The sequence below is a fragment of the Motacilla alba genome, chromosome 23, assembly GCF_015832195.1.
Source record: "Motacilla alba alba isolate MOTALB_02 chromosome 23, Motacilla_alba_V1.0_pri, whole genome shotgun sequence".
NCBI lineage: Eukaryota > Metazoa > Chordata > Aves > Passeriformes > Motacillidae > Motacilla > Motacilla alba.
The window spans coordinates 838,669-908,749 of NC_052038.1; the positions used below are offsets into that span (position 1 = coordinate 838,669).

Sequence of the window (70,081 nt, forward strand, 5' to 3'; positions counted from 1 at the left end):
CAATCCCTGCCCCCAGGAATGGCCCTGCCTGGCTCAGCCTCCCCAGAAAGGGCTGGAAATTGTTGTCTTTCCCCAAAAATGGGTTTCATGGAAGTTGCTGGGTTCAAAGTGGGCTGAGTGCTGGAGGCAAAGATCCAGCCAGGAATTTCTCCCATTTCCTGAAAAATCAGAGAAACAGCTTCAGCTGCAGGATGGCAACAGCGAAACCCTCCAATGTGGTGCCACGGCAGAAACTAAAATCAAATCCATCTTCCAGATCCTGAGGCCATGAAATATTTACTTTTAGGGAATTTAAAGAATAAATAAATAAGGAAATTACCCACAGGAGCTCGTTTCCATGATGGGCAAAGGGATCATAGCTGGAAATAAAAGAAAATAAATTAATCAATGATTAACCTCATCAGATGGGGATGAATTCTGATCAGCTGATTGAAGAGCAAGGAAAATGGAAGAGGAGAAAAACAGAGTGAGGGGTAAGAAAAAAGCTGAGAGCCAGAACATGCAGAAACAACTCCTACTGTCAAAAATATATTTAAGATGGAAAGGGATTCCACATGAGGAAAAGGATTCCTTGTGTGGCAGCAGGGGTGACTTGCTCCCCAGGGAGAGGGGCTCAGGAGGCACCTGTACATCTGAATTTGTTCTAATTTATAAAGAGAAGTGGCTCAGGGGCTCTCAAAGATGCACTTGGAATAATCCCACAAATGATCGTAACAGGATCTGCACCTGGCTAGACACGAATACATCTGCAATTTATGTAGAAAAATAGATAGGAACTCATCCCACGAAGTTCAGGAGCTGGAGGGGTTACCCTGGATCTGGGATATTCAGGATTTGCCTGCCAGGGTGAGGTTTGGCCATCAGGAGCTGCCTGCAGCCCTTGACTCGGGGCCCGACTCATCCCTGCCTCTCCAGGAGTGAAAGAAATCATTTTTATTGTAAAAGAGGCTCTGTTTGGAGACAAGGGTCTGCCTTTCTCTCTGGACCCATTTCTTCCCTTTCTCAGAGATAAGAGGATGTGACATGAGATGATTCCCTCCAGCTGAGGAGCCTTTGGGGACGTGCTGTTGTCAGGCAACCTCCTCAGCACTCGCACAAAGGATGACACTGGCTTCCCAAATTTCCAGCAAACTTTTAATATTCTCCCAAAACCAAAACACATCTGCTCTGGTGACGCTTCTGAACAGGCCAAGTCGCCCCGAAAAGCTTTTCTCACGCAGTCTCAAGTATAAATATTTTGATACAAAAAATAAAACCCCATAAAGAAACCCATGAACCCCATAAACCTCCCCCAAGGCATGGTGGTGCCGTGGTGATCCATGGCCAGGTACAGCTGCAGGGACAGGCAGCCTGAAGCGCTCCCAGTCCCCATTCCCAGCGAGCAGCAGAGTCTGCAGGGTCTGGGCTGAGCCTGGGAGCTGCTCTGAGCTGTGGGGTGAGCCTGGGAGCTGCTCTGAGCTGTGGGGTGAGCCTGGGAGGGCACAGAGACCGAGGCTCTGATTCCAGACAGCTCCAGCAGCATTCCTGGGGTGGGGGACGGATTGGAGCTCCAGCTGAGGGTGTGGGGACACAGCAGGGCACATCTGGCTGGTGGCAGAGCCACAGAGGGTCCCTGAGCCTCGTCAGGGTCACTCAGAGCAGGGGACATCTCCTGGCTGGTGGCACTCAGAGCCACGGAAGGTCCCCTGCACGTCACCCAGAGCAGGCTCAGCCCAGGCACTGGGACACTGCCACCATTCCCTGCTGGGAAAGCTTTTCCCGTTCCAGTTCCACAGCTCGGATGAGCCCAGGCAGGAGCAGCCTGGCCCAGCCTGCCTGCAGAGCACGCTCAGGATCAGGACTAAACCTCACCTAATTACTGACAACAACCAGGAGCTCAGCTTTGGCCTTTACACCCGCAGCTGAGGGTGAGTCTAAGTCACTCTGACTTTTAAATTAAATTATCTCATGCATAGAAACAAAAGCTGCAGCAGAGGATTCACAGAACTCATCATCAAGTACTCAGTAACACACTGTATATATATTAAGCTTTAAATAAAAAAAATCTTTCCAGGTTTTTTTTTTTTTTGAATATATGCACTCTATAGGATGCAGCAAACGTGAGCCTGGTCTAACTCTCAGTCACACCCTGTGCTCTGCCCTTTATACAAAGTCTGCTCTACTGTAATAATTCTTCCTTTTAAACAAATGCAGGTAGCCTAGACCTTAACAAAAGCTGCCCAGAGCTCTGGGGCTGAGCTGCCCTCCCTGAAAAATGGAGCAGTTCTGGTTCTGTTACTTTGGGAAGGAGGTGAAAAACTGCTGGGGTGGGGTTTTAGATGATCTTGTTCTCCAGGGCTTCGATTCTTTTGGCCACAGCTTCCAGTGAGGAGGAGTTAAGGAGGAAAACCTGCAGTTTTTCTGGGAATGTTGGGAGGGAGAACTTTTATGTGGGCATAGGGTGATGGGCCAAGTTTTTAACTAAAAGAGGAGAGATTTAGATGGGATTTTGGGAAGGAATTATTCTCCAGGAGGGTGGGGAGGGGCTGGGCTGGAATTGCCAGAGCAGCTGGGGCTGCCTCTGCATCCCTGGCAGTGCCCAAGGCCAGGCTGGACACTGGGGCTGGGAGCACCTGGGACAGGGGGAGGTGTCCCTGCCATGGCAGGGGTGGGATGGGATGGGATGGGAAGAATTGTAAGGTCTCTTCCACCCAAACCACTCAATAATCCCCTGAGCCCAGGCTGGCAGCACAGGTAAGGATGGGAGCAGGAGCAGAGGGGATCTGTGCCCATCCCCTCTGGTGTTCCCAGAGCTCTCAGGCTGATGGAGCTCACTGGAGGAAGGAGCTGCCTGTGCTCACACATCCTCCCACTGCCACGGGCTCAGTCCCAGAGGAGGAGGGAAAGGAGGGGCTGACAGAGCCCCTGACCCTGAGGAGAGGAGCTTTTCCTGGCGTGCCAGAGCAATTTTCTGCTCTTCCCAATAATTCCTGTTGATGGTGCGCCTGGGAGAGCCACCCATCGGGTGGGAGCTGTGACTTCCCAAGACCTCTGCACCACACAGGTCACGGATCTCGCCCAGCTTGGCTCCGGGAGGAGGAACAGAACTGTGCCACAGCAGGGCCCAGAAATGTGTGAAGAAATCAGAATGTTCCTTTTAAAATTAGATCCTCTCCTGATCCTCAGTGGGGAGACATCTCCCCTGCCCTTGTGAGCCACCCCGAGGCTCCATGAATTCCATTTTTCAGGAGAAGTTTTAATTCTACTCACAATTTTTGTGGATTTTTTTTCTCTTTCTGCCACTTAGTGAAAGACATGGCAGAACTCAGTCCCGCAGGTGGGTTTTGATGGGATCCAGCTCACCTGGCTGGAGATGCTTCCAGGGAACAGTTCCATCAGGATTTATCTCCCAGCACTGAGTTTTGGCCAGCTGGGAGAACTTGGGGTGGGTGGATGTGTCCATCTGGATTATCCACACCACCCACCTACAGCCTGAGGTGTTCTGATGTCCCTCCTTGCAGTCCATAAAGAATTCGGGCAGTGTTGGATGTTTGCTCTGAAGGAACTCCCTGCCTCCCATCCCAGCTGCCTCAGGACCCATCTCCCCACAGTCCCAGAATCCCAGAGCTTGGAAAAGCCCTCCAGAGCCATCAAGTCCAACTTTCAACCAACCCCCACCTTGTCACCAGCCCGGAGCTCTGAGTGCCACATTTGACCCCCCAGGTGCCTCATTCTCACCTTCCTGAGTCCCACCCCAACTCCCTCCCCAGGAACAGACCTTCCCCATGGTCCCTCTGGATTCCCAGCCCAACCCACCCGGTCCTGGCCAGACTTCCAAAGGATATGTTTCTGCTGCAAGGAATTGATGAGCTCCTCCACTTTGGTCTGGAACTTCACGATGGATTTGCACTCACACGGATCTTCCTCTGTGGGTCACAACAGCAAGAGGATGAGTGGCACAAAAAATTGCTTTGATCAAAATCCCTGAGCCCAGTGAAACAGCACGATTCTTATTTTCTATGTCAGAAATGGGGAGGAAATCAAAATATAATTATTTCTAATTATCTGATTGATCTCTTCTGGGTTTAACCTCAGATGAACAGAGAATGTCACATTTTTCTGTTATTTCAGCCATGAGAAGTCTTTCCTGGGTTTCCAGAGAGCTGAGCTCTGCTCCTGATGCTTCAAGTTTGCCCTAAAATTGGAGTCTGACCAAATAAAACCAACCTCTGTCTCCCCAACAAGATCCAATAAAAATTGGAGGCACTGCTGCCATCAAGACTGGTTTCAGCTTTGCTTCAGTACCTCCACTCCTTGAGGGGGTGGAACCATGAGCGTTAATCACTTTGCTAATTTATGACACTAATTTACATCTGTTCTTCAAGGAAAATTAACTCAGACTGGAACAGGAGGAAAAAAAATGACTGGGAAAGAAAGGGAGGGGTTACAAGGCCACTCTGAGCTGAGCAAAGAGGAGTAAATAAAAGACAGAATTTTTAAAGGAAACAAATCACTTACACCAAAACCCAACAGGTTTAACCCAGCCAGGCGTAACCTAAAGCTGGAGATTAACAGAAGATTTCAAGGCAGCTGTTGAGAATGAAAAAAATGCAAACATCTTCTTGCCTTCCTTTTATTTTTAATACTCAAATGTAAACCTATTTATCCAAATTAATATTTTACAAAAAACAGTTTTTCTGAAATTTACTTTTTTTAGTTTCTGAAGGCTGAAGCTTAAATGTATTTGAATTATTTTAAAGTACAATTTGTTGGGGGTTTCATATAGATCCCATCCTCTTGTTCTTGGATTGATCCTAATTTCTTAATGAGACTTGTCAAAGAGTCTCTGCCTTGCAATCCTGGCTCTGCAGACGCAGGGATTATCCCTCTCCAGCTTCTCCAGGAGGAAAGGAAATCCCATCTTAAGGAACCTGGAGACAAATTCATCATTTCTGAAGAAAAAGAAGGGCAGAAGGGTGGAGGGAAAAGGAAGGAGAAGGGGATTTGGGAGAGGGGGACATGGCTGAGGTGTGGGGGTTGCTTTGCTTCAGGTAGTCACCCAAAATATCCATGTCTCCTGATCCTCCGGTGTGTTTTGCCAGCTCCACACACTGGGAACAGGAGATTTTATCACATCCACCTAAAAGGGCATTTTCATCCCTTTACTCCAGGCTGCAAATGCTGTGTCTGAGCCCCTCCATCCCCAATCCCCCTCCTACCAGCACAGATCTTCAGCTGCTGCTTCTTCAGGGGCATTTCCACCCCTCCAGTTCAGCCTTTGGACTCTGACTGAAGCCCTCCATTCCAGCTGTGGTAAATTAGCAATGCCATGGCTGACTCTCACAATTACAAGGCAAATATGTGTCAGGAGAAGTTTTATAGATTCATAGCTGTGTTTTACCCCCTTGTGTTGTGATCAGGGGTGCCCTGGGTTTGGGACATTTGGGAGGGTCACTCGTTCCCATGGCAGCAGCTGACCCCCAATCAAGGTGCCAGGCCCTGATCTCCCCCGCTGGGCAGGGAAGGAGGAGTCGATGGACAGAACTTTGGGAGGGTTAAAGGGTTAAAAGGGGAAACCTCCATGGTGTGGGTGAGCACATGGTGGGGAAAATCCTCTGCTCCCGGCGCTGTGATATTTTCTCTATTCAGTCTTCTGTTGTATTTTTGATAAGGTTTCAATAAACCTTTTACATTTTTGAAAGTGAGTATAATTTCTCACACCAGTCCTCTCTCACCAATACAGATCCAGGGTCTGCAGCTTCTCCAAGGCCATTTCCATCCCTCCACTCCTGCCTTGACCGAACCCCTCCATCCCCAATGTCTCTCACCAGCACAGACTGAAGACCTGCAGCTTCTCCAAGGGTGTTTCCATGTCTCCAGCCTTCAAACACTGGGACAAAACCCCCTCCATCCCAATCCCCTCTCACCAGCACACATCTTCACCTGGCAGTTTCTGGAGGGGCATTTCCCCCCTCTGCTCCACCCTTCGGATGCTGTGGCTGAACCCCAGTCCCCTCTCACCAACACAGATCTTCATCTGCAGCTTCTTCCCGATCTTGCTGATGGTCCTGAAGTCGGCAGTGTAGAAATAATGCTCAGCCACGGGTTCTGAGGCAATCTCCCTCAGCTCGTCCTCCACGGCGTTGCCCACTCCCACGGCAAACATCCGAAATCCTGCCGGGAACGGGATCCTGTCAGCAGCATGGAGCTGGCACGGGGCCACCCGTCCAGGCTGGACATCCCCTGAGCCCCAGGCCCCACACAGCTCCAGATCCTAACCGAGAATTACCCCCTCCACCCCCACTATTCCAGACTCCTCTCAGCCAGGTCAAACAGGGCAAAAATAATTTTACAGCAGAGATTTTATTAAAATTTACCAGACCATGGGCACTGTGGCCACAAGAGCAAAGTTTTGGAGATGCTCCTTTCAGCCAGGTCAAACAGGGGCCAAAATATTTTTGCAGGCAGAGTTTAACGAGAATTGCCAGCCAATGACAACAAGAGCAAGGTTTTGGAGATGCAGGAAAGGACAGGTGATGGTAACACCATCCCTCTGATGAGGAAGTGATAATGTAGCCAAAGGGAGCTGTGGGAGTTTCCAGAACAGGCTCAGCCACTGTTAATCAACCCCTGTTAATGAGCCCCTGAGTGGCAAAGTCCCCCTGCAGTGGAGAAGAACTGAGCTGAGTCTCTGTCCAAAACTGCAGCCCCCACTGGGAGTTCAGAACTTGCCCAGGGATCGTCCTGCTCTGTCAGGAGATTGATCTGCTTTAAACCTGTTTCTATTGAACTGAAATGCAATTTTCCCATTTTGGGTGGTATTAATTAGCCCTGATTCAAAATATTTGTCCCTCCTTGTCCATGCCCAGGCACTGGAAATGTTTCCCTGCTGCCCTTTGTGCCTTTCTTTCTCTGGATATATCCAATATATGCTGTTTTTCCAAGGCCCAGCTCACTGAACAATTTCGCAGTCTCATTTTAAGCACTTGTTTATCTCATAGCAATAACTCATGGACAGATAAGAGATTTCCTTGCAGGGACAAGAGAGGAGAGAGAGACAAGGCACAAAGTTTTATCGCCAGGGAGGAATAAATTCTATAAATACACTTTATAAGAACCTTTTGTTTTAGAAGAGCTGAACAGCCCCGTAAGATGTCAGGGTGCTTTGTAAACATTGGTTTTTCACGAGCTCCCTGACCTCTCTGGTTATGTGCTGGCCCCGAGTCCCATCTAGTGGTGGAGAGTGAAGTTAAAAGGAAGGGAAGGATTCAGCAATTCCTGACTGAATTCCCAGGGGCTGGATCCATTTAACACAGGGGTGTCAGAGACTGGGAACATGCTCAGCAGGTCAGCAGAGGGTCAGCTCTCGAGGCATTAATATTTCATGGCGCTCAGGAATCCATCAGTGTGTGGCCACTGAGTGCTTTTTCTCCAACAGCAGCTGAGGAAAGCTCCTTATTAATGTGCCTGGGGTTCCTCCTTAACCCGTGTCTGGCTTTGTTTATTGTTTTATTCCGTTTTCTTTGCCTTTTCCAGGCCTTGAGGCTGATGCAGCCAAGCCACACTTGGCCCTACAAATCCTGGGGGTCATTGTCTCTGCCCCCGTGTGCCTCTGCTGCTGGGCTGGGTTTCCTGACCAACCCCAGACAGATCCCAGAGTGGATAAGGGTTGGGTTAGGAGGGACCTTAAAGCTCCTCTTGCCCCACCATCTTCCACCATCCCAGGTTGTTCCAAGCCCTGTGCAACCCTAAAGGTGCTGGAACCTCCTAATTCCAAATTCCTGCTGCAGCTTCCTTCCACATTTGTGTGGAGCAATTAGACCTGGGTGCATCCTGGAGTGGAACTCCATCCTGTTCATCCCATTCAGGGGATGGAACTCCACCCTGTCCATCCCATTCCAGGGAGTGGAACTCCATCCTGTCCATCCCATTCCAGGGGGTGGAATTCCACCCTGTCCATCCCATTCAGGGGGTGGAACTCCATCCTGTCCATCCCATTCCAGGGGGTGGAACTCCATCCTGTCCATCCCATTCCAGGGGGTGGAACTCCACCCTGTCCATCCCATTCCAGGGAGTGGAACTCCATCCTGTTCATCCCATTCCAGGGGGTGGAACTCCACCCTGTCCATCCCATTCCAGGGGATGGAACATCCTGTTCACATTCCAGGAGATGAACTCCATCCCATCCCATTCCAGTGGGTCCATCCCATTCCATGGAACTCCATCCTGTCCATCCCATTCCAGGGGGTGGAACTCCACCCTGTCCATCCCATTCCAGGGGGTGGAACTCCACCCTGTCCATCCCATCCCAAGGACACAGAACTCCACCCTGGCCAGCAGAAACTCCTCCAAAGATACAAAGGGGAGCTAGAAGCAGCTCTTGGCAAACCAAGGTGCACCTGACGCCCAGACTGAGGTGCTCCAAGCTCTCTGTGAGCAAGGACAGTCAGGAAATATCTCCCCAGAATTACTCAGTATAACCTGATTATATCCCAAGAGACAGATCCAGGGACAAAGTCCGGCCTGGGCCAAGGGAGAAAGAAGCCCCTGGGAATTCAAGAGCCCTACCTGAGTCCTTGGCTTTCTTGGCAGCATCTGAGATATAATCCTGTGAGCGCCCATCAGTGAAGACAATCCCCACCTTGGGGACCCCGGGCCGGGCTCCGTTGATGACGGAGAAGGAGCTGTCAACGAGGTACTTCAGAGCCTGGCCTGTCATGGTCCCCTTCTCCATGTAGGACATTTTCTTCACTGCTGCTTTGATGTCCTTCTTGCTCTTGAACTGCCCCAGGGGGAACTCCTGCCGGACGGAGCTGGAGTACTGCACCAGCCCGACCTGGGCCTGTTTGTCCGACACCTCCAGCGAATCCACAATTTGGTTGATGAATTTCTTCACCAGCTCGAAGTTCTCAGGCCTCACACTCTTGGAGCCATCGATGAGGAACACAAGATCCAGAGCAGACCCCAAGCCACCATTGCAAGCTGAGGGAAAACATGAGAAGAGGGCAGAAGAAAACAGCAGCAAAGACCTCAATAAATGATGTAGGAAAATAGACCCCTAATGCCATTTATTGCTGAGGAAATTGGGTTAATAAATGAAAATGCAACAGGAGAGCACAGCAATGTTTTGAAAGTGATTCTGGCTTGTAAGATCAGGGTTTCCCTTTCTGCCTTCCCTGAGCAGAACATCCCAGTGCGGTCACCACCATCCCCTCAGGGACCCCTCACGTACCAGTGCAGGTCTTGCCATCACTGTTGAGGCTGAAGCCGTCCCTGCAGGCACACCTGTAGGTCCCCGGGGCGCTGACACACACCTGCTCGCAGTCGTGGTCCCCCGTGGCACACAGGTCAGACACCACTGTGAGGAGAGGAGGGGGTGGCTTCAAGCAGGGGCCAGCCCAAGGCCTCCCCACCCACACCCAGCTCTGCACAGCCCCACACGGCCCCATAATTAAATCTGCTTTGCAGGGGGACACAGTTCATTGATCCTGGACAGGGGCTGAGGCAGTGTCCTAAGCTGGAAATGGGCTGTGTGTTCTGTCCCCACTCTGTCAGAGCTGGGGCAGTTCTCTGCTGCTCACGGGGCAGTTTTCTTTCTCTCTGCCACAGCCAATCCTCCCTGCAGGAGATCTCTGCTGCTCATGGCCACTGAGTGTCCCTGCAGGGCTGATCCAATTCCATCATCCCATGGGGAGATGCTGCGCCCAGGGCAGGAGCCAAGCATTCCTCCCTGGATCCAATCTGAGCCTGGCAGCAGCACAGCAGCCTTTGCCCCCTGCATTCCCAGAGGAGCAGCTTTCTGCTGCCCTGCACTGCCAGAGCAAGAGCAGGCCCATCTCCAGCAGCCCTGGAGCTGCAGAGGAAAACTCCAGCCTTGTGCAGGATCCCTGCTCCAGCAGAAGCACAGCTGGCACTGCAGGAGGGCTGAGCCACCATGGAATGGCACTGCTGCCACCAGCCTGAGCCACAGCGTGCCAGGGTCTGCTCTGACTCTGGCAGGGCTTTGTTTTGTATTACTGCATTATTTATTTTATTTTTATTTTTCCCTAGTACAGAACTGTTATTGCTATTCCCATATCTTTGCCTGAGAGCCCCTTAATTTCATTATTATAATAATTCAGAGGGAGGGGGTTTGCATTTTCCATTTCAAGGGAGGCTCCTGCCTTCCTCAGCAGACACCTGGCTGTTCAAACCAATACAGGCATAAAGACAAGGAAGAAATTCCCATGAGTCTCCCTGCTCCAAGGCACAGCAGGGCTGGAAATCCTCCTGTCCTGAGGGCAAACCCTGCTGGGTGTGGGGCAAATCACAGCACCCCTCACTCTGCAAAGCTCCCAGGTGAGGTTTGGGTCCCAGCTGCCCCCCGGGCTTGCCGGTAGTACAGCTGCAGTTTCTGCAGCTCTGCAGTACAACCCCGAGCAGGGAGCTCAGCTGCCCTTCCTGGACAGCAGCCATGTGGGAACACACCTGGGATTCACTGCAGAGCTCTCCCTGCATGTGCAGCTCTGCTATCCCTGCTCTCCAATCCTTCCTGCTGCCCCTCCTGCCCTGGCTGTGGCTCCTGGGATGCTGAGGGAACAGCAGCTGAGTGGCAGCACCGGGAGCCAGTGCTGCTGGGGGGTGACAGCGCTGTCACAGGGAGGATGGTAAACAAACTCCAGAGCAAACAGGGCTGGGGAGGCAAATTCCGTTACAAATGCCAGGAAAGTGTGCAGAAATCCAGGCCCTGAGCTGGAGCAAACGGATGGGAAGCGGAGCTGAGTCTTTCCGAGTTCAGGTTTGTTATTTTGAGCCATTTGTGTTCTGCTCGACTCATACTTTGTACGTTTTTTGATCTTTCCACTTCCCGTGGCTGTGCCAGCACTGGTAGATTGTTCCAGCCCAGATCGTTGGGAATTTTACTGCCCCTGGAGCTGCCTGTAGTTCAGTGTTCTGGTTAATCTCACCACAGGCTAGAGCACCAAGGGTTTCCCGTTTCCCTATGAGTTTGCTGAGCTCTGTGGGAAGCACTTTTCTCTGCCGTCAGTCCCACAAATCCTGTGCTGTGCCCAAGCAGAGGGGTCTGGGTTCATCTCTGTGGTGGTTTAGGGCAGCTGCACATGCAGAGCACAGTAACAGGAACTTGGGCATTCCCCCAGGGCTGTCCTCTGCTCCCTGCAGCAGTCCCGAGTGCTTCCCTCACCTCCCAGGGCTTTGCCATCTCCCAAGGGAGGCACAGAAAGGATTTTTCCCCACAACTTCAAACCACATGGTGAGGCCTCGGCACCGCTGCTGCCTCCCCATCCCAGGGCAGCCCATACAAACTCCCACAATAGTCATGGCCTGGATTCCACTCCTCAAATTCTGTCTCCCTCCCTGCCTTTGTCGGAGGTGTTTGTTCCCTCTCCCATGAGCTGCTGCTGCAGTGACACCTGATAATACCTGACTCATTCTGTGCTATCACCTGAGGATAACCCACAGCTCATTCTGTATCTGATATTTCCCTCCTTTCCACAGAGGAGCCAGTTTTCCATGACAAAAAGCTGCTTCCCTTCATCACTTTCAGCCTGGGAGCTGGACCAGGAGATTTTACACCTGTCAGAAACTGGAAGTTCTCCAGGCCCAGCCGTGTGTGTTTGGAGTTCCAGGTGGATCACACCTTTCAGGAAGTGTTGCCACACATTTTTCCTTCCAGGGAATGGCAGGGAGAGGCCCCTAGGCCACTCCTGCTGACAGAAAAACGGGATTTAAGGCCCATTCCTGCTGCCCTGGGGCACATTTGGAAGCAATGAAACGTTCCCAGTCCTTCAGCAGCTCCTGCAGGAGCAAAGCTGCATTTGTAGGATGGTGCTGGTAGGATGGTGTCTGTAGGATGGGGTTTGGAGGGTGCTGGTTTTATAGGATGCTGTTTGTAGGGTGCTGTTTGTAGGGTACTGTTTGGAGGATGCTGGTTTTAGGATACTGTTTTTATAGGATGGTGTTTGTAGGATGCTGTTTTCATAGGATGGTGGTTTTATTATGCTGTTTTCAGAGGATGGTGGTTTTAGGATGCTGTTTTCATAGGATGGTGGTTTTAGGATGGTGGTTTTAGGATGCTCAGCTCCTTCGACGTGCTGTGCAGACAGGAATTAGATTCTGCTCCAGCCAGGAGAGATTCCTGCCCCACGAGGCTCCCAACCCAAAAGCAGCATCTCACAAAGGCAGCTCAGCCTCTGCCAGGAGCTGGGACCATCTCAGCTGAACTGGGGATTCTGGAGGCAACACTGGCGGGGGGAATGCAAAACAAATTCTCTCAACTGCCCCAAAAGGGGTGTGATTTCAGTGTGCTAAAACCCTCTTTTCCAGGTTGTTTTCCAGTGCCTCCAGGAGTATGTGGATCATGTTTACAAACTCTCCAGTGCCAGTGAAATCAGGAGATTTCTTTAACCAAAACCTGAAATTCCCTGAACAAAACCCTGCAGTTCTGGAAAGGTGACTTAAAAGAGCCCCTGATTCCCACAGGGCTCTGAACCTGCAGGGCTTGGAGCAAGGAAGCAGAGGGGTGAAGGGTGGTCACAGGTACAACTTCCATGGGAAAGGCTGGAGGAGGACTTTGGAACAGGGTCTGGAGGGCCAGCACACAGGGAATGGCTCCCAGTGCCAGAGGGCAGGGCTGGATGGGATCTTGGCCATGAGGAATTGTTCCCTGGCAGGGTGGGCAGGGGCTGGGCTGGAATTGCCAGAGCAGCTGGGGCTGCCCCTGCATCCCTGGCAGTGCCCAAGGCCAGGCTGGACACTGGGGCTGGGAGCTCCTGGGACAGGGGGAGGTGTCCCTGCCGTGGCAGGGGTGGGATGAGCTTTCCAATCCCTTCCCACCCAAAGCATTCCAGGATTCCCTGCAAAGCTTTAAGGTCCTTCCCACCTGAACCATTCCCAATTCCTGGCTGGCAGACCCACAGCCCTGGGCTGGGCACACCAGCACTCACCACAGAAAGCCTCCTGGAACTTGTGGGTCAGCTTCTCGATGACGCTGTAGCTCTCCACGTAGTCCACGTGCTCGTCCAGGGGCTCGCTGGCCATCTGCCTCAGCGTGCCCATGTCCACCCTGCCCACGCCGATGGCAAAGATCTCGATGCCCGCGGCCCTGGCCCGGGCGGACACGTCCTGCACCCCGTCCTGGGGCCGGCCGTCGGTCACCACGATGGCCACCTGCAGCGGGGAGGGATGGCCTGGGTGGGCATTGCTCTCCTCATCCACATTCCCAGAATGTTGGTGGGACACGGCAGGGTAGGAGGGAAGGGTTTGCATTTCTAAAACTAAGGGAAAAGGGAATCCCACCAGCTTTTCCCATTCTTTGGAGATCACACCAACCATGTTTTTTTGAGGTGGAATTAGTTTCTTTCTGAGCTGGAAAAGTTAAACTGCCAGGGATTGATGGTTTCACCAAGGGACAATACCAGGGATTGAATGGTTTCACCAAGGGACAACTGGTGCACCCCCCTCTAAGGAAACAAAATTAAAATTTATGTTGTTCATAGCCAAACTTGAGATCAAGCCAAACTAAAGATCTTCAGGGACAATCAGGACAAGCCCAGCTGAGTGTGGAGCTGCACAGCATCTCAGGAAGTGCTATGGAAACGTGAGATGGAGGCTTCATCCCACTTATGGGTGGAGGAGCTGAAGGATGGAACTGGAACCATCTCTGTGGGGAGAGAGCGGAAGAGGCCTGAGGTCACGCTGTGTGTCGGGCCTGCCAGGATTTGTGATTCTCTGTTCCAAAATAAACAGCAGGGAATAAACCCCACCCCTGCTAACCCCAGCACTAAAGTGGCAGCTGGTTTAAGTGGGAACTGGATTTCAGCTTGGATTAAATGGTGCCTTGAACCAGCTAAAAGCCTCACAGAGTCCTGCTCCTGGTTTGTCCCTTTTCCTCTTTATTTTTCTTCTGAAAGAGACTTCGTCACAAGACCTGAATTCTTGCTCTTTGCCAGTTCTTCTGCCCCTGCCACTTTTCCTTACAGCTGATTTATTGTGACACCACTGCCGACTCCAAAGGAATGGCTTGGGCTGGAATGCAGAATGGGGAAAGTGCTTTCCCTCTGTAAAGGACAGGAGAAACAGGAAAAATGTGGGGGTTTGCAATATAATTTCAGCTGTTTATCTGCACTTCTTAAGGGCTGCACAATTAAAAATTCCCAGCAGCATCATAATTCCACAGCTGGTGCTTCCATGGAGGAAAAAATAAACAAATTCAAACCTTGCTCTTCTAGAGTGACAGAAATAAGGCAACACAGCACCTGTGGCACGTGTGGGGGAAATGGATGTGCCCAAGGAGCTCCGGGGTTCTCCTGGGGCGGGAGTGGATCCATGGGTGCAGTGGAGCCTTTTGCCAGGAGAGAGAGCCCTCGGCTCAGCCTCAGCTCCAGCCGGGCTGCTCCGCCTGAGCAGCGCCAGCAGCGCCGCCCGGGGCCGCCGAGGAGAGGAGGAGAGGAGGAGAGCCCCCAGAGCCCGGCTGGCAGGAGCCAGGGAGTCATCAAATCGGGGATCAGAGGCGTTATCAAATAGGGATCAGAGGCGTTATCAAATCAGGGATCAGAGGTGTTATCAAATAGGGATCAGAGGAGTCATCAAATCAGGGATCAGAGGTGTTATCAAATCAGGGAATGAGGAGCTATCAAATCAGGGATCAGAGGCATTATCAAATCAGGGATCAGAGGCGTTATCAAATCAGGGAATGAGAGGAGTTATCAAATCAGGGATCAGAGGTGTTATCAAATCAGGGAATGAGGAGCTATCAAATCAGGGATCAGAGGTGTTATCAAATAGGGATCAGAGGAGTCATCAAATCGGGGATCAGAGGCGTTATCAAATCAGGGATCAGAGGAGTCATCAAATCAGGGATCAGAGGCATTATCAACTCAGGGAATGAGGAGCTATCAAATCAGGGAATGAGGAGTTATCAAATCAGGGAATGAGGAGCTATCAAATCAGGGAATGAGGAGTTATCAAATCAGGGAATGAGAGGAGTTATCAAATCAGGGAATGAGGAGTTATCAAATCAGAAGAGTTATCAAATCAGGGAAAAAGAGGAGTCCTCAAATCAGGAATCAGAGGAAATATCAAATCAGGGACTGAGGGGAGTTATCAAACAGGGAATGAGGGGAGTTATCAAATCAGGGACCAAACCCTGCCAGCAGGTCCTGTCAGCAGCCGTGTGTCCTCCTGCAAGTCTCTTCCTAAATCAGGAAATTCTCCAGGTTTTATCAGCTCATCTCCATCTTCAGCTAAGCCCGAATCCAGCTAACCCAAGGCCAGGTAAACCTGAGCCCAGATAAACCCCAGACAAGCTGGGGCTGCAGTGTCCACACGTGGATGTGATAGAAAGGTCCTCATAATGCCTCTGTGTGGAAATCTGCCATTAAGGACTCAAAAATCACATTGTTTTCTGCTCTGCTTTTGGAGAAAACAAAACTTCTGGATACAGAGTGGTGTTTGGGAATTAATCAGACAGCCCATGGGGAAAATGAATGTAACACTGAGAGGAAGCCAGAGGACCTGTCTGTGACAGCCTGACAGAAAGAATGTAAAAATATCTCTTAATATCATATTTGGTTAACCCAATCATCAGGAATTCCTGACTTTTTTTTCCAAAGATTCCCACCATAGATATTTTCCCTGCATCCAGCTTGAGTCAATGTGAAAAAATGTCCATTTTTACTATTATTATTTTCAAACCTGCCTCCAAATTATTTGCAGTCTGAGGATCTCTGTAATTCCCTGTCACTGAAAAAGCTGAGTCCTGGTGTGCGCCTGGTTTGGGAAAGGCTTGGAGGGAAGGAGCAGCCTCTGGATCCTGGGGAGGCTGGCACTGCTCAGCCATGTGAGGGAAATTATGAAAAGGTGAAGCTTCTGCTGCCTCCAACAGCTGAATTGTGCCCTGATCCTCAGTTTTACCCTGGGAAAACTCAGAAATTTTGCTTTTCAAGGGCAAATCTGTTGCTCGTTTAACCAGCAGCTTTCCCTCTGAATTCCTGACATTCTGGATCCCTCATCCTTCTGTCCGACAGAAATCTCATGTGTTCTGATACAATTTATTCCTGGTTATCTCAGACACCCGAGCAATCCTGAGCATTCCTGAGCATTTCCAGGTATCCCTAGCCCGGGCTGGCATTTCCCAGCGATCCCGCAGCTAATGAGGGAGCGATGGCTCATTATGCCCTGGGAACGTGATGTTCCAGCAGCGCTCCAAGGAGAATCGGGCCGGAAACTGCATAAAGCCCTGGATTTGCTCAGCAATTTGCCAATTTATTTGTTGTTCTTCCCTAAAAAAATAAGGTGGAAGTAATTGGGCTCCCTGTGGGTTTTGAGGAAGGTGGGAGCAGGTTTTTCTCGGAGCTCCTCCAGAAACAAATTGTGCTTTTCCCTGCCCGGGGGTGACATTTGCTGCACAAAGCAAGAGCAAAGCGCCGTGTGATGTTTTGGGATGTTGACAACCAGATTTGCGCGAGGGTTTGTTGGATTTCTGCAGTGGGAAGGAGCAAGGACCGTGTCGGGTGTTTCTGGAAGCTTCACCTCCCTAAATCCCTGTATGACCTGCTCCTCCTCCCAGGCAGGGGATGGGGTCACCCTGAGCAGAAGGGAGAAGCTGGCTGGACTTCAAGGCAGAGGGAAAAAATGAAAAAATAACCAAGGAACCAAGAACACAAAGGGTTGTGGAGTTTTCCACCTCGGAGAGATTGAAAAGCCACCTGGGCATGGTCCTGGGCAGCCCTGCTGGAGCTCAGGGTCAGCTCCAGGGACCCTTCCCAACCTCCTACTGTGATTCTGCCTCTTGGATCAGCTCCAGAGTGGAAGGGAATAGGAAAAACAAGGAGTGATTTCCTTTTTCCCCCTTTTTTTTAATGCCTCAGATAAATTCCAAAGCTCACTGCTCCCAGCTCTTCCAGCTGTCCAGAAAAGGTCTCAGGGAGACCCTGGAAATCCAGGACAGTTTGTTCCACACAACCAGAGATGACAGGGAACAGCAAGGCTTGGGGGAGCTGTCTGGCAGCAGGAAAAGAGTGCACAAGGAGAGGGATGTTGAACGGTGTGGAAGAGATTCCGGAGATGAGGATCCAGCACTTTCATGGAGAGCTCAGTGGAAATGTCTCTCCAATGTGCAGGAATGACCAATGCTGTGTGCAATTGTCAGACTGCATTTAGAACAAAAACTGAGACTGACTATGTTATCATGAGTTTTGTATTTTCTTTCACTGAGCCCCAAAGATGAGCTTCTTTTTCAAGAAGAATTGAGATGTTTGAACCTCCCAGAAATTTTCCATGAACTGAGAGAATTGATGCTCCCAGAAGTTTTCAAGAACTGAGATTTGAACCTCTCAGAGGATTCCAAGAATTGAGAGGTTTGAACCTCCCAGAGGTTTGCAAGCAGAATTGAGAGGTTTGAACCTCCCAGAGGTTTGCAAGCAGAATTGAGAGGTTTGAACCTCTTGGAGGTTTCCAAGGATTGAGACATTGGAACCTCCCAGAGAGGTCTGCAGGAATGGAGAGGTTTGAACTTCCCAGAGGCTTCCAAGAATTGAGAGGTTTCAACCTCCCAGAGGTTTGCAAGAAGAATTGAGAGGTCTGAATTTCCCAGACGTTTCCAAGAATTGAGGAATTTGCACCTCCGAGAGGTTTGCAAGAAGAATTGAGAGGTTTTCAAACCTTCCTGGAGGTTTTCAGACCTCTGGTTTGCACCTCCCGGAGATTTTCCACCTGCGACAATCAACTCCCAGGTGTCCACAAACAACCAAAGCCCAGGAAAAAAAACACCTTTCTGCTTTTCCCAACCACTCCACGATGAGTCCCAAGCGAGGAGCTGGAGGAACCTGCCCCGTTTTACCTTTTTGAAGTTGGGCGCGCTGCCCCTGCCGCCCTCGGTGGCGCTGAAGGCGCGGCTGATGGCAAACTGGATGGCCAGGCCCGTCATGGTGCCCGTGGAGAGGGGCTGGATCCTGCGCACGGCCTGCAGCAGGGCTGCCTTGCTCTGGGGGCCCTGCAGGGACAGCTCGCTGCGCACGGCGCTGGCGTAGTTGATGACGCCCACGCGGGTGGCATTGGGGCCCACGTCCAGCGCCTCGATCACGCGCGACACGAACACCTTGATCTTCTCAAACTCGTGCGGCCGCACGCTGCGAGAGCTGTCGATGATGAACACCAGGTCCGTGGGCTTGGTCCTGCACAGGGTGCCTGGGCAGGGTGGGGACAGAGGGGAAATCAGAGGGAAAGAAGGGAAAGTGTCAAAGGAAAAGTGTCCCAAGAGGGGGAGATCGGTGCTGGTAAAGCAACACTGGGCAGAGAGGAGCGGCAGGTTTTGGTCCTTTCTCTGTTTCACAGCTTTAACTGAATATTTTAAATGTTCTTTATGCTTTTCTAGGGAAGCACCTTTAGGAAAGCAGAATTCCTGGGGGGTGACATGCACTTGTGATGGGCAGGGCGTCCCTTGTCACCCCAGGCTGTTTCTGAGGACTGCAGGAAACCTCATCTGCCTAGGGCAGCATGGAAAGGAGGGAGGGATAAATGTGTGAAATGACAGCGTGGAGAGAGGGAAGGAGGGAAAGACGGAGGGAGGGAAGGAGGGAGGGAGAGAGGGAGGCATGAAGGAAGGAAGGAAGTGGCGGAAGGAAGGAAGTGGCGGAAGGAAGGAAGTGGCGGAAGGAAGGAAGTGGCGGAAGGAAGGAAGTGGCGGAAGGAAGTGGCGGAAGGAAGTGGCGGAAGGAAGTGGCGGAAGGAAGTGGCGGAAGGAAGTGGCGGAAGGAAGTGGCGGAAGGAAGGAAGGAAGGAAGGAAGGAAGGAAGGAAGGAAGGAAGGAAGGAAGGAAGGAAGGAAGGAAGGAAGGAAGGAAGGAAGGAAGGAAGGAAGGAAGGAAGGAAGGAAGGAAGGAAGGAAGGAAGGAAGTGGCGGAAGGAAGTGGCGGAAGGAAGTGGCGGAAGGAAGTGGCGGAAGGAAGTGGCGGAAGGAAGTGGCGGAAGGAAGTGGCGGAAGGAAGTGGCGGAAGGAAGGAAGGAAGGAAGGAAGGAAGGAAGGAAGGAAGGAAGGAAGGAAGGAAGGAAGGAAGGAAGGAAGGAAGGAAGGAAGGAAGGAAGGAAGGAAGGAAGGAAGGGAAGGAAGGAAGGAAGGAAGTGGCGGAAGGAAGTGGCGGAAGGAAGGAAGGAAGGAAGTGGCGGAAGGAAGTGGCGGAAGGAAGGAAGGAAGGAAGTGGCGGAAGGAAGTGGCGGAAGGAAGTGGCGGAAGGAAGTGGCGGAAGGAAGTGGCGGAAGGAAGTGGCGGAAGGAAGTGGCGGAAGGAAGGAAGGAAGGAAGGAAGGAAGGAAGGAAGGAAGGAAGGAAGGAAGGAAGGAAGGAAGGAAGGAAGGAAGGAAGGAAGGAAGGAAGGAAGGAAGGAAGGAAGGAAGGAAGGAAGGAAGGGAAGGAAGGAAGGAAGGAAGGAAGAAGGAAGGAAGGAAGGAAGGAAGGAAGGAAGGAAGGGCGGAGGAAGGAAGGAAGGAAGGAAGGAAGGAAGGAAGGAAGGAAGGAAGGAAGGAAGGAAGGAAGGAAGGAAGGAAGGAAGGAAGGAAGGAAGGAAGGAAGGAAGGGAAGGAAGGAAGGGAGGGAGGGAGGGAGGGAGGGAGGGAGGGAGGGGGATAAAGCTGTGGACTGAAACCCGAGCTGCATTTCTGCATCCAAAAAAGGCTGGAAAGGAATTAGTGCACCTCAGACCTGGATAACCAATCCCCACGGGTATCAGTCAGTGGGAACCAGAACCAAGCACAAGACTCATCAATCAGCTGGGATTGGGAACAACATTCCCAGGTTAAGGGTTAACATTCCCAGCACGACAGGAGCCAGACCCCTGTTCCCCAGTGATGGCACCAGTAACAAACCCCAGTAACAGCACAGAGCTGGCTCATGTCTGTCAGGGAGAAACAACAGAGGAACCTGGAACCCATAATTAATAATAAATAATTAATAATAATTGATAATTAATAATAGTGAAAAGGAGAGGCTATAAAAAGGAGGCATCAGCAATGCAACAAACTGAATAAATTGTTATTATTATTATTATTTTAATTTCTCATTTTCATGCCATTTTCTATCTTCATTTTCAGCTGTGGTAAGACATAAAAAAAAGCCTGGTGTTTTTTATGAGTTCCTAAGTGAACGGCCCCATTTTCCCCAGCAGATCTATGGCATCCTGTTCTTTTAATTTTTTTCTTCTCATTTACCCTGTCTCTGTCAAGTGCTCTGTTAATATTTGATTTCTGCAGGGCCCAGGGAGTTCCTGTCATAAAGGAAATTTCTGTGGACAGATTTTTAAATGGGAGCTTTTGGGCCAACAAATCCACTCCAAATGATGGCATAAATATTACAGCTGGTCCTCAGTGTGAGATCTAATGGGGCTTTCAGTCTTTGAGGCAGATAAAAATAACTACTCTGTGATGGATCTGTAAAGGAAATAATCAAGTTTGCTTCCTGAGAGGCATCGAGGCTGAATCTGCTCCAGAAAGGTCTGGGAAGGTGGGAGCAAAGCAGGCAGTGGTCACTTTGTCAGGGGCTCTAATTCCCACCAAAATCCAATCTAACATTTTCCCATATGGATGAATTTCATCTTCCCCCCAGAATTCATTGCAGAGGAAGGAAAACTCCCAGGGAGATCCATCTGCAGTACTGGAAATCCCTCTTCCAGGGGTGCCCAGTTTACAGGTGAGAAGTGAAGGTCCAGGGAAAGGATCAATTAATTCCTCCAGAAATAAAACACAAATCTCCCTTTGTGCTGATGAATCATCCCTGGATTTAGTGACAAACCAAGCAGGAAAAGTTACTTTATTTTCCTAAGAACAGCTGGAGCCAATAGACATTTTGAAGTCTATCTATTTTATTTATTTCTGCTCTGTGATTTGGCCCTAGATAACATTTTCAAGGTCTTTTTATGAGAGTGGAGTTTATTTCAGAGAAGGGAAGAGTAAAGGAGGGATATCAGGTGGCAGAGTTTTGGGATTTCAGCCCCAGTCAGGGTCTGCAGGACAGGCCCATTCTCTCCAGGAGGTGACAGTCCCTTGCTCTGATTGACGCCTTGACTCAGCATAGTTTAGTTCAAACTGGAATCAAACCACAAATAAAATCTTACTCTATATTTACAAATATCCACACTAGGAATCATTCAGGAAAAGCCTAATTAATGCCCTGACTTAGCAGAAAATTCCTCCCAGGGCATCTTTGCCATATCCAGTAAAACACTGGGAGAACAGTGCAGTAGCCCAGGACTAAAAGGGGTTTATTTTAGAGAACTGACTGTTCACAACAGGGCTCAGCCGAGCCACTGCTCTGTTTCTCTCTGCACAGCAAAGAGAACCCTCCTTTCCCAAATTCCTGAGGAGAAAGGGCTCAGTTTATCTGAAATCCCCCCTCCCTCAGCCCCAGGTGCCTCTGCAGTCACTGTCACACCTGCACAGCTCAGGCTGCCCATGGCTGTGGGTGAGCCATCATCATCACACTGTCCAAACATTTTGAATTCCTACAAGTCTGGCCTTGCAGCTGAGTTTGCCTCTCCTGCAGTGATTTCTGGAGAAATCCAGAAATCCCTGGGCTTCCTGGAGCCTGGGCAAGAGCAGAGATGCTCCTGAGGACCAGACCCTCCCTTCCCTGTGTGTCCAGCCCTGTTCTGGGTGTCCAGCCCTGTCCCAGGTGTCCATCCCTTCCCTCAGTGTCCATCCCTGCCTTGGGTGTCCATCCCTGTCCCAGGTGTCCATCCCTTCCCTGAGTGTCCATCCCTGTCCCGGGTGTCCAGCCCTGCCCTGGGTGTCCATCCCTTCCCTCAGTGTCCATCCCTTCCCTCAGTGTCCATCCCTTCCCTCAGTGTCCATCCCTGCCCCAGGTGCCCATCCCTTCCCTGGGTGTCCATCCCTGCTCTGGGTGTCCAGCCCTTGCTGGCACTCATTCCAGGCTGGGGTTTGGAGCCCGTGCAAACTGCAGAGCAGGCAGCTCACCTGCTCCTGGCTGCCCACCTGGGAAGCCAAACAGAGCAGGATTTCACTCCGGATTAGATGCAGGAAATCCAAAGAAAGTCCTGTTCCCAGCAACCCGACCCAGACCTCCTGCTCGGGAGGTGACTCCAGTGGCTGGCCAGTTCCTGCTCCAGCCCCTGTGGAGCTGGAGAGGGGAAGGAAGGCAGAGCCTTTGTCCCACCTGGGCCTCCTCCAGCTCCAAGGGGTGACTCGGGGCCACCCGTGCTGTCCCCACAGGAGCCATCCCAACCCCAGGTCCCGCTGCCTTGGGGACACACCGGACACAGCTCCTGCACTTCCCTGGCTGCTGCTGGGCATTCCCTCCCCTTCCCCGTCCCCAGCAGCAGGCCGGAGGCACAGAGGGACCCCCAGCCCCCCCAGCCCCCCCAGCCCCCGGTCCCCACTCACCGCGGGGCTGCGGAGGGGCCCCGCAGGCGCCCGGGCTGTGCAGGAGCAGCAGCAGCGAGAGCAGCAGGGCACAGCAAATCCTGGCCATGGCTGAGCCGGGCTGGGAGTGCGGGGCAGAGCGCTGGCCCCGAGTATTAACCTGCCCTTCTGCGGAGGCTCCGAGCCAGCCCCTGACACGGCGGGGCCGGGGGGGCAGCGAGGGGAGAGGGGCAGGAAGAAGGAGCAGGAGGAGATGCTGCTCCAGGGTGGGGAGGGGGCGATGCCCAGCCCTGCCCTGCCCCCGGGGCCCCCAGCCCCCCACAATGGCCCCATTGCTGCCGAGGGCACGGGGAGCTCTGGGGAGCGGGGGAAGGTGGGGAATGCGGGGCTGGAACAGTGGCACCACTGAGAGCAGCCCTGGGTGGGGCTGTCCGCCCGCCGCGGCTGCCGCAGAGCCGGGCAGCGGGGCCCGGGGTGCCAGCGAGGGGACAGCGCCGGCGTCACACGGGTGCCCCTCAGTCCCCGCTGTGCCAAGCCCAGGACAGCGTCCTGTGGGATATGAGGCTTTGCGCAGAGCGGCAGCGGAGAGAGGCGCAGGAGGGCTGGGGGTGCCAGGCTCATGTCCTTCCCCTGGCAGAGCCCAGAGAAAGGGGACAGCGCCGGCGTCACACGGGTCCCCTCTCAGTCCTCGCTGTGCCAAGGGCAGGGCTGGAGATCCCTTTGGGATCCCTGCCTTGGGGTTAGGCTCAGAGCAGCAGCGGAGAGAGGCACGGTAAAGAAGGATGGGGGTGCCAGGCTCGTGTCCTTCCCCTGGCAGAGCCCAGGGAGGGGACAGCGCCAGCGTCACACGAGTCCCCTCTCAGTCCCACCTCTGCCAAGCCCAGGGCAGCATCCTGGGGACCAGGGGCTTTGCTGGCCTCAGAGCAGCAGCGGCCAGGGCTTCAGGAAGGCAGAGGAGGGTTTGGGAGCACGGTGACAATCCGGGATGCAGAAGAACTTTCCTGCAGGGAACAGGCGCTGCTCTGTGTGGCTGAGCCCCTGTGAGCAGATGAACAGGAGAGGCTGGGGACGGACAGACAGACAGCTGCGGGCTTTGACTGAGCTGGCAGTGCAGCGTTCAGCTCCACACACACGAGGGAGATGCAGCTCCTGCCAGAAACCCAACACTCTCAATCAGCCTCCAAGGCTGAGGGTGCTGCAAATGAGGCGAAATTTCCTTTGTGGAGGAGCAGCAGGGAGATTTGGTATCGGGGGAAGAGAGATTTAATGATGGCTTTTTCACAGAGCAGTGCATCTTTTTCTGGTTTTTTAACGACTGTTTTACACTGCTGTCACTTGATTAAAGCCCTGCTCCTCGCATGGATTGGGTTCTGCTCACCTTTTCCAGCAGCACATCCTTGGATCCCTCATCCATTTAATCTGCATTGTGTGAGTGCAGGGCCATGCAAAGTACCTTTAACTCAAAGCACACTTTTCTCTTCCCTTATCCAGAGTCTCTCTTTCCTCCAAAAGCTCTTCAGCAGCCTGGGAGCTCCCTGGGAGAAAGGCTCTTTGATGAGGGGAAAGAAGGACCTGTCCTCACTGAAGCTCCCAGGCTCCTCTTAACTCTTTAACATTAAAAATGTTAATTAAAATATCAAAATCTGGCAATGTTCTCATGCAAAATCAGCATGGATTTGTCCCACTGTCTCCCACAGCATCAGTCCCAGGCTTTCAGCCAGCTCTGGAGCTGGCAGCTCTGGGAATTTTCAGTCAGGAGGAGGAAATGCTCCAGGTGAGGGATAGAGCAGCTCTGCCATGAGGAAAGGGTGGCAGGATTGGGATTGCTCAGCCTGGAGAGGAGAAGGTTTGGGGTGTTCTCATTGAGACCTTCTGGTGCCTGAAGGAGCTGCAGGAAAGATGAAGAAAGACTTTGGCCAAGGGATGGAGGGACAGGACACAGGGAATAGCCTCATACTGAAAAAGAGTAGGATTAGATGGGATATTGTGAAGGAATTGTTCCCTGGCAGGGTGGGCAGGGGCTGGGCTGGAATTGCCAGAGCAGCTGGGGCTGCCCCTGGATCCCTGGCAGTGCCCAAGGCCAGGCTGGACACTGGGGCTGGGAGCACCTGGGACAGGGGGAGGTGTCCCTGCCATGGCAGGGGTGGCACTGGATGAGGTTTAAGGTCCCTTCCACCCATTTTCCTTCCTCTGTGGATGCTTTCATGGATTTATTTATAAAATCAGGGATTTAGGGCAGTGCAAACACAACAATCCCCTCTCGTGTTCACACACACAGAGTTTGCTCCCCAAATACATAAAACTGCCCCCATCCATTTATGACTGTCAGGGCCCAGAGTGAAATAAAAGCCTGAAATTTGGGAGATTTTGCCCTGGACCCATCTGGGCTGGGGTTTCTCCTGTTTTCCTGCCCTGCACACAAGGATCTCTTGGTGCAGACAGCACTTGCTCCCCATGAATGGGGATCATTCAGAGCCCTCCATAAATGAAGCCTCTATGGCTGTTCTTGCGGGGAAAACATAAAGTTGCTCTGTGTCATTCTGCTGTTAATTAGCAAAGATAAATACATTTCAGGTGGATATTTTCACCAGCAGAACTTGTGGCACACAAGCAGCATTAAAGCTTTGAAAAGAGGGCGAGAGGCAAAGGTGTGCGGGGAGCTCTGGGGCTGCATTGATGCCTCTGGAAAAGCAGTGTTTATTTTTAAAATATGAAACATCATTTCTCCCCAGGCCCCTGAGAAGGAGAACACTGGAGTCAATATTTCAGGAGGAAAATACGCATTTTGAGCTCTTCCCCAGCCTGCCTGCAAGGTAAACACACGATCTGTGAACGGCCCGTGCTGGCCCCAGCGTGGCCCCGCTGCTGTTGTGGCCTTCACGTGTCCTGGCAGGGGGAGGCTTTGCCTCTCCTCCAACACCCTCAAACCCGTGGATCCTGACTCCAAAAGTGATGCTCTAATGTGGAAACCCAGGGCACCGGGAATATTTCTCTGTCTGCTCTGGGGTGCCCTGACCCCCAGGGGAGCACTGACTGTGACCCTCATTCATGGAGAAAGTTTCCAGACTTCAAGACAGACTGGAGTCCACACAAGTGTGAAATAGGTTATAGAGAGTAGTGTGGGTGAATCACTTGGTGAGAAATTGAGGTTTTGGGATTTTTAGCATGTTGTGGATGGCAGCAAGACGAAAGGCACAGGGTGTTCCTGGGTTTCTTCTTCATGCTGTTTCTTCCTTCTCCATGGGTTTGGGTGGCATTTTGGAATTGGGCAGAACAGTCTGCATTGGGGCTCTGTGGGATCAGTTATTGGGTTAAAAGGGAAAATAATCCAGGTGTCAGTTCTTAATTGGATAGCTTAGCTTTAGAAGACCTTGTAACCAGAGATTGTTGGCCACATTGTGCCTTCTAATGCAAAGCTGCTGAACTCACAGCAGTGAGACTATTTACTGAGAAGAAATAATAAACACCTGAGTCTGAACATGAACTACTGTCTCAAGAGCCTTCAATCCAGACCCAGAGAAACCCACAGCTGGGACCCCGACACTCTAAAACACCAAATCCTTCCTTTCCTTCCACTGATGGAGAACCAGAAAATTTTGGTACCACCTTGCTCCTGCTGGAGGCAAAAGCTTCAGAATTCTCTGTGCTGGGCATTGGTGAGGTCACACCTTGAATTTTGGGGGCAGGTTTGGAATAGAAGGACATGGAGGGACTGGAGCAAGTCCAGGGAAGGGAACAGAGCTGGGAAGGGGCTGGAGTCCCAGGAGAGGCTGAGGGAGCTGGGAAGGGGCTCAGCCTGGAGCAAAGGAGGCTCAGGGGGGACCTTGTGGCTCTGCACAGCTCCTGCCAGGAGGGGACAGCCGGGAGGGTCGGGCTGTGCTCCAGGGAACAGGGACAGGAGCAGAGGGAACGGCCTCAGGCTGGGCCAGGGCAGGTTTTGGGTATTTGGGAACATTTTCTTAGGGAAGGGTTGTGAAGCATTGGCTCAGATGGAATCAATGAGGTGGTGGAGTCCCCATCCCTGGAATGTCCTAAGAGAGCGTGGAGGTGGCCCTTGGGGACAGGGTTAGTGGTGGCCGTGGTGGTGCTGGGGGACAGAAGGACTTGGTGATCCCAGTGGTCCTTTCCAGCCCGAGGAATTCTGTGATTCCAAGACTCCAGTGTGAGCTCGGGAGCTGCAGTTTGTCCTCCCCAGCACAACTGGGAATCATCATCTGCACCCAGCCAGGAGAGAGCTTTGGGTTTCCCTCACTTTCAAAGCTCTGCAAGATTCCCCAAATTCCTTGTGGTTTCCTCATGGTTCTTGTTGTCCTTCGGCTCCTCTGTTGTTTTCCAGACAAATTTCCTGGTTTGCAAATCCCTGGTTTGCCAATTCCCCGTAGCAGAATTCCACTCTGCTGGACCCCCTCACCTTTAAAGTGCCAAATCTGCCAGTCTTGGGGCAGGGAAAGTAAAGTCCAGCTTAAGGCTAAGTCCTGAAAGCACTAAAATGAAAACATTAAAGCAAAATTAAAGCTGGGAGAGGTGACAACTCCTCATTTGTCATCACACAACTCTGATGGAATAAACGATGTAAATGCAGATCTTCCTCCATCACAGCCCTTCCCAGGAATGCTGGTCAGCTGGGAAAAGCCAGGAAAAACAACACTAGATTTTCCATGGGACTGACAATTCTTGTTTAGAAGCAACATTGCACTAATTCCATTTGTTCTGCTCAAATTTTAGTTCAAAACTGCTTTTTAGCTTTCGATTTCCCCATTTCCAATAGACACCCCTGATTGCATTTAATATCTCGCTGTAAATTTCACCCTGCAGTGAGCCAATGTGTTAAAATCAAAATGCAGCAGCAGTCCCTGAGGCACTGCCATGGAAATGACCCAGAAAAATTGGAAGGTTTTCTGGGGGGAAAAAAGGAAATCAGGGAATCTCAAGACGTTCCTAAACTTCCAGTGGAGCTCCAGCAGAAGGCAGGATAAGGAAATCACCTCAGGTTGGGCCAAGAGAGGTTTTGAATGGGTACTGAGAAAAGTTTCATCATAGAAAGGATGAAGTTTTCATCATGGTCGGGAATTGGCACAGGCTGCCCAGGGCAGTGATGGAATCAAATCCCTGGAATTGCTCAAAAAATCTGTGGATTGGGCACTTTAGGATGTGGTTTAGTAGTGACCATGGCTGGACATGAGGATCTTAAAGGCTTTTTCCAACCTTAACAATGCCATGAGTTAAATACTGGATTTTTTTTTTTTTTTTTTTTTTTTTTTTTTTTTTTTTTTTTTAGCCCTGGACCAGAAATTCTTCTCCAAAGGGATCTGGAAGGTACCTGGATCCTACAGATGAGGCAGAATGAAAAGGCTGGGAAGGGAGCCGCAGCCAAACTCTGAGTTGTTTGCTGTTGGTTTTTATTTCATTCTAAACAAACCTGGGACGTGTAGTAAACACAGCTCTGCTGCCCTCCAGCCTCCAGAAAGCTCCTAGGTTTTACAAAATGCTCCACAATTTCTGCCTATTTCTGGCTTCCTTTGATGTTCCAGGTGAGTGCTCCGAGCTGGATTCCTGGCTCCACTTTTCACCCTGCAGAGAAATAATGACAAAAGCTCCAATTCTTGTGTTTTACCCCCACAATGTTCCTATTTTGGTTTGAGGGATGGAGGGACCCCTCCCAACCTCCTGCATCCCCATTTCCCACCCTGCCAACGTGGAATTACAGCAGTGGGTGCAGAGCAAAGCGTCCAACAAATGATGCAAAGGAAAGGCTGGGGAGGCAGGAGTGGCTTTGAAAATAACCCCTGCACTGAGTCAGGATCAAAGGAATTTCTGTTTATCCTTCCAGCTGCAAAGAGCTGGCAAATATCCCTGGGGCTGCTGCTGGAAATAGCAAATGCTGTTTATGGCTGGGCCTTGTTTGTGTGTTTTATGGGTCATACTTATTTCACAGGGATCACTTTTTGTTTGTTCCCCGTGCCCACAGCTTCTCCTGGGACTGAGCTGCCTCCTGGGCACGGTTCCTGCCTCTCCTGCTGGCCACCTGCAGGGCTCTGCTCCTCCATCCCTGCCTGGATTTCTCCACCTGTGCAATTCCTCGCTTCTGGCCTGGACTGGGAGGCCCTGAAGTTGTTTCTGTGCTAGAAGTGGCTGGCATGGCACCAGAAATTTGTGCAATTTTGGGCGTCACAATAGAAAAAAGGTCTAAAGGTGTTGGAGAGCAGCCAAGAAGGGACATGGAGGTGGGAAAGGGTTTGGAGGAACAGCTGAGGGCACTTGGGGGTATCCAGCTGGAGCAAATAGCTCAGGGATCTGCAGCTCCTCCCGAGGGGCAGCTCCCATCCCTGCTCTGGGACAGGGACAGCAGCCAGGGCACGGCTGGAGCTGGGCCAGGGCAGCTCAGGCTGGAGAGCAGGGCAAGGTTCTTCCCCCAGAGGGTGCTGGCACTGCCCAGGCTCCCCAGGGAATGGGCACGGCCCCGAGGCTGCCAGAGCTGCAGGGATGCCCAGGGTGGGGTTGTTGGGGGGTCTGGGCAGGGCCAGGGTTGGATCCTTGATCCTGTGGGTCCCTCCCCACTCAGGATATTCCACGATTTGATGATCCTATGCAAGAACAGCAGGATGAGATTTACCAGTTGCAAATGTGGTCATTGTGTGGGCAGATCCTTTTCTCCAAGGGGAATGACCCAAAACCCTGATGGATCAAGGCAAGACACACAAAAGCCCCAGGAATCAGAGGATCCCAGAATCCTGGGGTAGTTTGGGCTGGAAGGGATCTTAAAACCCATCCAGTGCCACCTCGTGCCACGGGTAGGGTCACCTTCCACTCTCCCAGGTTAGTCCAAGCCCATCCAAAATGGCTGCAAAATACTTCCATTGGCAGGAATGTTCCACAAAATCCCCTTTTCCACTGGAGCTTTTGCTGGGTGGAAAAGCCACAGCAGCCGGGGAATTTAGTGGTCATCCCTGGAGTCCAGGAACATTCTCAGACCCCAGGAGATGTTGTTAGCTCAGTCAAGACCCCCTCATTTATCTGTGCTGAGATCCTCAGCTCAATCATCAGCTCAGTCTTCCCCTCCACCAGAGAACTGCTGCTCATTTCTCCTCTGCCCTGACCAAAATCCAGCTTGGAGAAGCGCTGAGATCTTTGCGTGAGCTGAGCCTGGGCTGGGGACACATCCATAAATCAGTTTGGAGAAGCCAAACCAGAATAACAGGGGCATTTAAAAGGGTCTTTTCTCAGTCTCCAGCCCAGCCCTGCTGGGGCCGTGGTGGGGCTCGGGAGCAGCCTGGGCCAGGCTGGGCTCAGTTTGTGTTGGCCGAGCCCTGTGGCATTTCAGAAACCCAGCCCCACGTCCTGTCTCCAGCTCAGCCCTGGCCTGGCTGGGAGCTCACAATAAATCCATACATTTTATCAGGGTTGGGGAAACTGGAATGCTGGAATGCTGAGCCCTGCAGGGAAAGCTCTGCCCCAGGCAGGAGATGGACTGGCTTGGTTAGAGCCAGGCTCAGTTAGACCAGGTGTGAACCCACACTGAGACCAAGCCCAGCTCTGCCAGACACGTCCTGACCATATGTTAGCTACGGCAGCTCTATTGTCAAAGCCAATCAAAGCAAGAGGCCCAGGGACTGATTCACCCCGCTGCAGCCACTCAACAGCCAGGAGCACTCCCCATTATTAGCAGGAATTTAATTAGAGGGAGAATCTGAACCGCTGGAAGAGGTGGAGGAGGGGTTTTAAAAAGATTTAGCAGGACCACATTGAGGAGCCCTCCTCTGGTTTGGAAACCAAGAGAATTGCCAGCATTTCATGTTTGGGCAGCCCCAGTTAATGGGGTTTTGGTGGGAGGAGGCTGGTTGGATGTCCCAGAGCTGTCTCACACCATCCCAGGCTCTGATAAGGAATATTTAGGGCAGTATGTGCTTTTTCAAAGGGAAGGCCCATCCCAAGGCCGCCTCCCGGCCTGGCTTGGAGCAGCCAAGGTGAGAAATAAGAAGAGCTCCAGCATCCAGCCTGGTCCCGTGGCTGTGACCAAGAGAAGTGTGGGATGCTCTGTCCCAGAGCTGTCCTGCACCGCCCCAGGCTCTGATATGGAATATTTCGTGCTTTTCCAAAGGGAAGGCCCATCCCGAGGCCTACTCCAGGCCTGGCTTGGAGCAGCCGAGGAGGGAAATGAGAACGGCTCCAGCACCCAGCCTGGTCCCGTGGCTGTGACCAAGAGATGTGTGGCGTGCTCAGTAACCAATCTGATTAATATTGCAAAGATCACATTTAATCTCTCCACAGAATAAAGCAGGGGATTGGGCTGGGCCTTGCTGCTACAATCTGGACTCTCCTGCGAAGTTTCCTGGTGGAATTTCGAGTTGCTCTCTTGCTCTTTGGTTACAGTTAAACAATTGGCAGACATGCGGGCAGAAAATTGATTTTCTGCTAGGAGGATTGGACTGGTTTGAGCTTTTGGGGGGATTTCTGAGCATGTTTAAAAGCACTGGAGCCACTGAGATGTCATTTGGGGCACCCTTCCAGACTCCAGGTCTGCTGTGGAGCATCCTGGTGCCCAGAACAAGGAGATGGAGCACAGAAAAACGGAATTATCCCCCCTTAATGGGAAAATCAGCTGGAAAATATACAACCAACATCATTCTCTTCATCCCCATTACAGAAATGCACATCGAGTGAAAAGAGCAGGGGCAGCAGCACATTTCTTATTCATCCTCTGCAAATATTCTATTGAAGTTTGCTGTTAAATATTCCATTGAAGCCTGGTTTGTGCTGGTTCAGAGTGGAGCAGCCCCCCCGGGCTGTGATCTGAGCTCTGCATGAGGCTGGAATGGAGATTTTATTTAAGACTGAGAGAACCCCACTTCTTTCACACTGTGATGTTTGAAAAAAGCAGGAAATTACCCCAAAAGGGGAGCAGTGGAATTCCAGGGACATCAGCAGTGCCATCAGTGACATCTGCAGGGCCTGAGCTGAGCAGAGTCACTGGTGAACAGGCCACAGATCCTTATCACTGCTGATAAGGCAGAGAGGCAGGTTTTGAGAGGAAATTGAATGAGAAATACCAGCTTTTCCTTTGCAAGCAGCACAAGCATGAGAAAGATCAGGCCAAGGTCAAAGCACCATATTTTTTTTTTTAAATCAAATTATTTCTTCCTTCCCTCAGCAATCAGACACCCTCAGAAAACAGACTCACAGTTTGGAAGCCATAAACATTTTTATTTTAATTGAAACTCGTCTTCCAAATGACATAAAAGCACAGAAAAAAAGCACCCACTCAGGTATGAAACAGCAGAGCTGAATATTCTGGGTTGTGTCAATCACCACAAGCAGACAGGGTGAGGGCTGCAACTCCTGGGGGATTTTTGGCTGATCCCTTTGCTGTAGGAATTCTGCTGGAGGAGCTGCAGGGCTGGGTTATCCTAGAGAAAATTCCTTTCCTGTTCATCCCTGTCATTGTTTAACATGAGATTTCCATGTCCCACAGAACATTTCCACGTTCCATGGAAACATTTCCATTTCCATGGAAAATTTCCATTTTCCATATGGGCCAGAGGGACTGATAAGACACTGAGTGAGCCAAGCTACAGCCCACAGAGGGGATTTTTTGAGTTTGCCATCTCTTTTTGAGCAGCAAGAGGTTTTATTCTTTAATATTGTTCAGTTTTTGTGCTGATGAATGCTTTGCCTATTAAATAAACAGGTTTTTTTCCACTTTTCTCCAAGGAAATCTTTTTCCCAAACCAGTTAGGGGAAGAACCACTTGAATTTGTTTTTCTAGAAGAAACCCCTTTAGAAGTTTTTCTCCCAAAACTGCCCTAAACCAGGACAATCCCTTAATCCCACTTCCTAAAGGTCTCCCTGCTAAGCCAGAGGAGAACCAGCGTGGCACAGAGCAAAGCTGGCAGGGCTCAGGCCAGCCCTGCACCCACAGCAGCCAAATCCCAGATTCCAGGGACGGCAACCAGAGCCAGAGTCACAAAACTGAGGAGTCAGAGTCAGGAACTTGGGGTGCCAGGGTCAGGAAATTGGGGTGCCAGGGTCAGGAAATTGGGGTGCTGGAACCAGGAAATGGAGGTGCCAGAGTCAGGAAATTGGGGTGCCAGGGTCAGGAAATGGAGGTACCAGAGTCAGGAAATTGGGGTGCCGGAACCAGGAAATGGAGGTGCCAGGGTCAGGAAATTGGGGTGCTGGAACCAGGAAATGGAGGTACCAGAGTCAGGAATTTGGGGTGCCAGAGTCAGGAATTTGGGGTGCCAGGGTCAGGAAATGGAGGTGCCAGAGTCAGGAAATGAAGGTGCCAGAGTCAGGAAATTGGGGTGCCAGAGTCAGGAATTTGGGGTGCCAGAGTAAGAAATTGGGGTGCCAGGGTCAGGAAATGGAGGTGCCAGAGTCAGGAATTTGGGGTGCCAGAGTCAGGAAATGGAGGTGCCAGAGTCAGGAACTTGGGGTGCCAGGGTCAGGAACTTGGGCTGCCAGAGCAGGACAAGACTCCAACAGTTTCCTGGCAGGATGTGGCTGGAAAAGGCTGGGAGCTGCTCTGGGTGAGGACTGGGGCTCTGCTGGGGGAGGCAACAGCAGCAGCCAGTGTCAGCTCTCCCCCGGGCTGGGCTCAGATGGTCACATAGGGAGGGGGGCAATCCTTGGGAGGCAATTCCAGGGCTTCCTCATAGGACGGCAGCGTGGCCTGGAAGAGATCAAAGGTTTTGGGATCACAGGGATTTCATCCTAGAATTCATTAAGAGTTAGAAATTGAACTTAAAGTAAAAACTAATTTTAGATTTAGCTGAAGAGTGCTTTTAAAAACTTGTTTAGTCTATAGTTTGCTAAACTTATTTAATCTACTAACTTACTGTTCTCACAAAAAAACTACAGAAAAAAAAACCAAAAAAAAATTAAAGTTACTTAAAAAAAACCAAGTTTCTAAACTAAAGAGAGATAAGGAGGGGTCCCACCGACCTTAAAAAGAAAACTAAAGCTAATTTGCAGACACAGCGATGTTACGACGACGTTACTGGAGAGCTGCACAGGCTCATAAACACTGATGAGACAGTTTTAATATGAAACAGGGCTAGGAAAAAAATATGCATGAACCTATCATGAAACTTTATGCATATGCAACAGGTTAGGGGATAAAACAGACTCAGGAATTCTCAGAGGTACACACGTCCTTTGGGGGAGCTGACCCACCTGAGTCCGAGCCTGAAATAAATCAGACCAACTTTACAGCTTTTACAAGGTGTAGAGTTGGTCTTTTCTGCAAATTGGGGTTCCTCTGCCTGGCTCCAAGCAGGGACAAAGAACCACTTGGATTTTAGGGCAGAAGGGAGGAAATCCAGGAGTGTTTGGATGCACCTTGTGCCAGTGCGTCCCCATTCCTTGGACAATGAATGGCCCAAGGATCCTGAATGTGCGGAATCCCAGCCTCAATCCCAAGGAAAGCTGAGGAATTTCGCAGAGGGGCACAGCCGGGGCATGCTGCTGGCAAGGGAGGGCCCAGCAGACTGCTGAGATAAAAGCCAAAGCACAGCATTCCATACCCCCAGCATTCCACATCCCCCAGCATTCCATCCCCTCAGCATTCCCTATCCCTGAGCATTCCACATCCCTCAGCATTCCCCATCCCCTCAGCATTCCCCATCCCCTCAGCATTCCCTATCCTCAGCATTCCATCCCCTCAGCATTCCCTATCCTCAGCATTCCATCCCCTCAGCATTCCCTATCCCTGAGCATTCCACATCCCTCAGCATTCCACATCCCCCAGCATTCCATCCCCTCAGCATTCCCCATCCCCCAGCATTCCCTATCCTCAGCATTCCGTCCCCTCAGCATTCCCTATCCCTGAGCATTCCCCATCCCCCAGCATTCCCTATCCCTCAGCATTCCCTATCCTCAGCATTCCATCCCCTCAGCATTCCCTATCCCTGAGCATTCCACATCCCCCAGCATTCCATCCCCTCAGCATTCCCCATCCCCTCAGCATTCCACATCCCCCAGCATTCCACATCCCCCAGCATTCCCTATCCTCAGCATTCCATCCCCTCAGCATTCCATCCCCTCAGCATTCCATCCCCTCAGCAATCCATATCCTCAGCATTCCATCCCCTCAGCATTCCCTATCCCTGAGCATTCCACATCCCCTCAGCATTCCATCCCCTCAGCATTCCCTATGCCTGAGCATTCCACATCCTCCAGCATTCCATCCCCTCAGCATTCCACATCCCTCAGCATTCCCCATCCCTCAGCATTCCATCCCCTCAGCATTCCATCCCCTCAGCATTCCACATCCCTCTGCATTCCCTATCCCTCAGCATTCCCCATCCCCCAGCATTCCACATCCCCTCAGCATTCCATCCCCTCAGCATTCCCTATGCCTGAGCATTCCACATCCTCCAGCATTCCATCCCTTCAGCATTCCACATCCCTCAGCATTCCCTATCCCTCAGCATTCCATCCCCTCAGCATTCCATCCCCTCAGCATTCCCCATCCCCTCAGCATTCCCTATCCTCAGCATTCCATCCCCTCAACATTCCATCCCCTCAGCATTCCATCCCCTCAGCATTCCATCCCCTCAGCATTCCATGTCCCACCCTCTTTCCTTTTCACCCATCCTTACAACACTGAAAATCCCAAACTCTCAGACAGAAAAGAGAAGAAAAAGCTGATTTTAAACCCTTTTAGCTATGGAAACCAAAGTCCAGCTGGAATTGTCCCCAAATTCCTGGATCAGGGATCACAGGGAATCCATTCCCATTTATCTGCTGTGCCCGAGTTTCACCTTCCTTGCACTTTGATTTTAAAGATTTTATGCAGAAAATAAAGAAGTAAAATGAAGTGGATAATATATTGTAATTAAAAGCTGATTATTAGCTTTTATTACTACTAATAAATTAATCTATTAATAATAGATTATTACTGCTGCTGGGGATTTGAAGGGTTGGAAATTCTCAGATCCCAAAGAAGCCGAGAGAAGGATCACCAGTCTAAAGGATTCCTGTTCATGCAATAAATTCACTTTTCTTCACCTCTCCCACTGTTTTTGAGTCCATTTTCAGGAATAAATTCACTTTTACACCCTTTTCCCACTTCTTGTGGAAGTGGAAGTGCATTTCCTGGGGGATTTTTGGCTGATCCCTTTGCTGTAGGAATTCTGCTGGTGTCGCTGCAGGGCTGGGTTATCCAAGAAAATTCACTTTTCCACTGCCTGTGGCTCCACTTCCAGGAAAAAATTAATTTTTCCTCACCTTTTCCACTGTTTTGGGTCCACTTTCTGGGGTAAATTCACTTTTCCTCACCTTTTCCACTGCGTGTGGCTCCACTTTCACCTCCTCCCTCCTGCTGGCTTTGATGAACTTAAAGCAGCTCAGGACACACTTGAACATGTAGGCCTGGAAAAGAGGGAAAGGGGAAGGAAAAGGGCATTTTCCCATGGCACTGCAGGGCAAAAAGGGCATTTCCCCTTTTGCCACCAGCCTGGGATTTTCCTGCTCTTTTCTCGGGAGGGAGAAGTTGGGGACCACGATCCCAGGGCCTTAATTCAGTGTTTCCTTCCTTCCCTGGGAATGTGACGATCCCATGAATTCAGAACAGCACTGGGTGGGACTGGGATCAGTATTTCAGTAACTATGAAGGGATTAAACACAAACCCCATTAAACACTGAGAGCTCTGAGAGCACAGTATCCTGAGCAGGAAAGGGAAGAACAATAAAAGTAATATAAAGTGATTGATTAATATAAATATAAATTTATAAAAATATAATTTGATTAAAGTGATTAATTCCATGAATTCAGAACAATGCTGGGATGGGACTGGGATCAACAATCCAGTAAATAAAAAGTGATTAAACATAAAATCCATTAAACACAACATTGAGACCTCTGAGACCACAATATCCCAAGGTAGGAAAGGAAATTGTGGCTTTGATGACTTTTTCAGAGCAGGTTATGAAGTCTGGATTCCATGAATTCAAAACACTGAGGTGGGACTGGAAATCCAGTAAATATAAAATGATTAAACATAAAATAGTGGGACTGGGATCAACAATCCATTAAATATAAAGGGATTAAACATAAAATCCATTAAACACAACATTGAGACCTCTGAGACCACAATATCCCAAGGTAGGAAAGGAAATTGTGGCTTTGATGCCATTTTTCAGAGCAGGTTACAAAGTAGGGATGCCTCAGGAAAGCACCAGAGGCACCACAGAGACCCAAGGACTGCCCCAAAAATCCTTTCATTGAGCAAAATCCCATTTTTGCACTTCCCTGACAGGACGTCCTGGCACCCCATGGATTTACCCATGCAATAAATGGATATTTATCCATGCAATAAATGGATATTTATCCATTTTCTGGGGAAAAAGGGATGATTGAGGGGCTGTGGCCCAGGGAAATAAGCGGGGTCTGTGGGGCTGGACCTGTTAAATCAATATTTTCCCTGCTCCGAGCGGCACGAGTCGTGTGCCTGGTGTTTGTGTTGGCCTGGGAACAGGCTGGGAGCAGCTGGGATTTTCAGGGAACACAGGGAGCCACAGATCCCAAACCTGGGCTGTGCAGCGGAGCATGCCCAGGACAATGAGGGCTGTTGGGGGTGGCACCAAGCCAAGAGAAAGAGAAAAAAATGAATGAAATATCTGAGGTGAAAAAATCAACCTCAACATTCCAGAGATCGGAGGTAAATCCAAACTTTGAGCATCTTTTGGGAATGCTGCAAAACCCTTCCTGCTTCCAAAGCCTCTTCATCCAGAGAGCAAACCTGGAGCTGTCACAGAAACTGGGTAGAAACCTCCACTCATCCATGGAAAAAAAACTAGAAATCTGAAAAATCTAAAAAATAAATCTAAGAAATTAATAAAAAACTACACAGCAAAGGAATGCACTGCCTGATTTTGGTTTTGAAATCAAATCATACAACAAAGGACTTCATTCCCTGATTTGGGATTTGAAAAAAAGTCATACAACAGAGGAATGCATTCCTCAGTTTTGGTTTTGACATAAATAAAAAGCACTCAACGAAGGACTGCATTCCTTGATTTTGGTTTTAAAATACATCAGAATCATGCAACAAAGGAATGCATTTCCCCATTTTGGTTTTGAAATAAATTAAAATCATACAACAAGGAATGCACTTCCCAATTTTGGTTTTGAAATAAATCAAAGTCACAAGGATAGTTTTATTCCCCTTAATTTCTGCTTTCTTATCCCTGTGGTGCTGGAGGCCTTTATGACTCCAAAGTGAGGTAAGCATTATTGGAATATTTGCCCACCTGCCATCCCTGGAAGTGTCCAAGGCCAGGCTGGAGCACCTGGGACAGTGGAAGTGAGATGAACCTAAAGGTGCCTCCAGCCCACCTCACCCCATGGATTCAGGATCACTCATGGATGCAGAGTGGAATTGCCCTAATGGTGCAATGGCAGCATCACCCTGCCCTTGGAATATTTTTTCCAAGGAATTCTGAATAACAGATCCTGCCAGGGCCCTATAGGCAGCAAAGACCCAGCCCCACACTGCCCTTGGAATATTTTTTCCATGGAATTTTGAACTGATTCTGCTGCCACAGGTAATGCAGAGCCAGCCCCATGCTGCCCTGAGCCGGGAGGCTGCAGGGAGAGAATCCCATGGGGTTTTACCCATGGAAGAGGAGAGGGATCGGCACTGGGATTAAAGGATGGGGGTCCTGATGGCTTTTTGGGGTTTTATTATCCCTCCTCTTACAACCCCAGCACAAGAACCCATTGAAATTCCAGCATTTCGTGGGTAGAGCTGTGGAAAATTCCAATTAATCCATTTGCCAGGTCAGGGAGATTCCTGCCAGCTGGGGCTCGGGGTTATCTTCGCTCCAGCTGCACACTCCATGCAAATATTAAAAGAGATTTTAAAGCCATGGTTTAAATGCATCCATACAAAACTCTCCACTCCCAACTGGCTTATCTGGCCCTCCCGTAGGCTCAGAATGTAAAATGGTTTCCAGCTCACAAGCAGCACTTTCTGTCCAAGCACCTGCAAGATTCTGGTTTTCTTCATGGGGCTGAAGGTGAAAAATCAGTTCCCTGAGCCACTGAAGCAATAAAAGATAAAACCCCTCTCTGGTGGAGCTTTCTTGAGGCACCAGCAGGGTTTAGCTCCTGGTTTTAATGAACTTTGGGAGTGTCAGGGTGCAGAACCCTGCTCCCATCAGAGAGGACACAGCCCCTCACCCAATGAAAGATCTCACCTGCTGCTCAATAATCGCATTTATTTGGGCACTTTACAGCAGAGGACTTTGCTGTGGTTTTTTCAGCCTTTCTGCTGTGGTTTTTTCAACCTTTTTCTCCTTCTTGACAGGAATGGGCAATGATAATTTGGTGATTTAAGAGGGATTTTGCTTTGTGACTCACACAGAGAAATAAAGGCAGGGGTTTGGACAAACCATACAGAGGCATAGCTCCCACTGTGCCCGAGTGTCGGATTAAGACTTTTTCTGACCCAGAGATGGGGTAACTGAGAGGTGTTTTAAAAACTTTTATTTTATTTTCAGTGTCATGTGAAGGGTGAGACAATACAGATGTTATAATTCACACCATCACAATCAGAAGCCACCTATTTCCTAATTAATAAATATATTATAAGCATTTCTTGGCTTATCAGCTTTAGCCACACCATGCTGTAAATGCCTTAAAGTCAATCATCTAAAATGATCCCTCATGGGTCCCACTGCAGTGCATCTTTCACAGTTCTATTTCTCCAAAGTATCTGGCCTTATTTACAAGGCCATCCTTTGAAACTTGTTTCTAGGTTTCACTTCTCTCTCAACGGTGTCTGTCCTAGTCCATGGCATTCCTAAGTCAGCATTCCTTATCGCAAAGTTTCCCACACCCAAGGAGAGCCCAACAAGGCAGATCTGGGAGAGAATTAAAGCTGAATTTTCCTAGGCAAGCCTCACTTCAGAGCCTTTTACCTTGAGGATGAGCACAGCCACGAAGGCGATGGTGAAGGTGATCATCACTTTGGCGTATTCCTCTGCTGGCAGCTTCTCCAGGGCTGGCAAAGAGCCCTGGGGAAAAGGGAGAAGGTCTCAGCCCAGAACACTCGTTCCCTCTGCCAGGGGCACCCACAGAGAGGGGTTCAAGGTTCAGGCAGAGCAAGGAATGAGGGATTTTCACTGCTAGCAGGATCACAGGGAGATTGTTTTCCTCCTTCTGTTTCCACTCCTTGGGCAAAGCCCTGTTTAAATGAACTTTTAAAATTTTAATATCCACTTTTGCCACCAGCCTGCTCTTTTCTCTGGAGGGAGAAACTTGGGACTGTGATCCCAGGGCCTTAAATCAGTGTCTCCATCCTTCCGAGGAATGTGGTGATTCCATCTGTTCATAACACCACTAGGGTGGGACTTACTAAATATGACTGTTTAATAAAGATGAAATTTGAGATATTTTCCATGCAGGCAGCTCCACCTGAATCACTTAGCTCTGCAATTTGCATCCATCGGATTCCAACAAGGAGAAACAAGGTGTATTTTTAAGGAACATGGGAGCTGTCAGTCAGGAGCAGTGCTGGGGAGAAGACGGAAAAGCCTCTTTGTTGTCAGACTGAGCAGTTCTGGACGCTCCAGAGGAGCTGCAGAGCCAGGGAATGGGAACTTGCAGGAGTTCCCAGGGTGGGAAATGAGCAGAACTGGCTCCAGACCTACCCTACTGTCCACAGGCTTGAGGCTGAGGTAGGTGGGCACCTCCATGTAGGAGCTGCACAGGGTGAGGATGCTCAGGCAGAAATCCAGCAGCTGCAGCACCAGCAGGGGAGTCCTGGAGTGGCCCTGCTGAGGGAACAGGAACTGGGTTACAATCACAGGATTGGGTCACTTCTGCAGACTATTCACACTTTGCACAGAGCCTGCGGCTGGTTCACATGGAGTCTAAGCCACTAAATTCCCGTAAATTCAACCCAAAGCTTCCCTTCTGCTGGCCCAAAGAGTGAGCAAACTGTTTGTGGGGCTTCATCTGAGCTCCACGGAAGCCTCTGGCCAGGACAGTGACAATCTCAGTTTATCTCCAGTGATGCCTTGTGAAGGCTGCTCTAGAACAGAGACTAGACAGAGCTAAAGAATAAAGCAGGGATTTATTAAGAGGACTGAATAGATCCGTCTTGGGCAGCACAACCCAAAATATCCACAAAAATGGATGAGGTCACAGGGTCTCTCACTTTTATAAGTTCTCTATTGCATATTGGAGTTCATTGTCCCGTTCCAGCCCCAGCCCAGGCACTCCCACCCTGCTTGTTTCTCTCTCTCCAGCCCACGCTGTTTGTGCTCCTGGGCTGAGACTTGGATCATTTGTCCTTGGTGCCCAGCTGGAGCAGGAATTGTTTTGTCTCCCTGCTCTGTGCAGAGAGCTCACCATCCCATAATGTGAAGCTCAGACCCACACACTAAAGCAGCACAGAACCTGAAAAACATAAAATCTAAACCTGAGGCATCAGCAGCAAACCCCTCCTGTCAGGGGCACACCCAGAGCCACCTCTCTCAAAGCCAGGAGAAAATCAACATTTCAAGACAGGGGAAGATAAATATCCCAGCTGCCACTGGTTTCCTTCAGCCTCCAAGGATTGTATCCTGTCTAGCCAGGAGAAACCACCTCACATCTGGATTCAGGATCCTAAAAGTCTTTTCCAAACTAAAGGATTCCATGCAGAACCACAGCCCAAGGTAAGGACCCTTCATTCCAGCCTAAATGATTCCATGAAGAACCACCCCAAGGGAATGATCCTGCATTTCATACATTCCCCATCTTCTTTGCTTCTTTTCTGCCAAGGTCAGGGTTAAATTGTGAGATGGGATTTCTTGCTGGGACTCAGATGTTCATTATCTATCTATGTTTTTATCTCTGTCACAGTCTCACAAACCCTGAGTTCTGCAGCGCTTCACTCTAACACACTGAAAATGGAGCCCCATCTCTCTCTACAAGGCCTTTTAGGGATAAACTGCCCAATTAAAAAATGACACCTAAATTGTTTTTACCTTTAACCCAATAACCAACCACCCCTGCCTGCAATGGGGACTTTTTATCCAATTACACAAAACCACCCAAACCCATGGAGGAGAAGGGGAAGGAGAAGGACCAGCCTCCACCCTAAAACCTCCATCTTGCTCTACAAATATTACTGTATTCTAAACCCCAAACTCTGAGTTTCCCACCCTGTGACATCACACACTTCTATCCAAACTCCACACCCACAATCCCAGCTCTGTCATTCCATTCTGGAAGCTTCTCCACAGCCTCAGGTCAGTGCAGTGTTCTCCTGGGGGTCAGTGCCTGGCAGCACAGCAAGTCTCACATTCTCAGCAGCCAGGGTTCCAACAAGGAGAAGGAGCTGTCACCCACTCAGGAGCCCCCAGGAGGAGGAGCTGCCACCCACCGTGTGGCCCAGGGAGGACACGGAGATGATCGCTGGCACCTGGATGTAGGAGCTGAACATGGTCAGGAGGCTCAGGAGGAAATCGATGACTTGCAGAGCCAGGAAGGGGATCAGGAGCCGCTCCCTGTTCTGAGGAGGAAAAGCGGGTATTTATTACATAACCATTGTATATAATGGTTATTTCCATTCCAGGTGGGAAATAAGACCAGCTGGCAGCACCTGGAATGGAGCACCTTAGGTGGTGCTCCAAGAATTAACACTTCCCTGGAATTTCTGATTTCAGTGACAACCGATCCAGAGAAAATCATCAAAACTGATTTTTTCACCCCTTTGGAAAATTCCTGTGAATTCTCACTCTGTGACATTGGCACTTCCCATCAGAGCTGTCATCCGACTGTCCCTGAAATTCACCTCTGCAGAGGCAGAACTGGGTTATTTGGGTGGGTTTAATGCTTAGACCTCTGCCATCAGATTCCTGGTGTTTCCAGCCCCGGGCCTGGTCATTCCTCCTCCTGCACTGGGAAATGAGTCCCCGCTGCAGCAGGGCAGTGACAGCTCTCTCTCACAGTGACAGTTCTCTCTGACTTGCAACAGGGAAAGGAAATGAGGCAAGAATACCTTTCTAAATCATAAAATCTCCTTCATTTAACACCAAACATAGCCCTGATGGAAATGCTGCCCAGATTTGGTAAATCTTTCAAAAAGTTTGAAGCTTTTCCCAGGAACTGGAGGCTTCAAACCAGTCCCTCTCCCTCCCTGGAACCAGGAGACCTTTTTATCTGCCTTTTTTCCTGTGTGATTTTGTGATTCTGGGATTTTAATCTACTTTTTTCCTGTGTGATTCTGGGATTTTTATCTGCCTTTTTTTTCCTGTGTGATTCTGTGATTCTGGGAGGTTTTCCTGCTTTTTTTGACCACAATTCCAGTGATCACCATCCAAACCCCGAGTGTCATCTGTGGGGAACGTACCTTGAGCACCCCGAGCAGGAGGTGGAAGCTGATGACAAACAACATGAGGATCAGCAGGAAACTGGTGGTGATATCAGCTGAAAAGGATAAAAATTACAAAATTACCACATCACCAAAAGGTGTCCCAACTCCATCACACTCCTAAAGGAGTGGCACAAAGAATTGTGTCTGTGCAGGAATTATTGCCACGCAGCTGGAGTTAACCCTCTTTTCCCTTTTTACACCCATTTTGGTCTCTGAAGTTCCTGTATCCACCAGGCACTGCGAGTTGTGAGCCTGGGGGAACCAAGGCCTGAAATGTTAAATGCCCCAGGCTACAAAATGAAGAATAAAAAAAACCAAAAACCAGAGGGCTTTTGGCTCATAGCTCTGAGCTGGAAATTATTTAGAGGCTGAAAGGCAGGTAAAGGAGCCAGCAGTGAAATGCTGAAGGACCTTCACAATCTCTCAGAGAAGAGCAGAAATTTTCACCCCGGGGAGGGTCAGGGGGGATCTCTCCCCTCAACTCTGCAGCTTTGGGATGCAAGGGACACCTCAAAATGCCATGTGAGGGGGTTAAGGGTGATTTTTGGCAGCTGCCTTGGGTGCAGGGGCTGATGTTTTATATCCACAGAGTTCCTGCTCAACCTTTGCCTGAAAGCAAATTTCCCTCCTGGAATCACAGACTGCCCTGCTGCTGATTCACCTCTCCAGAGGCAAAACTCTGCTGCTTTTTTTATCAGTCTCTGCACAACCTTTCCCAGAGCTTTCTCCAACTCCTTTCCTTCTGTTTCACCTGATAGCAAAGAGCCAAAGTTTTAATTTTTTTTTTTTTTTTTTTTTTAAGCAGCTGATCCTTCCCATAGGTGCACAGGACTGATGGTCCTTGGGGGTCCCTCCCTTCCAGCAGAGGATATTCCACACAACTATGAATAAATCCAGTGCCTAACTCTGTTTTATCCATCACGCTCCCACTGTTTCCATAAAGAACTCTGGGAATTGTGCCTGTAGAATCCCTGTCACGTTCCAGCTGCTCTGAAATCTGTAACTGCTCCATATCACCCTTTTTTGCCCAGGAAAATTCATCTCCATCTCCGCCAGCTCTGAGTGTTCACCTGGAGCTTTGGTCCCCCTTTGCTGAAGGAAGATTTCAGTGCTTGGGCAGACTCCCAAATCATCCCTTATTCCCTTTCTAGAAGTGGATATTCTTTATTCCAGTGAATATTTATTAATTAAATATATTCATTTCTGTTTGTTTGTTTGGGTTTTGGTGGGGGGTTTTGGGTTTTTATGGCGTTTGGGGTTTTTTGTTTGTTTGTTTTGGTTTGGTTTTTTTTTCTTTGTTTTGGTTTGGTTTTGGGGGTTTTTTGTTGTCAAGAGGATAAAATCATTCCTAAAGATGTCAAGGCAGAGAAACCCGTCCCTGTTTTTCAGGCAGGTGACCCCAACAATGATAACTTTATCAGAATTTGGACATTTGCTGTCTTTAGGGGGAAATGCAAAGATTCCCCCCAGGGTAAAGGGACACAAATCTACCTCGAGCTCCAGAAAGGACTAAAAATGTCACTGAGAAGCTCTGCAACAATTCCAGGTTTGTTGAAAACCTTCCTGAGCCACATCTGAGCAGGTGGCATCAGCAGTGCCACCCCTCCCATCCTCCCTCTGCGAACAGAGTTCATTTAAATGCAATTTAAATTCATTTCAATTGATACAAAAGGGATTTTCAATTCCCCTGCTGTCTCCTCTTTAAATCTCCTCCAGAAATGAGCTTTGCTGATGGGAAACTTTCAGTGAGCAAAGAAGCCCTGCCCAGCACTTCCTCCCCCAGCACGAGGAGCCTCTTCCTTCCTCAGCTTGGGGGAAAAACCCTCTGGGGAGGCTGCAATGCCCCCAGGAACCAAAAAAAAGCTGATCTCGAGGCTGGAGCCATCTGGAGGGGTGGGATTCAGGGAATGATCCAAATTATCCACTCGCCCTGCACCAGGAAAGGAGGGCTGGGATGGTGCAAAGCAAGGAAAAGGATTTTCCTCATGACCTGATAAAACCCCAGTGAATTCAGAACAGCACTGGGTGGGACTGGGATCAGTACTTCAGTAACTATGAAGTGATCAAACACAAACCCCATTAAACACTGAGAGCTCTGAGAGCACAGTATCCTGAGCAGGAAAGGGAATCGTGCCCTTGATGTCATTTTCCAGAGCAGGTTACAAAGTCTGGATTCCATGAATTCAGAACAACGCTGGGATGGGACTGGGATCAGCAATCCAGTAAATATAAAACGATTAAACATGAAATCCATTAAAACACAACATTGATCTCTCTGAGATCACAATATCCCCAGGTAGGAAAGGAAATCATGGCTTTGATGGCTGCTCCTCCCCAGGCCGTGGGAATCGAGACCCACGGGAGGAAGAAATTTCTGTAAACAATGAAGAGAGAACCCGCAAACCCCGAGGGAGAGGGGGAAAGGGCTTTGCCTCCTGGAGAAAATCAGGGCATCTCCCTCCAAAGGCAGCCACTGCTGCTTTCCTTCTGCTCCTGCGGGTGTGGGAAAGAGAATTCCAATTGGAATTCCAAGGCGGAACAACAATCCCAGCTTTGAGGAGCAGGGGAGTGGAACCAAGGCTGGGATATGGAGCACAAAGAGCCAAAGATTAACTGGGAACAACCTAAAACCAAAACAATCTTCTAAAAGGAGCCAGACTCAGCTTTTGTGGGACCAGCCCTGAAGGAGCCAATTCCAATCCCATTAAAGCCCAATCTCCCAAAGCCTTTTCCCTAAAGGAGCCAATTCCAATCCCATTGAAGCCCAGTCTCCCAAGGCCTTTTTCCCTGGGTTTTGCCCAGCACCAGCACTCGTGGGTTTGCCCAGAGAGGATTTATCTCCTTATCCCAGGATCTTCTGGGGTCCAGCACAGCCACGTTTTCCTGCCTCTCTCTCCATGGGCTCCTGCTCCAGCTCTCTGGCAGGATCCCTAATTAACTGGGAAGCAGCCATTGCCAGCTAATTGCCCAGCTGGATTTTCCAAGCAGAACCTGGATCAAACCCCCCCCAAAAAAACCCCACAACCCCACAAACACAAAGGGATGGAAAGAAAACCAAGAGAAAACAACTTCCCATGAGCTGGCTGGCTCCTGTGTGTTCCCAGGCAACGGAGTCATCCTCCCTGCTGGCAGCAGGGGTGGGTGGGTGCCGTGGACAAAAACCCAAAAAAGGCAACCAAAAAAAAAATCCCCAACCCCCTCCAAACAAACAAACCAAAAGCCCCCGAACAAACAAAAAGCCAAACAAAAAGCACAAACAAAAACCCCAAACAAACAAGAATCCAAACCAACAAACAAAAGAACCAACAAAAAAAACCCCAAAATCCCAAACAAACAAACAAAAATCATAAACAAACAAAACCCCAAACCAACAAACAAAAAACCCCAAAAAACAAAACAAAAAAAATCGAGGCAAACAAAAGAAAACAAATACACAAACAAACAAACCCCCCAAATAAACAAAAACCAAACAAAACAAAAAACAAACAAACAAAACTCCCAAATCCACAAACATAAAATAAAAACCAAAACACCAACCCAACCCAAACCAAAAATCAACCCAAAAAACCCCTATGAAACATCAAAACAACCAAACCCTGAAAGAGGAAGGAAACCCTTGAGGTCACACTTGCATCAAGTTCCTCAATTCCCATCAAAAATGGAAGTGGGAACACGTTTTACAGGAATGGATGATGGATGATGGATGATGGATGGATGGATGGATGATGGATGATGGATGGATGATGGATGGATGATGGATGGATGGATGGATGGATGGATGATGGATGGATGGATGGATGGATGGATGGATGGATGGATGGATGGATGGATAATGGGTGATGGATGGATGGATGGATGGATGGATGGATGGATGGATGGATGATGGATGGATGGATGGATGGATGGATGGATGGATGGATGATGGATGGATGGATGGATGATGGATGGATGGATGGATGGATGGATGATGGATGGATGGATGGATGGATGGATGATGGATGGATGGATGATGGATGGATGGATGGATGGATGGATGGATGGATGGATGGATGGATGGATGGATGATGGATGGATGATGGATGATGGATGATGGATGGAGGATGGATGGATGGATGGATGGATGGATGGATGATGGATGGATGGATGATGGATGATGGATGGATGGATGGATGGATGGATGGATGGATGGATGGATGGATGGATGGATGGATGATGGATGGATGATGGATGGATGATGGATGATGGATGATGGATGGAGGATGGATGGATGGATGGATGGATGGATGGATGATGGATGGATGGATGATGGATGATGGATGGATGATGGATGGATGGATGGATGGATGGATGGATGGATGGATGGAGGGATGGATGATGGATGGATACTCCTGGTTTCCTTGTGCTGTTCCCAGCCCTGGCTCTGGAGCCAGCTGCGTTATTCCCTGCAGGGTCATTTCCTGGGAAAGCTCTGCAGGAAGGGGTTTGCACCCTGCACTGGAGGCTGAGCTGAGCAGAGCAGCCTCCAACCAGTTCACGGGAATATTTGGGAATATTGCTCCATGGGAAATGTGGGAACCATTGGACTGCCCCTTGCTCAGGTTCCTATCAGCAGGACTCACCCAAATTCCCATTTTTTGCTCACTGCTGATGCCTTTCCCCTTGGAACCAGGTGATTTCAGTCCCTTCCAATCCAGACACTCCGTGATTCTGTTGGATGAACCAAACCTTTGAGTGCTGATGTCAAACAGTCCTGGGGGATCCCAGTGTGCCTCTTTCCTTGGAAAAACCTGAAGCCAGCTTTTATAACTTCACCAGGCAGTGCCTATTCCTGGTTTGGTGCTTTTCCCTATTTCTGACTCCTGCCTTGTGGACAGGAGGGTTTGGAATGTGCAGGAACCTGTACTCAGCCTCCTTTTCCTCCACGTACAGGGAGTTTTCAGCTCAGAAACAGCCTCTGGAAAAACAGGGAACAGCAATTCCTGGCTGCCAGGGGTTGTGTTTTCTCTCCGTGGGCATGGACGGGGCAGGGAGGGGACCTGGGTTCCTGCTTTTGCTCCCAGGGTTCTCTCAGCTTATGGTTTTCAATGGAAAATTACTCAAGAAAGGAAACCCCCCCTGCACTTGTTTCCAAACAGCTCTGGCAGAACATCGTGGTTGGGCAATATTTGAGGGCTTTGGTTTTTTAGATGGCACCTCATGAGGCAGCTCCAGGTCTTTGCAAGGATCTGAGCTGGATCCTTCTGGTGGAATTCAGTCCTTCAGGAATTGTGAGCTAAGCGACAGCTTGGCTGCCTCTTCCAATGTTCTGGAAAAATACACCAGGGGCTGGGAAAATCTGGGCATGGGGGCCATAGGGGGAGGGAGGGGTGGTGTGGCTCTGTACAGTTGAGAGGCAGGAGATCCGTGGGAATAGCTCCATGGGAATAGTCCCATGGCAATGGCTCCATGGGAGTGGCTCCATGGCAATGGCTCCATGGAAATGGTTCTACAGGAATGGTTCCATGGCAATGGCTCCATGGCAATGGCTCCATGGGAGTGGCTCCATGGCAATGGCTCCATGGAAATGGTTCTACAGGAATGGTTCCATGGCAATGGTTCCATGGCAATGGCTCCATGGAAATGGTTCTACAGGAATGGTTCCATGGCAATGGCTCCATGGCAATGGCTCCAAGGGAGTGGCTCCATGGCAATGGTTCCATGGCAATGGCTCCAAGGGAATGGCTCCATGGCAATGGCTCCATAGGAGTGGCTCCATGTGAGTGGTTCCAAGGGAAGAGCTCCATGAGAATGGTTCTACAGGAATGGCTCCATGGAAATGGCTCCATGGGAGTGGCTCCATGGGAATGGCTCCATGGAAATGGCTCCATGGGAGTGGCTCCATGGGAATGGCTCCATGGGAATGGTTCCATGGAAATGGCTCCATGGCAATGGCTCCATGGAAATGGCTCCATGGAAATGGCTCCATGGCAATGGTTCCATGGAAATGGCTCCATAGGAATGGTTCCATGGCAATGGCTCCATGGCAATGGTTCCATGGCAATGGCTCCATGGAAATGGCTCCATGGCAATGGCTCCATGGCAATGGCTCCATGGAAATGGCTCCATGGCAATGGCTCCATGGCAATAGCTCCATGGCAATGGTCCCATGGAAATGGCTCCATAGGAATGGTTCCACATGAATGGCTCCACATGAATGGCTCCATGGCAATGGCTCCATGGCAATGGCTCCATGGTAATGGTCCCATGGAAATGGCTCCATAGGAATGGTTCCACATGAATGGCTCCATGGCAATAGTTCCATGGCAATGGTTCCATGGGAATGGCTCCAAGGGAGTGGCTTCATAGCAATGGCTCCATGGGAATGGCTCCATGGCATGGAGGGGTGTTGTGTGCTGGTGGCAGTGTCCCACAGCCCACACATCCATGGGATCAGTGTGGAGTGGGACTTGTCCCCTCTGTCCATTGAGGAGTTCTGGGACACTTCAGTGTTTCCCTGGAAATGCCCAGAATGTGAAGGAAGTCAGGAGTGTGTGTGAGGCTGGAATGATCCACAGCTGGAGAAAAGGGAGAGGAAGGGAAACCAGGATTGCCAGGGGACTCCACAGGAGATTCCAGAGAGAGCTGAAGGACTCTGTGGGTGCTGCAGAGTTTGTGCTGATCCTCTGAAATAAAAACTTCTCTGGGCTCCACATTGATCTCCAACACAGCCCTGGCCTAAAGCAAGCCCCAAACAGAGCCTAAATTCCTTCCTGAGCTTTTGACCCAGAATTCCAAACTCTTTGATGGAAAAGGCAGAGGGAGCAATCAAGACTGAGGGATCCCTCCCTGCCCCACAGCTGCTTTGCAGCATTCCCAGGACCCACCAATTCTGTAGTAATCCTTGTCCAGGTCTTTGCAGAAGCCCTTCCCGTTGGCCACCTCCAGGGAATACTCGATCAGCAGCAGGACGCTCATGACCTGGAAAACAAAGCAAAAAACACAATTCAGGGGCCTTGGGCCAAATTCCCAGCAGTGAATTTATTTCCAGGGAATGCTGGATGGACGAGTCTCCAAGTGAGTCAAACACAATGGGTTTAAATCCCAGGAAATTCTGCGACAACAGTTATCAGTTTATTAATATTTTGGATTTAACTGCCAGCAGAAGGAGGATGGAGAAATAACAAAGGCAGTGTGTTTTGTTTCAGTGGTTTTTATCCTGGTTTTATGTTTTGAAATTGCCTTTTGCTCCTGAGATGAGGAAAATGCAATACCAGTATTCCAAAGAGTAAAAAGAAACACAAAAAAGATAAAAGATCCCCCTGTAAGTGCAGCTGAGCCACTCCACTGACAAAACCATCTCTTTCCTTCTTTTATTATCTGAGGAAAATCTCCAAATGTTCTGGAACTGGAATTATTTTTCCCAAGTTTTCCAAATGGACCATCAAACCCCAGCCTCCAGGGCTCATTCTGTCCAGAGTTTAATGAGCTGGGAAATGGAGGGAGGTCCAGAGCTGTGGGCTCAGTCCTGGCCCTGAACTTCTGCACTCAGCCAGGGATGTCTGAGCCCAGCTTAGGGGATCTCCATGGAATCAGGGAATCCCAGAAAGAATGGAACTTGCTGGGTTATTCTCTGCTGGATTATTTCCTGGCAAAGCTCTGCAGGAAGGGGTTTGTATCCTACACTGGAGGCAGAGCTGAGCAGAGCAGCCTCCAACCCATCCAGGGGAATATTGGGGAATATTGCTCCAGGGGAATCCTGGGAACCATTGCCCGCTTTGGAAGGGATTTGCCCATGGGTTGGAAGGGATTGGAAAGCTCACCCCATCCCACCCCTGCCATGGCAGGGACACCTCCCACTGTCCCAGGCTGCTCCTGGCCTGTCCAACCTGGCCTTGGGCACTGACAGGGATCCAGGGGCAGCCACAGCTGCTCTGTCCATCACTGTGTGTATCCCTGGCTGTCCCTGTGTGTCCCTGTGTGCCTGTCCCTGTGTGCAGAGCAGGCCCAGGCTCTGCTCCAGGCCCAGCAATGGCCCCAGAGCCACGGGCAGGGCCTGAGCCCAGGAGCTGCCCCTGCCCAGGAGGCAGAGCTGCTGCCCTGGGCAGTGCCAGCCCTGAGCAGAGCCCAGAGAGGGGCTGGAGTCTCCTCCCTGGGACATTCCAGAGCCACATGGACACTCTGCTGTGCCCTGAGCTCTGGGATGGCCCTGCTGGAGCAGGGAGTGGCACCAGTGACCCCATGGGGTCCCTCCAGCTGCCCCTCTCCGTGACCCCGAGCCCTCTGGCCCTGCAGTGATGCAGAAGCCAGGCCCTATCTGCCACCCACATCAGCACCAGCTTGGGAAGAGCTGAAACACTTTTTCCACCAGAGCTGCACCAGCCTTTCACTTCAGCCACGGCCGCAGCAGCACCGCGGGCAAGGAGGAAGTGGCACCGCTGCAGTCTGGGCTTGTGTTTGCAAACTGGGGCTGCTGGAACAGCACAGAGCCAGCTGCTGCACGGGCTGGGCCTGGGCAGAGGATGGGTCTGGGTTTTCAGAGGGATCCAGACACACTTTGGGCAGCGGGGATGCCCAGCCAGGAGTGCTGAGCTGCCCTTGCAAAGGAGCTATGAGAGGGAAGGCTCAGCCTTGCCCCAGAAAGGGGGAAGCGAGGCTGGGAGGTGACAGGAGCTGAGCACAGCCCCTCTCTCTGCCTCTGTGTCAGCTGCAAAAGATCTAGAAATAATTTCAAACCAAATTCATCAACTTTCTGAGCCCCCAGCTGCAGCCCCCAGAAGAACTGTGGCATTCCCAGAGCAAGCACCCACCAAGCCACGCTGAGCTGTAAGGGGACTGGGAGCTCCTGTCCACCCTGTCCCTCTGAATTTAAAATTCTGTCCAGAGTCTGGGAGAGAAGGAAGGATGTGTCAGGTTTTCCCTGGGCCTGTCTGATACCAGCTTGTTCAAGAGCCACTCTGCCGTCTTCCCTTTTTTTCAATTAAGTAAATGAACTTTGCAATTTGTTCATGAGCTGGCAGGAAAAGGAGGAATATCCAGATCTCATTACACGAGGACACGACAAAGTTAACACGAGTTCAGCTTAATGGAACAGCATTTCAGCTCCCAGGGCAGCTCTGAACCCTGTCAAGGATGAAATTGCATCGATCCAAAGTGTCTTTACAGCTGCTGGTGCCCCTTGGGAGGAGAGGGATCTCTTAATGAAGACACATGGAGATCACACCTGACTGCAAGGTGGCTGAGAGGTTTCATGTTCAGGCTTCCAAACATGTTTTGCTTCCTTTATTTCTGCTGTTGGTCCAACCCCTCGATTGCCAGTGTGGGAAATACAGGCAGAAATTGACTTTTCAGGTTCCACTTAAAAGGAAGCCTGAGCAAAATGGATGAGCTGGGCCCTAAATATCAGTTTTGTTCTGAAAGAGGAGTGGGTGAGAGCAGGACAGCAAACCCCAAATTCCATCCCAAATTCCCATCCCATCCAGCAGATCCGGAGGCTGAAGTTGAGCGTGAGGAACTCTCTCTGATGTCTGCCAGAGAAAAACGAGGCCCTGGTTTCCTTTCTGGTGAGGAAGTGAGCCACACAACCCAGACCAAGTACAGTCACACAAGATAAGGACATGGCAGGAAACCCCAGCCCAGCCCGAGAGATTCAGGAGATGTTTAAGGCAAAAGCTGGTTTAAAGTTTTCCATTTTGTGTAGAAAGAAAGAAGCACTGGGCTGTGAGCAGGCAGAGACCTTTGGCATGGAGAGCCAGGCCAGCACAGGACACCTCTCCAGCAGCTGAGTTTGGCATGCTGGGATGTGGAGCCCTCCTTATTCCTGCAGGGAATGCACATCCAAAGGATGAACCCTCTGCAGAGGGGCCTTTTGGAGGAAGGCAGAGCAGGATGGATGTGGTGCCTGCGCTGCTAGTCTCACTTGCACAGCTAGTCTCACTGCAGATCCACCCCTCAGAAACCAAAAAGTTCTCATTTCACACGGAAAAATACCCAGTTCCCTTTCCTTTTGCAATGCCACAGCAGGAGAGTCACAGGTTTAAAATAGAGGATTTCACTTCCAGGTATTCCATTCCCAGCCCCTCTCCAGCCCTTCCTCCCTGATCTCCTAGAGCTGGAACTTTTGTTGCTGTTCATCTGTAAAAGGAGATCCATGTTTCTTGGTGGAAGAAATTTGAATCCCCAGGAAATGAATGGCTGGAGCTGGGCCAGGGCAGCTCAGGCTGGAGAGCAGGGCAGAGTTCTTCCCCCAGAGGGTGCTGGCACTGCCCAGGCTCCCCAGGGAATGGGCACAGCCCCGAGGCTGCCAGAGCTCCAGGGATGCCCAGGGTGGGATTTGGGGGGGGTCCTGGACAGGGGCAGGAGCTGGACTTGAGGATCCTTGTGGGTCCCTTCCAGCTCGGGACACTCTGTGATTCCATGGTATGCTGAAATAATGTAGGACTGAGATAAATCCAGTCATTAAATCAAGGGAGATAAATTAGGGTGTCTTGAAGGCAGAACCTAACACACAGAGCTCCCATTCCCTGGGGACAATCCTGCTGCAGCTGCAGTGGGGTTAAACTGCTCTTAGAAGTCACGTTGTGCCTTTTTTTTCTGAAATATTTGCAGCTTGACTGATCTCCAGGTGATTTATCTTCATGCATGTGGCCCTGGTGCGAGGCTGCTCCTCTGCTGCTTCACAGCCGGGGTTTCTGCAAGGGGAGCTTGAAGCCGTGGGGAACAGGGGCCCCTGGGGACAGGGACAGGGTGCTCTGGGTGCTGGGGTGTTCTGGGGACACTAGCACAAAGAGCACCACCCAAAAATGCTGCCCTGTCAGAGCTTCTCCTTTTCTCTCTTGAATTTCCGAGTGGCTCTTGTGGCAGCCGAGGGTGAAGTGAGGAATGCTTTGAGTTCTCATTTGGTTTCCTTTCACATTTCATCTTGTCCTGCTGCCTCCTTGGTTGAGCTGCTCCAGGACAGGCAGCTCAGGCTCTGTGGGACCCCTGGCTCAGCCCAGCCTGGTGAGAGCTCAGTGAATCCCTCTGAGCTCACCTGAGTCATGTCCAGAGGTGAGGACAGGGCCTGGGAGGGTTCCAGAGGGGAATTTCTGCTCTGTGAGTTACAGAGCTGCCAAAGAGAGGGGCTGGAGTGCAGCTGAGGCCAGACAAGCTGCAGAGGCTGCTTCTCAAGGCTCCTCTGGCTCCAACCAAGGAGCAGCAGGAGAGGAATTCTGTTCCTGCACTGGAGCAGGTTTCCAGCCCTGATCTCAAATCCCTCTGTCAAACACCTTGAGGCCTGAGGAGCAGGACAAACTCCCCAGTGCTGTCTTTGAAAGTCACCTGCAGGTCATCTCCCCACACCAGTGGAGCTTGGCTGATCACACACCCCATCCTCTCCTCACTCCCCTCCTCCTTCCCTGTCTCTGTTCCAGAACACCCAGGATTTGTTCCAGTTGTCCCTGAAGAGATCAGCAGTGAGGCAGAGCTGATTTATGGGAGAAGACCTTGCCACAGAGCCTGAGAGCTCTTTGGTGGCACTGCTGTCACCCAGCATGGCTGGGATTCATCCCTGGCACCTACAGCAGGAATTTATCCTGATCCAAACCCCCTGAACTGATGGAGCAAATCAGCCAAGGTATAAATCCCTTTTCCCTTTCCTTCCCCCTGCCCAGCTGCAGCTGCACCATCAGGAAGGGAGAGAAGAGGCAGGGGGGAGAAATGATTGGTATTCTGTGATAGCTCTTAAAGTAAGACAGGACCTATCCAAAAATTACCCTGTTTTCCAAGAGCAAGAGGAATGGTACAGCTCCTGCTGCTCCAGGGAAGAGGGGGGACCTTGGAATGTCCTTTGTGTGCCACAGCTGCCATTCCCATGGGATTTCTGCAGGCTACAGCTCTCCCCAGTGCCCCTCTGCTGGGCAAGTGAGAGCCCCATTATCACCCCAAGGGCCCAAAACCCTGGCTGTGCACACCCAGAGCTGTGGGGGGACCATGGAATGTCCTTCCCGTGCCACAGCTGCTGATTCCACAGGATTTCTGCAGGCAGCAGGTCCCCAGCTCCCCCTCTGCTGTCCCAGGAACCTGTGAGAGCCCCGTTACCACCCCGAGGGCTCCTAAACCCTGACTGTGCACACCCAGGGCAGCACAGGGGTTATTTTAATAACCCATCCATGCAAGAAACCGCATCCTCAGGACGGTTGAAACCACCTAAAGCTCCTCAGTGCCACCAGGAGCGTGGGAGAGACGGGCCTCCAGGCTGTCCTGCTCTGCTATCCCTGCCCTGAACAGCTTCTAGATACGGCCATGATCCCAATGGAAACCAAAAGAGACCCAGAGGAGGCAGCTCTGCCCATCACCCTCTGCTTATCCAGCTCCCAAATCCCTTAAGTGCCACATTCCCACATTCCCACTGCCAGTGCTGCCCACTCCCACCCAGCAGGTTCTGGATACACTCAGGTAGGAGCTCCGGCACTGAGCAGAAAAACAGGAAGCAGAGCGAGTTTCCCTGAGCTCCAATTGGCAGAGACAGGAAAAAATAGTTCAAAACCCCTCCCAGTGCAGCGAATTCCGCTTCTCCCTGTCCCCCACCACCTTTTGTTCATCCCTCTTAACTCATCGAGTTTTCCTCTTGGGTACAGAGAACATTCCAGTGTCAGGGAACCCTGTGAACCACAACAATGCACCTCCTGGAGAGGTTCCACCTCTGTTTTCCTGTCTGCCTGTCCCCCTTGCAGGACTCACCATGTGGAAGATCCCCAGGGCCACTGTCGCTGTCTTGATGTTGAAGCAGCAGCATTTGGGGGGCTCAGGGGGGGTTTGGGGGGTCATTTTCAGGTCCCTCTGAGCACTCCTGAGTTAATGAGGTCGGATTTGCAGCCGCCCCACAGAACGCGAAGTGAGAGCAGCTCGGCTTCCTTCCTGCTCTCTGAATGTGTGAAATCATCTACAAAGTCACATGAGGCCTTTGGGTTTCTCAATCACAAAGAAAGCAAAACTGGGGGGCTTTTTGAGCACATCCAGCTGGGAAATCGGAGCCCCAGTGCCGTGTCCAGCACGGAGTGTCAGGAGAGGACCATCAGGAGCAGGACAGGGCTTTGTCCTACAAAAATCCTCAGGAACAAAACAGGGGCCAGGAATTTCACCTCAAACTCACCCTGCTGTTTTTGCAGTGAAGCATCCAAGTTCCTCCCTTTGGAGCTGGCGTTCCCTGCCAGCAAAGGCACCGTTCCCTGGAGCTGCTGCTGGAGCAGCCCTGGGCTCTGCGAGGAGGAGGAGGATGGCAGAGGGTGTTGATGCCTTTTTGGGGCTACCTAAAAACGCAGGCCAGACAAAATTAAGGGAATAAAAAGCAGTTATATTTATTGAAGGGCCTTCAGGTATCTTTTAGGCAGACAAAGCCCCCCAGAGGCTACACCCAAAAATAGACCAGAGGTCACAGGTTTTCACACTTTTATAAGTTTGGTCAATTTGCATGTTGGGGGTTACTCTTCCAATTATAGCTTCAGGTAATGAAGTCATTCAACTTTGCTGCCCCCAAATCACTTTTGTTTCCATCTCTCAGGGCCTGAGGCAGTGAGGTGTCCTTGATTGCCAGGCCTGGAGAGGAATTGTTGTGTCTGCCCAAACTGGGGAAGCAGCAGCTCACACCATACATGGAGTTTAGAGTTACACACTAAAGAATTACAGGATTATAAATGTATGAAAAATATAAAAGCTAAAATCCCAAGGCATCAGTGTTGGCTGGGGGATCTGCAGCTCTGGTCCCAGCTCCTGGGGATGTGATTTGTGTCCTCATCTCCTAGAAATGAAACCAGTAGTATCTGAGCGTGGCGGCTTTGTCACTGCGCAGGACATTGGGGTGTCCCCCCCTGCCTGAACTAACCAAAATGTGCTCCTTGACAGAGTTTTTTACTGTTCTCATAAAAAAAAAAAAAAAAAAAAAAACCAAAAAAAACCCATTTAATTCTCTTTTCCTCTTTCCCCACCCCATGGGACAGAAATTCCCTCTTTACACCCCTGTGGAGCCGACTGTTCTGAGTTTTGGGCTTTCTGACAAAGGTTTGATGTGTCCCAGCAGGGGAGAGCTCTCCAGGAGGGAAATGCAGGTAAATAAAATGAGAATTGGGCTTACACTGACAGGAGCTCTTGTGGATGTCACATCCCAAAAACGCTCTCTGGATTTACTGTCTGATGCCTCCAGGAGCCTTCCCAGCACAGCATCCCTGCAGTGATGCAGCAGAGGGGCTTCTTGGCTGTTTTTACAGAATTAAATGCAGAGATTCCACCTGGGTGCTTCATAAATACAATCCAGCTGCAAATATTCCTTGGTGGATCCTTGGTAGAGCAGGAAGGTGAAACCTCCTCACCAGCAGGAAGAGCACAAAGCTGCAGGTGAGGACTGCGGACACCACATCCACCAGCACCCCTGGGGCTGCATCCACCCAACAGACATAGGCTTAAATTTACTTTTACAAATAGATAATTTTGAGCATCTTTCTTTTACTAACCAGATGCAAACATGGCCTTGGCTTTGCCTTCCCCACATTAAATGTGTTTTCTTTAGGGGCTGCCTCATGATAAATAGGGCTAAAAATAAGGTTTACTTTTTAAAATAGATAGTTTTGAGCATCTTTCCTTTACAACAAGCTTGGGTTTGCCTTCCCCATATGAAATGTGTTTTCTTTGGGGGCTGCCTCCCCTCCAAGCTGATTTGTGGAAGGAGGTGCAGGAGGATGAAGGATTTCCTGCAGGTCTGAAAAGCTGATTTATTATCTAACCCTGGCCATTCCCTCTGCTCTGCCCCTTGTCCCCTCAGGGGCACACAGAGCTCTCCTTGTGTGCCGGAGCATTCCAGACCCAAACTGAGTCTGGCTGTGGAAAAGCAAACACAAACAGACACAGGTCTGTTCCATTTCTCTTTGAGTTGGTGCTGAAATAGCAAGTCATCCATGTAGTGTAAAATCCTTGACCGTGGGTGTTTTTGTCGGGCTAGAGACAAAGCTTTTGACATGAAATATTGACAAATAGTAGGCAAATTTTTCATCCCTTGTGGCAAAACTGTCCAGTGGTAAAACCTCACGGTAAAACCTTTGCAGCGGTTCTCTATTGATGGCTGAAACCGAACAGGCAAATCCAGGAGCACCCTCTGGATGCAGTGGAATGTTGAGAGAACAATCTTTTAATTGTTCAATTAAAACAATCTTTTAATCTTTCAATTACAACAATAGGCCAGTCCTTGGTGTCACTGTAAACTCAGAAATGACACGGAGTTAGTCAGAAGGCTGAGTGACATAAGCACACTGTCTTCACTGAAACTGCTTCTTTTATAAACTGGTCTGATACAGGTGGACCTGATTGGTCATTTAATCAGTACAATTCACCTGACTGGCTAATTAACAAGACCCATTTGTAAACAATCTTATGAGAATAACAGGAAAACAGATATTAGAAAAACACCACCTGCAGGTTGTTTTAATATTTGGCTATCACTGTTTATCTCCAGCTCCCTAAAGCTTCCCAGGCCGATTCTGGGAAAACTTATCTAGCTTTCTCTCTCTCTGACCAGGCTGTCACATCCACATCTTGGAATCTTGGAAAGAGAGGGAAGTCCAGGCTGCAGAGGCCCCATGTCCTCTGTGATCTTGCTGGTGTTCCTCAGGCTGTGCAGCAATCTCCAGGAATCAGAAGTGTTCTTATGAATGATGAAAACTGGGAAAAGGGCCTGGGGTGCTGCTGGAGCCAGAGGCCACTGAGGCCTGGCAGTGCCACCCCCATGTTCCCTCTGGGGACTCCAGGTTTTAGGAGGTTGCTCTGCTCAAAGGGACACAGCCTTTTTGTAGAAGGCTGGACATGGATTTGAGGTGTTTTGTGGTGCTTTTTGTGTGACTCCTTCCTGGCAGCAATTCCAACTGGAATTTCTCCTTGGAGAGGTCGTCAGAGCATCTCCCACCAGCAGAGGCTGGGACCAGACCCTGTCCCTTGTCCCCAGAGCAGGGAAGACTTTCCAGCCCTGTATGAGCTGCTCCTCAAGGAAAGCTGGGCTGGAGGGTGAGGCAGCCATAGGGAATAAATCAAATAATAAATAAAATAAAATATAAATATAAATATAAACATGCAAATAATAAAAATAAATAAATAAATAAATAAAATATAATATCATTATATAATAGATAAAATATGTGTGATATAATATTTTCTATATGAATAGATATATAAATATAACTATATTTTTATATAAATATACCAAATATAAATAAAGTAAAAATAAATATAATATAATGGATATAATAGATATAACACATATGCTATGATATTATTGAAATAATTTAATATTTTATATTTATATAATATAAATATTTAAATATTTATATTATAAATATAGATAAATACAAATATGCCAAATAAAATAAATATAAATATATGTCTTGGTTTAGGGCACATTTGGGAGGGAACTTTTGAAGCGGTTTTCTTTAGAAAATAAATCCAAGCTGGCTCTCCTCAAACTGGCTCTCTCCTCTTTGCCCTTGGAACCAGGCTTAAAGGTTAAACTTAATATCCAGCATAAACAAAACAGACTGGGGATACCAGCATCATAAAGTCACCCTAAGACAATATAATAATGATGTTGATAGATATATTTATTATATTATCTAAAGATACATAAATATAAAAATACAAATAAATATGCCCAAAAAAAGAGTAAATAAATATAAAATCTGTGGGGTGATTTGGGGGAGATTGGGGGGGGGGCATTTGTGGACGTTTGGGAAGATTTGTGAACTTTTGGGAGGGCTGAGGGGGTTTAGGGGGATTTGGGGAGGATTGGGGAAAACTGGGAGTGTTAAGGGGGGATTTGGAGGGCATGGGGAGGTTTAGAGGGGATTTAAGGGGGTTTGGGGGAATTTTGGGGAATTTGGAGGGGATATGGGAGGGATTGGGGGTTTAGGGGGGATTTGAGAAATTTAGAAGTGATTTGGGTGAGGTTGGCAGAGAATTTAGGGGGATTGGGGAATTTTGGGGGCAGGGATTTGGGGGGAAATTTCGGGTTTTGGCAGGCACTTAGGAAATTTCCCTGCCGAACCCTTTCTGCCCATTTCAGAGGGGGTTTGGGGCACTCGCTGCTCTGTGGACGGGACGAGAGGTGGGGTTAGGACACAAAGCTTTGGGTCTGCGCTGCCGTCACAGGTGGGCAAACAGAGCATGAGGAAATTCCCAAGTTTGTCCCAGAGCTGAGCTGGGCTCAGCTCCTGCCCAAATCTCCCGACCCAGCTCCCAGTCCCCACCAGCCCCAGTCCTGCTCAGCCCTTTGGAAATGTTTTCTCTGTCTTTCCTGTGAGAAACAGAGCTCACTATTGAAAATTTTATAGAAGTTTATTAGTGGATAAAAGGGGCAAAATCCAGCGCTGGGGTGCTTGGCTCTTTGCCAAAAGCACACCTTAACTTTAATCCACGTTCTCTATGTGCTGTTCATCACAGGGAGTATGTGCATATTCATGAAGTTTATACAGATTCAAACATCCTTTGAGTTTAGATTAGTTTTTAGCTTAGTTTTTGAGTTCTTTTACTTGTTTTTAACCCTTGTCTTCATGCCTTCTTGTAGACTAAACTAATATATTTTATTTCTTCTTGTGGTTCCACCCTATTGTATTTTCACTCCCTGATAATGAGGGTTAATAAATTCTTCTTTCTTTTTTTTTTTTGGTACACTGGTTTTTGTTTCTTTTTCTTTTGTTATCTTGTCTTTTATTTAGATAAGATAGTCCCCAAATGTGGGAAATCACCTAATTATTTTACACCATTTTCTGAGTTACTTACATGAAAAAGCATTTCAACATTTCAGTCTTTATTATGCTGCTGTCTCAAATAGTATATATTACACTGTATTTACACTGTATAATAGCATGACACCATATAATAGCACACATTACACTGTATTACACTGCTATTTATAAAAGCTGTGAGGTGCATACATAAACTGACAGATTACACCCTATCAAAAGCAGTAATTACAAATTGTATTTATCAGGATGTTTGTGATCAATAATAAGTTTCAAAACAAAAGTTAATACATAAATTAAGATTTATGTATTGGTGAATGCCAATAACTATATTCATATTATATATATTATAATAGCATATATTAGATATATATTTTATATGTGTTATATATATAATCTATATATAACAAATATCAAATATAATATATATATTATATATATTTATTATATATATAGAATATATAATCTATATTTTATATATTTATTATATATATAATATATAATATGTATTATAGATTTCTTATTTGTTGTATCTATTTATATTATATATAAATAACTATTTTCTATATAATATGTATAATTATTATATAGTTATTTATTTATTGTAAATAATTTCAATATAGATATTTTATAATTGTATTACATATAATTATTTATATTATTTTTACATAATGTATATTTATAACTAATATATTTGTTATATTTGTTATTTATAGCATTCCTAATTGGCTTCTCCCAAGGCTTTGCTAGGTGGATTTACCCTCCACAAGAAGCCAAACAAAATGAGAGCCCTAAGGAAGGGAATGTTGCATTTATTGCCAGCAGGAAATGCAATAAATCTCTGCCAGAGCTTGGCATTGCGGCTGCCACCACAAATTCCTGCTGCAAACCAGGTGGGCTCAGGCTCTGCTGCTGCCAGGGAAAAGGGAGAGTCTAGGTGAGTGGCTGAGAAATGACTTCTGCTTCTGGAGTGCCCTAATTAAATGAAATGGATTTTTTAAAATCCCAAATGGATTTGCACAGGGAGTTTGGTCCAAAGGATGGGATCAAGATGAGGAGCTGTGCAGTCATGGAATCACAGGATCTGCCAGATCCCAGCTGGAAGTGTTGGGGGACAGGGGGGCAGGTGGGGCTTTCTCCAGAAGTCACAGAATCATAGGATCATGGAATGGTTTGGGTGGGAAAGGACCTTAATACTCATCCCATGGCAGGGACACCTCCCCCTGTCCCAGGTGCTCCCAGCCCCAGTGTCCAGCCTGGCCTCGGGCACTGCCAGGGATGCAGGGGCAGCCCCAGCTGCTCTGGCAATTCCAGCCCAGCCCCTGCCCACCCTGCCAGGGAACAATTCCTCATTGCCAAGATCCCATCCAGCCCTGCCCTCTGGCACTGGCAGCCATTCCCTGTGTGCTGTCCCTGCAGGCCTTGTCCCCAGTCCCTCTGCAGCTCTCCTGGAGCCCCTTCAGGCCCTGCAAGGGCTCTGAGCTCTCCCTGGAGCCTTCTCCTCTCCAGGGCAGCACCCCCAGCTCTCCAGGCTGGCTCCAGAGGGGCTCCAGCCCTGCAGCAGCTCCGTGGGCTCCTCTGGGCTCTCTCTTACAGCTCCACATCCTTGATTTTGGGGGCTCCGGGACCGGGGCAGCTCTTCAGGTGGGGTTTCACTTAAGAGGACCACAGAGGCACAATCTCCCTCTTCCTGCTGCCCCCTGACATCTGCCCAGGGCTGGGGGGTTCTGGGCTGGGTCGTGTCCGGTTTCACTCATCACCACCCCCAAATCCTTCTCCCAGGGCTGCTCCATCTGGATCCATCCCAGGAGTTCCTCTGTCTCAGGGGCAGCACCAGACTTGGCCTTGTTAAACCCGAGTGATTCCCATGGGCTGGGGGCTGTGCGTGGCCTGAACTCTCCAATATTCCCAGTTTTACCTGTGCATTTACAGCATGGTGTGGCTAAAGCTGATAGGCCCAGAAACGCTTACAGTGTACTGTCATTAGGAAATAGCTGGCTTCTGATTGTAATAGCGTGAATTACAACATCTGTATTGTCTCACCCGTCTCATGAGACTGAAAATTGAATAAAAGTTTTTAAAACACCTCTCAGTTGCTCCATCTCTGGGTCAGGAAACAGCTGACTCTGACATTTACCCCCTCAGGACCTGGAGTTGCTGTCCTGTCCCTCCCTGTGTCCCCAGCCTGTCCTGATGTGTCCAACCCCGCCTGAGCCCCACACCAAACATTCCCAGCCTGGCAGGGGTTTAGAGCTGCTCCTGACATCCAACAGAAGGATTTGCAGGTGTCAGAAATCATTCATTGCTGAGTGAGAAATCCCAACGCCTCCCGCAGCAGCCAGGAGCTCTCTGAGGGCTCCAAAGACAAAATTATCATTTTGCTTATTGGGAGTGACAACAGAACCTCTCCATTAATGTGACTTTCAGCCAGCAGCTCATTATGCTTTATGTCTGTGCTGATGTGTGTTTGGCCATTTATTATTCCTTTTCTCCTCACGCTGGGCCCTGCTTTAGGATTTATGGCAGCCTCTTCCCTGCTTTATTCCTTCATTATATTTTATGGCAGCTTTGCTATGCTTGATGTCCACGCAGCCTCCCCGTGGATCCACCTTCCTGGATTTATCCATTACCTTGCACGGCTCCCGCCTCACTCAGAGATAAAAAATAATAATCTGGAGAATATTTAAGTGCTCGCAGAGGTGAAAGTCCATTGTTTTCATTCAGCTGGGTGGAGGGAGCTGCTGCTTTGGCTTTCCCTCACGCAGCTCTGCAAGGACAGGACGCTCCTCTGGTTTGAAGGGAGGCAACAGCTTCCCTGCAATATTCACCCAGCAAGGATAAATCAATTAACCACTGCTGCTGTTTAATTTTTATTAATGGAGGATTCATGGAGAGATTCCTCCCACATTGATAAACCTTAAAAAATTAAACGCTGGGTTCAGCTTCCCACACGGGATCGTGGGATGGTTGGGGTGGGAAGGGATTTGAAAGCTCATTCCATTCCCATGCCATGGACAGGGACATTTTCCACTGCCCCAGGTTGTTCCAAAATGCTGCTCCTTCACCTGGAGCTGATTCCCACTCTGAGTGTCCAGTCTGAGATATTTGCCATGATTCCTGCATGGAAGAGCCTGGGTGAGGAGCCTGGAGCAGCACCTTGCTCATGAACAACTCACTGGCAGAGAGGGATCCCTTTTGCAATGACGCAGACACCATGAGCAGATCAGCCCAAAATAGGGAGGATTTTGGGCTTTGAGTGTGTCCCACAACCCCTCAGAGCCCCCCAGGGCTGGGAGGCTGTGCCTGGGAGGGGGCTGGGACCCGGGGAATGATCCCACGGGCAGCCACAACCCAAAAAAAGCACTGCTGGAACACAGCTCCAGACTCCTGCAGCACCAGCTCATCCCTGGGAGCATCCACTGAGCTCCAGAGGACTGGGAATGCTGGGGAGTGCTGGTCCTGTTCCAGCAGTGGGATCAGCTCAGGACAGGAGACAAAACTGCACAAGAGGGTTCACATGCACAGCCAAAATCACCTCATCTGAGGGCAAAGAGGAGCCCAGGGCTGGGCCCTGCCCGCTGCAAACTGCAGGACATTTGCTCCATTCGTTCTTCCCACAGCGGGAAAACAAGATATTTCTGGGATTTAATCACCAGGGAAAAACCTTATCCCCTCCTGAGCTCTGTGCCCAGCCTGCCCTGCTCTCTCACTGTCACATCTGCAATTCCCTCCCATTCCCACCTTTCCATCCCTGATCTGCTCTGGAAAAGGGAAAACAAAAAACCACTGGATTACTGAGCTGGAGAGGGAGCATGGCTGCTGCTCTGCCTGCAAACCCCAAAAGATTTTTTAGGAGACACCAAAAAAGGTGAGAGCTCCTGCACAAAGCTTGGCAGGACACCCTGTGTGGGTAACTCAGTGACCTCTCCGATGTTTCCACATTTCTCGAGCCTGGGGGAGGAAGGCTGCTCCTGCTCCTGCTCCTGCCCCCGTTCCCAAACAGATTCACAGCAGGGAGAGAAACTCCTGATAGGTTTTAATAAAAAACCAGCCCCAGCAAGCAGCAATAGCCAGCAATGTAGGAAAACAGGGATTTTTGGGCAGCAGAGTGAAGCCTCTTGAAGCACCAGGAGCTTTAAGCCGAGCTCAGAAAAGTGAAGAGCTCCTGGAGCCGTCGTGCTGTGGAGGAGTTGTAGGGAAGGGAGGAAAATGGGATTACAAATCCCCCCTGTCCTGAGTGGAAAGGGAAGTTTTGTGGTGCTAAACATGAGCAACTGGGTAAAATTCCACAGGAGGAGGAGGAGACTTCACCCTTTGATCCCTGCACTGTTTTCTCCCGGGAAATGGGAAGAGGACCCAGCTGTGCACTTTGCAGAAACAACATTTTTTTTTTTTTCCCCTCGAAAGCTCGGTGTGAAATCCTTCTCCAAGGCTGGAGACCCTGCTGTGCCTCTGCAGGGCTCATCCCAGCCCGCAGGCGCTCCCACGGCTGCCCCGCCCCAGTAAATCCCATTTTTGGGGGATTTCTCAGCACAGCCCCATCCCTGCTCTGTTCTGCCTCAGTGCAGGGGGTGCTGGCCGAGTCAGGGTTGGGAGGTGGCACCTCGGGGTCACCCTGGGCTATGTCTTGGCCACGGGGGTGTCCCTGAGTGTGGCACTGCTGTCCCCACCTCCTGCTCCGGGAGCTGGCAGGGTCTCCAGCAGAGCAGCGGCTCTGGGTGTTCCCACAGCACAGCTGATCCCAGCTGATCCCAGCTGATCCCAACCCTCTGGGTCTGCCTGGGAGAAACCTTCCCAGCATTTTCACCCACTCCTACAAGGAAACATCATGATGGGGCTGCAAGTTCTTGTGGCTGTCCCTGCTCCTACTGATCCCAAATTGTTGTTTGAATTCTGCGTTTGTGTGCACAGATCACACAAAGTCCATCTCTTCTGCAAAGATAAGAACAATCCCTGTTCTCCAAATATTCCCACAATTACTGTCGACAGAGCCCCTGTGCAGGTGCCTCACCTTTAGCACGGATCACACAAAATGTTGACGTCTAAACCAAAATATTTGAAGCCCAAAACTCAGCTGAGGAGAAGCTGGCGCTCTCTCCAAAAGTATTAAAACTTTGCAGAGTTTTTAAAAAGAAAAATCATCCACCCACAAATACAAGAAAACGGGAACATTTTGTTTTGCCATTTTCCAAATGAAACATTTCACCTCCTCAAGTTGAGAAAACATTTGACCTCGGAATATGTCTCTGAGTTATATATGGGAAAAAACCCTGCAGCAATCAACTTAAAATGTTTCACTTGACCAGATTTTGACAGCCTGGTTTTTCAAGACACCACAGTTTTGAATCCTTTCAGGCTGATTTTCTTTCTTTTTTAATTCCAAATTTCAGCGCTGCCCAAGGCCTCACACTTGAGTCATTCCCAGCTGTAATTAGCCAGAGCTTCTCTCAGAACCCAATCAATGGTTACTCGAGTGAGCCACAGAGGCCTTGCAGGGATTGAAGCAGGAGAGAGGCCTTAAGCTAATTTCCTGGCCAGAAATTAATTCCACCTTGGTTAGAAACAAATGGGATTTATCCTGCAGCCCCTTGAGAAGGAGCTGAGATTCCAATTGCTGCTCCCACCGGGTTAGTGAGACCTTGGGGTGGGATTTGGGTTTGGTTTTGAATGAAGGGGGTGCAGCTCTGGGGTTTGCACAGAGCCTTCCTTTGTTCTCCTCATCCTTCATCCCAAACATCCACATCCCAAAATCCTGTGGGGGTTTCAGTGGAACAGCTGGAGGTGCCCCTGCCCGGGGCAGGTTCCACATCCCTCACGGGATCATGGAATGGCTGATGTGGGAAGGGAGCTCCCAGTGCCACCACAGCAGGGACACCCTCCCTGTCCCCGGTCACCAGAGCCCTAAGGCCACTCTGACACTCATTTCTGAAGGTGCTTTGCTGCCTGCAAAACTCAATTTGGGCGAAATTTTGTGGAGAAATTTTACTCCAATAGGAGTTTTTCCGGGAAAATCAAGGGTTCTGTGGGACTGGAGCACTCAGCCCTCACATGGATACCTTTATTTGAGTCATTGTAGTGCTTTAACATAAAGCAGAAACCTGAATGCAGAACAAAATCTAATTTGATGATGAATTTTGGGACGGGGCTTGTTCAGATAAATTGCAGCTGGAGTCAGGCAGAGTGCAGATGTCAGCTTAGAGTGGAACTACCTCAGATTTAAACAATTCCTCATTAAAATGGACCTTGGCTTAAAAACCTCAGTGATCACAGGGAGTTTCACTGCAATGGACCTTGGGTGAAGCCCCTCAATGATCTGAGGCAGTTTCATCCCCAGGAGTGGAATTTATAACAAGAATTTTAAAACCGTGATCAGGAGTTCTTCAAAATGATTGAAAGAAATTCCTCTGAGAGCTTCTCAATGCAGTTGTGGGACTGTGGAGTTGATTGGACCTTTTTTAAGATTTCGGTGAAGGAGAAGGAGGAAAACTAGCTGGAAACATTTGGCAATTACTGACCCATTCTTCTGCAGCAGCACAGCCTGAACCAGAACAAAACACAGAGCTGCCACTTCCTCTCCTTTCTGCACTCCAAGAAAAATGATCTGAGCAGAGTTTTTTATAAACCCAGCAGGAGAAAGGAGTGGAGATTCCATGAAATTCGCTGATGACTTCATCTGTTTTTATGGATCCAGCTGGGAGGGCCTAGAGGTGGGGCTGATGGGAAGTTTTTCCAAAGAGAAATATCCCTTCTTTACATCCCCATTGGCTGTTCCTGTGGATTTTCAATGTTCCACTGGTTTGGGAGCAGCTCTGGAGGAGCCCCATCAGCTGGGAGTGTCCTCTGATGCTGCTGCCTGTCCAAAATCCTACTTTGATTTACAGATTCTCTCCTCAGAGGTTGAAACTCAGCCCAGGAGCCTCAGAAGAATTTAATTCTGGCAATTCCTCCTTCTCTGGTGCCTTTTGAACCCGAGGAGGGGTCTGGGTTTAACCAAACCTTGGCATCCCAATCCAGCCTTTGGGGCTGCTCCCTTCCCTGCTGAATGCTCTGAATGAAAAGTTTGGCAAACCTAATTTTTAAATGCTAGAATGAAGTATTTATGGGAAAAGTTTTGCTCCTTTAAAGCAGCTGTAATAAAATGGGAAAGGATGGGCTTTTTGTCCTCCCAATGGTTTTATCTCTTAGACTAAAATAAACTCCCTAAATGATTCCTGTGCCACCTCTGTGTCAAACTGCCTCCTTTTGGGGATAGTGCCTCAGGATTCCTGGGTTCTCTTGTCTCCAGGGATGAACCTTGGAGATCTGAGCCCGCGGGACAAGTTCTCTGCTGGCTCTGGTGGCGCAGTCCTTGGGCACAAATCCGTCCATGCCACAGGCACGGGGAATTCCTGCTGAGGGAAAACCCCATCCCCACAAGAGAATGACTGTAGGGATGGACAGGGCAGGGAGAGGACTCTGCGCTCTCCCTGGGATTGGAGCCAAATTTTGGGAGCCAAATTTTCCCAACCTGGCTCAGCTCCAAAGCTGCTCCACAGCTCCAGCAGGGAGGGTTTGGTGCCAGGGTCAGCTTTCCCTGGAGGAATTCCTGATTTACACTCAGAGGAGCCTCTGCTGGGAGAGCTCCACCCCTGCCAAGCCAAAGGGTTGGGGTGGAAATCCTGGGAAACCTTGAGCTGACCTCTCCTCACTCCCAGGCCACCCGTGGAGAAGCTGCTCTCCAAAACCCCACATGCCAGGAGAGCTGCAAAATTCCAAAGACGAGACTCCTGAAGAGCTCCAAACCCCAAAGAGGAGAACCCTGGAAAGCCCCAAAGCCCCAAAAAGGACACTCATGGAAAGCCCCAAAGAGGATATTCCTGGAGAGCACCAAAACTCCAAAAAGGACACTCCTGGAAGGCCCCACTGACACTTCCAAGGGAGGATCACAAATCCATAATACAGGAATTCTGGGAGGAGCCTTGGTCTGACATTCCCAATCATCACCACATTTGCCACAGACAAAATGTCCTGGAAGGGCGACAGGAGCTCTCCTCTCTTGCTGATCCCAGACGGGCCCTGCTGCTGTCACAGCCATTATTTAGGGCTCTAATTTATCTAAAATCTGCTTTTGAGGGGCCAAATTCTGTTTATTTTCCATTGTTGTCCTCTCAGTTCTTTTCTTGGTGCTCCATCAAATCCAGGATTGGGAGCACAAATGCTCCTTCTCCAATCCCAGACATCTGAACCCTGTATCCCATATTTTCCCCTTCCCTGTGTCCTGGTTTAACTGGGAATGAACACCAAGTGTGTCTGGCACAGCTGGAGCTCAATCATCCTCTAGCACCTTGCTCCTAAAATCCAGAGCCTTGGAAGTGGCCGGGATTCTGCTCTGGAAAACACAGAGCGGAGCCTGCCCCGGTGCCATCTCCACCTCCCCGAAATTCCCTAAATCCCAGCATTAGTGGTGCTGCTCACAGAATGGGACTTGTTTGGATGAAGCCTTTCTCAGTGTCTTTGGTTACAGGATGTGTCTGGGCTGTGTTCTACCCCCACCTGTCAGAGCTGGGGCAGTTCTCTGCTGCTCACGGGGCAGTTTTCTTTCTCTCTGCCACAGCCAATCCTCCCTGCAGGAGATCTCTGCTGCTCATGGCCACTGAGTGTCCCTGCAGGGCTGATCCAATTCCATCATCCCATGGGGAGATGCTGCGCCCAGGGCAGGAGCCAAGCATTCCTCCCTGGATCCAATCTGAGCCTGGCAGCAGCACAGCAGCCTTTGCCCCCTGCATTCCCAGAGGAGCAGCTTTCTGCTGCCCTGCATTGCCAGAGCAAGAGCAGGCCCATCTCCAGCAGCCCTGGAGCTGCAGAGGAAAACTCCAGCCTTGTGCAGGATCCCTGCTCCAGCAGAAGCACAGCTGGCACTGCAGGAGGGCTGAGCCACCATGGAATGGCACTGCTGCCACCAGCCTGAGCCACAGCGTGCCAGGGCCTGCTCTGACTCTGGCAGGGCTTTGGTTTGTATTACTGCACTGTTTATTTTATTTTTATTTTTCCCTAGTACAGAACTGTTATTCCTATTCCCATATCTTTGCCTGAGAGCCCCTTAATTTCAAAATGACAATAATTTGTAGGGAGGGGGTTTGCATTTTCCATTTCAGGGGAGGCTCCTGCCTTCCTCAGCAGACACCTGGCTGTTCAAACCAGGACACCCAAACAAAAGCGGTGGCGCCATTGGCATTAACCAGGGAAATCTTCATTGACTTCCCCGAACCTAAAATTCCTGATTGGCACCTATGGAATGAAAATCAGAATTTCATGTTTGCTTCAATGAACATGGTGGAGTAATGGAAGGAGTTAATGTGGAATTGTAGGAGCCAGGGAATGGAGAGCATGCAGAGCGGAGATAATTCCTGATTTTAGCAGTGAGTGTCCTTAGGAGGCACCAGTGGAGTGAAGCTGGGATGGATGCAGCAATTTGGGACAGGTTTAGGATTTCTGAGGGGATGCTTTGGTGGTTCTGATGTTCCTGCCAAGGTCAAGGTGATCCCAGTGGGATCTGGAGCAGGGAATGCAGGCTCCGAGCGCATCTGTGGGATGCAGGAGTGCCAAGGTGGGGAATGAGGTGCAGATTGGGGGAGTTGGAGGAGATAAAAAGGGAT

At 49.7% G+C, this 70,081-nt stretch overlaps 2 protein-coding genes across 4 annotated transcripts; both read right to left on the reverse strand.

The window, feature by feature from the left end:
• Nucleotides 1–2,065: 2,065 nt before the first annotated feature.
• MATN1 (matrilin 1) lies at nt 2,066–22,455 on the reverse strand. Its single transcript, XM_038160847.1, has 8 exons — nt 22,367–22,455; nt 17,819–18,165; nt 12,924–13,146; nt 9,212–9,337; nt 8,548–8,961; nt 6,001–6,153; nt 3,825–3,905; nt 2,066–2,364 (listed from the first exon to the last, which is right to left on the reverse strand). The coding sequence occupies exons 1-8, from the start codon at nt 22,452–22,454 to the stop codon at nt 2,315–2,317; spliced, it is 1,482 nt and encodes a 493-aa protein (XP_038016775.1). The 5' UTR covers nt 22,455; the 3' UTR covers nt 2,066–2,314.
• A 5,267-nt stretch (nt 22,456–27,722) lies between these two features.
• On the reverse strand, nt 27,723–55,609 carry LAPTM5 (lysosomal protein transmembrane 5). Of its 3 annotated transcripts, none has more exons than XM_038160956.1 (8): nt 55,411–55,609; nt 49,578–49,671; nt 42,691–42,767; nt 41,722–41,850; nt 40,001–40,126; nt 39,269–39,364; nt 35,624–35,716; nt 27,723–27,916 (listed from the first exon to the last, which is right to left on the reverse strand). In XM_038160956.1, exons 1-8 carry the CDS (start codon nt 55,495–55,497, stop codon nt 27,824–27,826), a joined length of 795 nt encoding a protein of 264 aa, XP_038016884.1. In that variant the 5' UTR covers nt 55,498–55,609; the 3' UTR covers nt 27,723–27,823. The 3 variants fall into 3 exon arrangements, with proteins under 3 accessions (XP_038016884.1, XP_038016886.1, XP_038016887.1); XM_038160958.1 differs by having other exon boundaries at nt 27,727–27,916; nt 40,001–40,123; nt 55,411–55,603; XM_038160959.1 differs by lacking the exon at nt 27,723–27,916 and adding an exon at nt 32,553–33,014 and having other exon boundaries at nt 55,411–55,603.
• Nucleotides 55,610–70,081: the final 14,472 nt, after the last annotated feature.

Bases quoted from the DNA above. Each gene is read 5' to 3' on its own strand.
- MATN1 (XM_038160847.1), bottom strand. From the start codon at position 22,454: ATGGCCAGGATTTGCTGTGCCCTGCTGCTCTCGCTGCTGCTGCTCCTG. The intron at 13,147-17,818 runs GTAAAACGGGGC...TCCCCGCTGCAG, and splicing joins GCGCGCCCAACTTCAAAAAG to GTGGCCATCGTGGTGACCGA. The intron at 3,906-6,000 runs GTGAGAGGGGAC...TGTGACCCACAG, and splicing joins GCAGATGAAGATCTGTGTTG to AGGAAGATCCGTGTGAGTGC.
- LAPTM5 (XM_038160956.1), bottom strand. From the start codon at position 55,497: ATGACCCCCCAAACCCCCCCTGAGCCCCCCAAATGCTGCTGCTTCAAC. The intron at 39,365-40,000 runs GTAGGTCTGGAG...CCTTTTCCCCAG, and splicing joins TCAAGCCTGTGGACAGTAGG to GGCTCTTTGCCAGCCCTGGA. The intron at 35,717-39,268 runs GTAAAAGGCTCT...CCTCTTTTCCAG, and splicing joins TGGCTGTGCTCATCCTCAAG to GCCTACATGTTCAAGTGTGT.